Source organism: Cupressus sempervirens, chromosome 11, assembly GCF_028749045.1.
Source record: "Cupressus sempervirens isolate cs-2001-9-10 chromosome 11, ASM2874904v1, whole genome shotgun sequence".
Lineage (NCBI taxonomy): Eukaryota > Viridiplantae > Streptophyta > Pinopsida > Cupressales > Cupressaceae > Cupressus > Cupressus sempervirens.
In genome coordinates, this window is record NC_143128.1 from 69,226,530 (window position 1) to 69,298,618 (window position 72,089).

Sequence of the window (72,089 nt, forward strand, 5' to 3'; positions counted from 1 at the left end):
TTTTCTCATTACAACTTTGTATAAACTCAACATAGACCAAAATTATGACTCAAATAAATTTGGATCTCTCACATTAATATTATTAACCTCCATTTTTATTGTACTTTAGTTTCCTTTGCACCATGCTCCCAACCTTGAAAAGTTTCCAAGTTCCTTAGAAAGATGGAATCAATAACTTGTAAGAAAAAAGATTAGGCCAAAAATCCTTGTCTTTACCTTTTCCTTTTCATGCCTTTATCACCATCAGCTTTTCCTTTAAGGATACAACACTGTCCTCAAAATTATATTCTCAAATACTCCTATTAGTGGAGCATTAATGGCTGCAAATCCATAGTTCTTTTATTAGTCAGAGATCCACCTTTACCTTGCTACTTCAAAGTCACCATAAACAATTCTCCCATATGCCTCACCTAGGAGTCCCATCCTTCCTCTTTTCCCTAGTATTTTTGCATCCATTTGGACCTTTCCAAGGCCCTGGTAGAATTTCCATATTTGTTTACACAACAAAAACAAAAGTATTTTTGCAACAAGATGGATGAGAACCTACAACCAAAAAATCTATCAACAAATCAAAACCAAATCTTCAAGGTCCTGGTGTGGATTGCCTCCTTTGACACTCTACCCACACACACAAGATCTTCAAGCTTTCATACCAATTTGATGTAGAGCCCTCTATATTTACCTCCAAGGAACCTTAGTTCAACTCAATGGCTTCACAATAATCTGATACGCCCACAAGGAAACAAGGACATCTAAAAGATTTCAACTAAGAACCTAAAATTTTGGCAATTAACACAACATCTCCATTCACATAATATGATTTCTATAGCCATGTAAATTACTCATAACTTTTAGTCTTGAAATTTTACCTACAAACCATTTGGAAATGTTTTTCTAAATTATGAATAATAAAACATATCCAAAACTGAGGCACATATATTCAATAATTCATAAGTTATGATCCCCATACCAAGACCCATATTTTATGTCATAAATCAAGTAAAAAACCAGTAACCCTACCTAGGGAATTCCATATATTTCTCAATACATAGCCATATAATTCCAAAATAATTTAAGTTTAACTTATATGAGTCTAGTTTCATAATCTATAAGCCATTAATTTATCCAATGCATAAATCATTCTATAAGATCAAATATTTTCTTGTACCTTCAATGGAGGTCCTTAAAAACTAGTCTTAACTCAAATATCCATAACTTACACAAATGTGAATAAAAAAAATCAATATAATTGGGAATGAAATAAATTTCACATAGGGTTCCAATGAATATAATTATAGCTCCCTATTCATTCAAATGTGTCTGTAGAAAACATTTCAATCTAACTATAGTCGAGCATCCTCAAATCTGCAAGTAAACATTTTTACTAAAACTTCCATACCATATTCATTCCTTCATGAAATTAATCCAAACCAAAGAAAAAATAAATTTTATTCACTAATATGTCTATATATACAGATTTTACATGGTTTGTAGGCTATCCATGGTCATACAAGACCTAAAACCAACAGTAAAACTAAAAAACCAATCAAAATAACAACTTAGAATTTCACCAAATTTGTTTCAAATCTATCTCTTCCCTTCCATTATTTCTTCGGTTTGACCACACATCCATTTTTTATAATTTTTTTGGCTGGTTATAACTTCCAAACTACCTTTTAAACATCTTGTTACATTCTTTTAATTATTATGCAACTTTGACAACATTTATGCACTTTATGCATTTTCACATGACAACTTTTTTATAAACCCAACATAGACCAAAATTATGACTCAAAGAAATTTAGATATCTCACATTAATATTCTTAACCTCCATTTTTGTTGAAATTTTTGTGCCTCTACACCAGCAATGGCAAAATGACTAGTGCAAATCAAGGAAGAGTCATTCTTTCTACTTCACCCCAAAACTGGACAGTGACATACCAAAAAAAAATGAATTTGAAAACCCTATCTACAATAAAATTAAAGAACCCAATTCAATAGTAAACCATAAGAATCCAACTATATATCCAACCATTAAGAAAACTTAGAAAAATCAATCAATTCTCATTGGATTCAATGGCCAAGTTAAATGATTGCAAGGAAAAATGCCAAAAACGTGTTCCTTCTCAACTTGAATTCATATAATAAGCACACCAAGCCTTCTTTTGGGTGTGTGTGGATGTTAAATAACCATATTTCACATTTTTTTCCCTTCTATGTGGACTCAATATTAGAAAATTATTAGCTTTATAGTTTTAGACAAAGTTGGAAAGTGGCCAAAATGTAAAGTTGCTCAAGAAACTTTTGTAACTTTGTGTTTTAGGTAAAATAGGAGGTCAAAGTTTTCAGGATCTTCCATAAAATTTCATCTTCATCCTTCTTCCCATCACAATCCTTAATGGTTGCAACAATATATGATATTCTACAAAAATAATTTCTTACTGATTCATCTTCCATCATTTTAGCTTTTGGAAATAAACATATCCAATTCTCGAATCTAACCTTCTTAGCATGCTTTTCACCTTCATAAAATTATTCCAAATATTTTCTATTTTTTTGTGCCAAATTAAAAGATTTTACTTAACTATACTCATTTTTAGGAAGGGTTGATAAAAGTGCTTCTCTAGCAAGCATATTTCACATAAATAATTCTCTTTAACATTTTCTACACTCTTCAAGATTTTTTTCTTCAATCACTTGTTTCTTTGTCTTAGTGATCAAACAATATCCTAGACCCATGTATAAAAAGTGTTTCTTTATATTCCATCAAAATTTAAACTTTCTATTCTAAAATAACTTGCCATAGATCTCCTTAAGTTGTTAAGATTTTCTTTCAAGGACTTGATGCTTTGATACCAATTGTTAGAAAGTCAAGTCCACCAAGATAACTGAGGATGGGGGGGGGGGGGGGGTGAATCATTTATCCAGTTAAAAAAACTCTCATTAACCTTATTAAATCTAAAACATATAATTAGCATATGCAACAACCACAAGAAGATAACCATACATAATAACACTAGATTTTTTAACTAGGGAAACCCTTGATCATAGGGAAAACCTCACTAGGGATAGCACCCAAAAAATTATGTAGTGATATGTAAGTTCATCATAAGAGGGTGGACCTTGTTAGGAGTCAATGAAATAAATTTAGTATATATCACTCCTTGTTAGGGGACTTTGAATCCCTATGAGGAGATTCCAACCCTATTAGAAGTTGTGGAAGGAAAAAGGACCCACTGCCTAAACTAATTTAGGGACAAGACCACCAAAATATTATCCAATTGATCTTAGTACCATCCTTTTAAGAATAATACAAGTAAAGAACTTTCCAAAAAACCTCATTTCCAAATATAGTCTCTATGTCAGCTTGTCATTCCTTAATTGCACCAAACACCTCTATGATCTCAAGATACTCAATATTAGATTCACTATCATCCAAGTTCACTCACTCACGTTATATATATTTCAATCACAACCACAATCATAATCACTTTCCATAATTACACTTAACCACAAGGAAAAAAACTTTACTTTATAACAATTCCTCAAACTAATTATTGAGTGGTGCTTGAGGCTTTCTTAATTTACAATTACAACAAGACCTCATTAAGATGTTACAATACATCTTTTCATAATTTCATATTATTATCGACTCATAGTCTTCATAATACTTCACATGTGTAACATCAAAATTTGTGTGATCAACCACACTGTGGTCATCATACCTTCTTCCTCTATCCAACTACACTTATCCATATGATCTATCTATTAGGAGATATAATCCAATTACAAAGAACTACTTCTTCGAAACTCTTCCAGAACCTTATCTTCAATAAATCTTGAATTACGATTAATTTTATTCATATTTCCTCAAGTTCTCTTAGCCACATCATCATGAAACTTAGTATAACATGTCCTCAAGTACACTTTTCCTCATATTCAATCCTCAAACCTTATGATCTTAATCTCTATATGTTTCTCTAACAGTCTTCATCGAATCATTAGTATGTTGATATCAATGACAAGCATAGTCATGAATGCAACACACATTCATGCTGATAGTCTCCCCAATGCTCCAAAAATGCTAAGATATTCCCCCATAGTAATATCATCAACATTCATGTTAATAAAAACTACATTCTCATCTAATTTAACTTAGTTAAAGGAATGTCCCTAACCTACCCTTTAGACACTCAAAAATATCCTTAGGAAATAATTTAGTTAATATATATGTTTCCTATTCCTTAGTTAGAACATACTCCAACCTTAATTTGTTTTCTTTAATATGTTTTACAAGAAAATGATACTTGATGTCTATGTGCTTGGTCTTAGAGTGCATCACAAGGTTCATTGACATGTTAATTTCACTTGTATTGTCATAGTAGATAACCACTAGTTTAGTTATCTTTTCCTAATTCTCTTCTAGATTCTACTTGATCCATATAAAGTATGTGAAATTCATTTTATCAAACACATATCTTTATTTTTTGATTGCGATATACATATTTTCTTTTTTCTTATCCATGACACAATCCTATCACCTAGAAAGAATTCTTCTCCACATGTTCTTTTATGATCATCTATACTACATTTCCAATTAGCATCACTAAATGCAATTAATGGGAAATCTAATTTGTGTCCATATAATAGACCATAATCTTCAATCCCCTTGAGATATCCAAAGATTCTCTTTACTAAAATTAAATGGGATTTTTTGGGATTAGAGAAAAATCCTAACTCAAACTGAACTATCTATTCTATATTTGGTCTATTGTACACCACATATTATATCTTATCAATCATATATATGTATAGTATCTCTCATCCACTACTTCAAAATAATATTCCTTGGATAGTTTATGACCATTTACTATTGGAGTAGCAAAAGGTTTGGAGTCTTCTAACTGAGATGTCCTGAATATTTCTTTTACATACTTGGTCTAACTTATGAAGATTCAATATTTGAGTTGATATATTTGTAAACATATGAAGAATTTAATCTTGTTGATCATAGATGTTTAAAAATATTTGTTCATTTCATATGAAAATGCAACTCTCATCCATCATTTTCTCTAAAAATAATATAATCTACAAATATTTCTACAATTGGCAACTAGTCATCATTGTTTCCCTTTAGATACACATTTATATTATCACTTGTTCTTGTGAACCCAATCTTGATGAAGTATGAATGCAACCTTTCATACCATTCTCTTCATTTTTACTTCAGTTTATACAATGCTTTATGTAGTTTGCACACCATGTTCTTTTCTTTTGGATTAGAAAAAACTTATGTTTCTTCTATGTATACTTCCTCAAAGATTCCATCTAGAAATGTTCATTAAAAATCTATTTGATGTCCCTTAAATATTTGATAAGTTAAAAATGCAAGAAATACTCTTACCCCTTCTAGGGTAGACACATGTGAAAATGTTTCTCCATATTCTAGGCCTACTTCTTGTGCATATACTTTGCAAGCTAGTCTTTCCTTGTTTGTAACTACCATACATATCTCATTCATCTTGTTTTTGAAAAACCTATTTGGTGCCAATCACATTCTTGTCCACTAGTCTAGGCACTAATGTCTATGTGTGATTTTTTCTCAATCTATTCTAATTATTCTCCTATAGCTTTTGCCAAATCTTTATCCTTAATGCATCCTATACTATCTTTGCTTCAAATATAGATAGAAAAAAAAAAAAAATCTCTTTTGTTTCGTCTTTTCAAAACACTATCATTTCTATCACCAATAGTTTGATCTAGAGAGTGGTCTAACTTGACATACCTTGGTAATATTGGTTCTACTCTAGGAGCTTCTTCATTTTCTTGGAATTGTTCTTGTGTATTCACTTATTCTATCATTATTTATCTTGTAACATTCTATTCTATTAGTTGTATGTAGAAAAAACCACAATAATCTATTGGTTCTCTTTTATTTTCATTAAGTTCTAAATATTCACTGGCCCTCACATTTTCACTTTTTGTGGTGTATGATTATTGAGACTTGAAGGGACATAAAAGGGGGTTACTTGTCAAACCTTGGTCATTTGATGATTAATAAGGCCTTTGGGATCATAGAAGGATATAATCATTATCAATAATATCATTTTAATGTATTTAAGTCAAATACATTCAAAGTTACCAAAGTTGAGCATTAAGGTCTAAGGGCCAATTTTAATTATTTATGTGATTAATTTATGAGTTACATTTGTAAGGTCCTTATAGGACCATTTTGAAATATACAATGGGTGCAATAGTTAAGTAATGGTGATGAATTTGTCAACTTAACAGCATGAAATTATATAATGGGTCATCTAACAAGTGTTGGTTATGATTGGTTCAGGAGTAGTTTTTGGAAGGTATTGGTTATGTTAGTTTATTTAGGTTTATTTATATATGAAAGGTCTAATCTGAAAAAGGCATTGAGCTTGATACAAGGGTAGTCAATGGGGGATGCATGAGAGAATCAATGAAGAGAATATTGATATTAATATAATAAAATGTCTACATTTTCATTGCATGTTTTGATAGTAAATTTGGTAGTTTAAACATTTCATCTATCATGTTTATGGAATTCCTTTGAAACTCCATATACTATATAATATAGCACAATGAATCAAGTCAAGTGTGGTATTCAAAGCATATAGTCTGGTTATGAAGTTGCAAAGTTTTTATGTTTTGTTTTGAACTACATAACTCTCAATTTAGATGGACATGGTAACTATCCAAAATGTAATTCTTCAATTTTTAACATTGGCTAAACCCCAATCTTAGAAGGACGAAGAAGAACATTGTAATCTCTATCTATGAAATTTTTTTAGGGAACCTTTGATAGGGAAGAACACATTTTGGATAGAGGAAGATAGTGATTTTTTAGAGGTGAGTGTGTAACTATTTGATGAAGGGTGCTCCCCTTAATACCAGAAACACATAACTTAAATACATAAACATAAAAAATTTGTGAGGATAAAATATGGGATTCTTTTTAAATCCTCAAATGAAGAATTATAGAATTTGGAAATATAATATGCAAACCCACATGGACATCTTTCTTGCAATAATTTGCAAGAAAAATCTACCACCTATCACCCTCAAATTTTGCTAGACAACCTACAAGCCTTCCCTAACAAGGAAATGCTCTATTATCTTAGAAGGTTCTATACATTCAATACTAACCCTTAAGGCTAGACAACCCTAAAATTACATATATAGTAATCTCAAAATAATTATAATTTTTATTTTGGGATTTTTGGGTATCCCAAGTTTAGAAGACCATAATCTCATTGTGGAATCCTTAGCTTATGTTCTAGAATACCTAACTTTCTTACGCTCTAATTGGCCAAGTTTTGAAGGCCACCCATAGCTTCTAAGGCCTTCAAAACTAAGACTATTTTTTTTTGGTACCAAAAGTTTACACCAAAAACACTTGATAAATTTATAAATACTCTTGATATGATAGTGAACCTCAACTAAACCTCAATCAATAGGTTGATATATCCAAGATAAACCTTTACCCCTAAAATTAGAGCATTTCAAGCTTGTATGACTAGCTTACTAAGTAGCTAGCTTCTATAAGTAGAAACTCTACACTGAGATAACCCTTATTGAAAAGACAAAATTTAGATATGTTTGGGTGATGCAAGATTTCTCTTACACCCAAGATCCTCTTGCATCAAATACTTGAGATAATTTGAGAAGTGACCATGTTACGTCTCAGGTGTTACAAGGAAAACAAAGATAGTTAACCTCCTCCCTTCTCAACCATGATGAGTCTTCTATTAGGATCCCTTGTCTTTTTACTAGATATTCTTCATAGGTTATGTTCCTTGTACTTATGTGAATATGGCTATCTAATATCTCCTCAATCTCCTTTGGAGTTGAACTAGTTGTTTTAATAATCCACTTTTCTTTTGTGACTTCATCACCATCACCTCCTTCCTAATATTTTTAGATCTGAAATGTTAAATATTGGTGAAATATTTAGTCCAACAGGAAACTCTACTTTAAAGGAATTTTGTGAGCCATGTTTTTGTTGGAAATTTGTTCAATGCCCCCCTCAAGATTCATGTCAAGAGATTAATGCCTCACATGTACTATAAGTTGAATTGTACTATCTGGCATTGACAAATAAATATTTTGGTGCAATGAAAACCCCACTCTAACAAGTGGTATCAAAGCTTGGTCACATTTTTGAATCCTTAGACCCTTGAGTAATGCTCAGGGGGATATTGTTGGCAATTTATTCAGCACTCCCATTGAGATTTGTGACAAGGCCTTAACCACCTCCAATGTACTAAAAGTTGAGTTATTTTATCAAGCATTGATAGATTGGTCTTTTGGTGCAATGAAAACCCCACTCTAACATTTTTTTGAGTATCTTGCATGGTCCAAACTTATTCATTTTCAACTTGTTATATGTCTGTACTAGAAAATGATCCTTTCTCAAATGAACCAATACTTGATCCATAACTTGAAATTCCTTATACCACCTTTTCTCATTTTCCTTGACCTTGAACTATATCCATCCTCAAAATTTTCTTCCTCACCTCCTTATGGATGTTCTTCAAATATTCTACAAAATCCTCAATTTCAGCACTACTTACCTCTCCTTTATCCAAATTTCCTCAATTCAAAATTATTTCTTGGACTACTCCCATATATAATCTTGAATGGTTATTTTTCAGTACTCATGTTAAAAAAAATACTATATGCAAATTATTCTTGCAATAAAATCTTTGTACACTTTTAAAAACTTGATATACTTTCCTTCTATTGCCAACCTATCTATAAATTTATTCCATTTCATAAGGTGAATTGGCATTTTCCTTCATCTAGCATCTTGCAAAGACCCAAGGTTTTATTGATTATGTGGATTCCCTACTAACCCACCTAAACCTTCTCATTAAGGATTTTGATGACACTGAGGGTGTCATCTTCCATAATAAATTTCTTGTACCCCTCATGTGAACAATGATGACCCCATGAAAAAGAGATAATATTTTAGCCACATAATATATTTGGAAACCTAGGTTGGTAGTGTGTGATATAAGAATTTTTCCTCTCATATCTCTTATGAGGTCACTTCCTCCCACTCAACTAGGGTTTCCAATAGATGAAGAATGAAAATTTACCTTAACCCATCCTATGTACACTAGTAAATTTGGACCTATTTTTTGATGTACAGTAGTCAAAAGTTTGATAATTCAATGTCGAAAAACAATGTCACTAGAATTTTGTCAAATTTCTAATGCACTCCATGCCTATTGATTTATCAATGGACCACTCTTTCTAAAATCATCCCCACCTATGTAACACGGCAGTGTCAAACATCTAGTTTGAAACACCAAAATATCGACATCAATCTGAGATGATTCAACAAGCTTTTCATACCATCGATGGTAGACCACATCAAAATATTGACTCCTACTAGAGTAGATTTGTCAGTTTTTCATATCATCAATGTTTGGAAGCATTAATATATTGATTACATCTAGAGATGATTCAACGACCTTGTCACACCATCAATAGCAAGCCACATTACAATAACAATGACAGCTAGAGTTTTAAAAAAATAAAAATAAAATAGTTTCACTGCATATGTGGCTAATAACAAAATAATAATATCATTACTAGAAATTTATGATTTTGGAGTCTTTCTTTTGGTTATAATAACATCATTTTTTAAGGTCATATTGTGTTATACCTAGGTGAGAGGTGGACGATTATAGTTGAATATAGCATACTACTTAAATCTCAAATAAAAATATCAATCGCTAGAAATGAACATCCCAATAGCTTTATTGTTAAGGCCATTTGAAGTTGTTCACCTAGAATTAGGTTTCTTTTAGGCCTAAAGTGTAGATTTCAAATCTTGAAGGAAGAATAGGTTTGGGAACCTTGGTAGTTTGCATCCAAATGACTAATGAGAATAGGAGCTTGAGGGTCTACCCATGCCTAAAGTACTAAATTCTTGTTTTACCACTTAGTAGAGAGGAGTATACACTCAAGGTTTAAGGATCTTTGGATCTTGTTACAAAAATATTTAAGGGGTTGAACTTTGAGTCTTACAGTATGAAAGAGGGCTCTATAAAGTTGTTTTCATCTGAATTAGCTTTGAGAATAGTTGGGTTTTGAGTTACCATATCAAGGGGTGTTAACCTAGCTACCTATTTAACCATGTTTGAGGGCCCATTACTCAAGTGCACATAATCTAGTCTTATTATCTCCTCGTCACTACAAATAGGAGTACATCATTTTGAAATGAGTTAGATAAGAATATAAATAGGGTGAGGATAGGGTATGTTTAGGTAAGATGTGGCTATATAGCCTAAGATAGAGCTTCCCATTTGTAATGGATAAAAATTCTACCATGAATCAAGTATGAATTCGGCCATATCAATAAAATCACCAAATAGACATTTAGTGAGGTTTTTTATAGGACTATTGATAGATTCATTCAAAAGGAATCCATGGTCACAAATCTTTGGAACATAGTACATCAAATATTAGCATAGCATTACTAGATATAAATATTAAAAAATCTTGATGGGAAAATATATATAAAATTAAATTCCTATTGCTATGTAAGAAAAAAATGTTTTGTCATATACTTCATATGTCCAAATTTAAAGAAAAATCCATGTACTTAGGTTAGACCAACAATGAAGGGAAGAGAAGATAATTAACCTCTTCTGTGTCAATTATAATTTGATCCAAATGTCTAGCAACCTTAATGATGAGATCTCTCTAAAAATGAAACCTAGCTTCCCAATCTGACCATTTCCTACTGAACACCTTAAACCTTGCACTTGTTATCACATCATCATCCCAATTTAAAAAATAATGGTTGAATAGCCACATAAATATATTAGTGGATGTAGCTAAGAAAAATTCTAATGGACTTTATTATCTATATTTTGATATCAGGTCAACACTACAAACATAAGAACTTTAAAATAGAAACAAAACTATCATGTACAAATAATAAAAGTGATATTCAGTGGAAGGGTACATAAGAACAAAATTAATTGAATTGAAATTTTAAAAATAACTTGTATCTTAAACTTAGGACCTTTATCAGGACCAACAATAATTTTTCCATCAAGTTCTTTAATTATTTTATCAAGGCCCTATTACAAAATAGATGATACCAATTTAGTAGTGAACCAAAAAAATGCACCATTGACACTCAACAAAGATACCAAGCACAACAACCATTATAGAATGTGAAAAAATAAGTCAAAAGAATACATGATTAGACCTCAAATGTGTTCAAAAATGTTGTAATTTTATATCAATTAAACTATGGCATTGAAAAACAACAAAGAATTCTTATGACAAACTATTGTTGTGACATCTGATTTTATACTTATAGCATGTTTCAAGAGGTGAAAAAAGTCAACAGGAACATTACTCTTTCTAGATATAGCAACTCTTTCTAAGTCTAGCCACACACAAATATTGCAACAACCAAAATAAAGAAAAAACTACACCTACCCAAAAGGTTCAAACAACTTTCTTAAAAAGTCTTTATTAGCATTGTTTGGAAGATTGCTGACAAAAGCAATTTTAACCTACATTTCAAAAAAAACCATATCAAATCAGAAACACGTGATAGTTGATATAGAATTATTTTTCTCAATCATGCATGAAAAGCATATAACCTAATATGAGACCTTGAAACACATAATGCAAAGCAAAGAGCCTCTAGTTCACTTTTAGCCCAGTCCACTATAGGATGCCACTTGCCTCCAAGTTGAAAGTCTTGTTTGCTCCCAACTTGATAGATTTAGTTTGAGCTGCACTTGGTTTCAAGAATCCTTTCATATTCTCTACTTAACAAGGCAAACCATGTGAAGGTGGATGCTCATTTGGCTTGTATCACCCCCCTATAATCACTCTAAATTCCCTAATAACAACTAAGTAAATATTTCATTCATTCATTTTAGAAGTATATCATTGAATCATTATAATCACATAACATTCATTAACAAAGCATACAATTAATTAATAGGTATAAAAATTCATCAATAATGTGTGAACATATCAATCATTATATTCACATAACATTCATTAACATGACATATAATTCATTAATACCTATAAACATTCATTAATAATTCATGAACACATCATTCTTTATAATCACATAAAAATATTCAATAACATGACATATAATTCATTAATAAGAAACATTCATAAAAATTCATCAACACATTCATCATCGGATAGGGTTTTGAATATTCATTTCTTCTTTTGTTGAAGATAAAGGCTAATAGGCACATCATGAATATCTTTGGCATTCTCATGTGGCTCTTGTGATTCTGATCTTATGACATGAGGCTTCCTCTTCTTTTTTTGAGGACAAGGTTGATGTGCCCTTGCAATAAGAAATAAATGGGTTTAAATCTATTTTTTCTTTTTAATGTTATAACTACTTGATTCATCTAAAGAACATAACAAGGATTTTTCATTACTTGATAGTGCCACATCATCTACTCTCACATTTTGTTCAGCCCTAGCATCAACATGCTCAACACTAACATCATTCTCTGCATACTCAAAAATTATCACATAAATGTTACACCAATTGTAATTTAAGATGTTAAATTTTGTTAATATTTACATGATTAATTTTCAATAGAGATTGAATGTGTACCTATATCATTGTGATGCACATTAATAGCTTTGTCATGTGTAGGATCCATGCCTTCATCATCATGAGTAATATCTATGCTGTGAGTAGTAGGCTGCAATGAAATGTCATGTGTGCATTGTTATCATTGTTCAAAATTAACATCAAATAGATTATTTCTTATGAATTTCTTAGTTATTGTTATTATTCATTAGGCCTATTTACCTATTTGTGTGAACTAGTGCACCAGAATCTTCTACATTTGTTTGGATACTAGAATTTATGTGGTGGTGGGCTTTATAACCTTACTTGAAGCCAATTTCTTTGTCCTCTTCTGTGAGTGCTAGATTAAATTCAATGCCCTGCCTTTTTTGCATAATATTGTCAGTATCAAATGAATAGCTTATTTTTAATTTTATATTAAAAAAATTGATATGAAATTTCATTTACTACTACTTACAAGGTGTGATTGAATTATCATTTATCCACCAAAGCCAATATGATGTTGACTAACCTTCTCTTTCTTAGCTTGTGTTTCCTTTCATTTGTCCTACAACCTATATATGTAAACTTTGAAATATGTTAGAAATATGTTAAATTATATAAATCCACAATTACACTTCTAAAAATATCTTCCAAAATCCACAATCCAAATAAAAATGTCATTATTTTCATAATATTTTGATTTTATGGTGGTACAAATATGGTGAAAATTGCATGTTGTAGTTTGTGCTTAATGCTTCAAGCATGTTGTTAGTATCATAAGGATATTTGATGATTGATAGCATTATAGAACTTTCAAAGCAACTTGGTCAGTATTGTAACTTATGTAAATATTAGATAGTTTCTAATTTATGATTGTAGCTTTATAGAAACATCATCTTTGTAACTCCTATAGATGATCTCTTTTCTCATTTATTTAATTATTTTGATGTCTTATCATTAAAAAATTAAATCAATGTGTTGCAAATATGTTTTGATATTTTTTATTTTTTATATGCCTTAAGTTAGAATTTGTTTGAACCCACCAATTTCCTAACCATTGACTCTTCTAAAGGGGCAGGGAGGTTGTTTCATTACCACTCTTTGTCAAATAGTATGAATTATACATCAAATTTTTCATGACCTATTTATCTATATTCATGTCTTGAATTTATACTCAAGCCTAGCTTTCACATTCTTCACAAGCATAATGATTAGGAGTGCTTCAAACGATCAACAATCTTAAGTAATCACAGATGATTTATGATGACTCACATCCTATTGGCAATGCAAAACTCATACTATCTTTTTTCTCTTCAAACTAAACACACGGCTTTCATATTACAGGGTTACTCTATAATCAATTATCATAGGAAGCATTAATAACTTCAATCCACCATAATGTTGTTTGACTTCCAATCTCATCTGGTTCAAAAAATACCTACATTGTATCTTCTTTGCATTCTAATGATATAAGTTCTTTCTCTATGACATGCTCATAAAAATAAGGTGCTAAGGAAAAGACACTATTTTGCACATTTGAAAACCCATAATAGTCTAACACTACATAAAAATAATGAAAGCTAAAATCAAAGAAATTTTCCTTGTTGATTCAATCATATTCAAATGGATAATATTTTCAATTATAAAGAGGTGAATTTAAACAATGATCATATAGTTAAACAGTTACTAATTGACCCATAGTTGGATGGTTACTAACTAGCAAAAACAATATACAACACAACCATTAGAGAGGTTGATGATATAAAATATCATTGTTTTGTGAAATTGTAACATTTTTTTTAGTCAAACTTTGACCATGCCGTGTACAAATATGCTTAAAATGTGTTGCAAATGTGTATGTGTGTAATTGAAAACTAAATGTGCAGATCCATTTTCTCTTGGTAATTGATCGAATAATGATTTTATATTCGTTCATAGAATAGGATTGTTTTCCAATATTTATTTTTGTTATCCTCAAGTATCTATTGGAATGGCTAATTAATGAGTGGGTGTAATGGTGGCAGTTATACAAAGCTAATCATGGATGAATCAAGTTTCTTTATTAGAGATTCGTTAGGTTTTGCATCAAACATGCTTGACACTCTACCTCTACCAAGTCATACAATACTATTTGATTCTTTAGAGGTGTAATTGAGATATATTTTGGCTTTACATTGTTAGATAAAGGTGGTGTATAAAATGTCACTTTTAGATTTCAAGATTCTCATTTTCTTTATAAGAATTTCTTACAAGTAGATTCTAAACTCAAGGGTATGAATATAAATTAATTAATACATTTTCTTTCCACCATTGAAAAAATCAAATATTATACATTTTAAGATAACATAGAGTCATATACATGTTAGATATATAACTCTAATCTTTTTTAAAGATTAATATCTAACATAGAATATTATACATGTTAAAAATATGATTACAATTATTGTAATCAAGTCAAGAATTTTAATGAATAACTAGAGATCACTAATTTGTGCATAATTATATTAATACTACCACATAACTATTTTTGTCAAGTGGTGGGTTAATTCCTTTATCTCTTAGTCTCATCTCTTTTGCATCTTCAATGATTTCATTCCACTCCAATTGGGGCACCATAGAGGATGCTTGTACTTTGGATTGAGCTTTAGAGCCCTTATGTACTAGTATCTAATGTAGGAGCATCTTGGGTTTTCTTGCAATCTTGCATGTTTAGAGGGATTTTGGTTAAAGTGTTGTGGAGCTTGGTAGATACTAATGCTCGACATGGTCTAGGAACTCAGCATGGTCTATGGTAGCTCGGCATGGTTTGTGAACTCGACATGGTCTATGGTTGCTTGGCATGGTCTTGGAGATTGGCATGGTCTTGGTTGCTCGGCATGGTCTTTGGTTTCTAGGCATGGTCTAGGAACTCAGCATGGTATATGGTTTCTCAGCATTGTCTTGGAGCTTAGCATGGTCTTGGTTGATTAACATGGTCTTTGGTTTCTCAACATGGTCATTGTTGCTTGGCATGGTCTTTGGTTGCTCAGCATGGTCTGGGAGGAGCCCGACCTTGCTTAGGAATTTGGTACCTATTGCAGGCCATGTAACTAATTTTCTACAATGAGTTAGAGAAATAAAATTTTAGGGATTGAAGATAGCCTAGATTACTAATGATGGTTCAAAGTGAAAGTTCTAATTCATTTAGAGCTAGGAGATATCACAATTTTACTAAGACATCGATTTTGGGCATTTAATTGCTATTATTGGTCGACTTGTGGAATTTAATTTATGTATTTGTATTTAATTAATGTTATGGGCCAACTTGTAGCTTAGATTGGTATAATTATGAGTTGGATGGGTCATTATTGATCCTTCAAGGAGAAGAGGAGGAGCTTGGAGAGCAAATTTGGAGAAGAGCTAGTAGCTACAGCTTGGAAAACAAGGAGATTGCTTGTTGGGCTTGTGAGCACAAGTTGAGATCTTCTTGGGGGTTTCTACCAGAGTGTGGATCAAGACTAGCTAGGTTTTGGATTAGATCTTAAGAGATCTTGTACAACTATTATTTTAATTGCTATTGTATTTGACCATAACCAGGAAGGCCGTATTGCCTAGCACATTGCATGTAATAGTTATTTCAAAAATAAAGAGTTGTGATTTGGTATCAAATCTTGCATTATTGTTTCTTGGTGTTGTGTTTCCATTGTGTGGTTGTATTGTAGGGGGCTAGGACATCTCCTTTGGGGATTCTCCTACCTTGCACTACATTAGGTGGTATCAGAGCAAAGGTTATTCTTGAGTGTGTAGACAGATCGCTGAAGTTGAGGCAATTTGCACTAGGACTTGGGTTGATGAAGGTTGATCTTGCGGCTGATTGATCTTTTGGTTGGTGGATTTGTTGCTTAGGGTTTGCTAAAATTTTGTAAGATGCCTCCAAAAAGATTGGCCCCTATGGTAATTTCTGATCTTACTAATGTTGTAGAAGAAAAGATTTTAGAGAAGGTTAGAGCATATTTTGGATATGAGTTTGAGGATGTTAAAGCAATGTTTAGATCTTAGATAGCATCAATGAAGAGTGACATGATTGCTGAAATTGTCTGTGCTTTAGGTGGTGTACAAAGGCATGTGGGCACTGAAGGTAGTTATGAGGAAGCTATTGAAGACTTTGAAGTTGCTAGATCTAGTGGTGAGGACAGATCTGATCATGGGGAGAGACCTATTGGAATTAGGGCTGGTTAGTTTTCTCAACCTAGATCTCATTGAAGTTGAAGCATAAGATGGAGGTTTCTAATTTTTTAGGTACTTTGAGTCTTGAAAACCTGATTGATTGGATTGGTGAATTAGAAGACTACTTTGAGCTTGAGGATATTGAAGATCTACTTAGAGTAAGGTTGGCACAAACTAAGCTAAAGGGACATGCTACTCTTTGGTGGAAAGAACTAGAAAGAGATAGAGAAGAGGTAGGTGAAATGAAGATAACTAGATGGAGGTTGATGTGACTAAGTTGAAGGCTAAGTTCATTCTTGCTGATTATAAAATTGAGTTATTTAAGAAGTTGCAGAATCTAAAGTAGAAGGATATGACTGTGAAACATTATACAGAGGAATTCCATAAGTTGACTATTTGGTTTGGGCATTAAGAATTGTCAAAAGAGAAGGTAGCTAGGTATATTAATGGTTTGAGATTCAATATTCAAGATGAGGTTGGCATGCTAAATATTTCTTCAATTGAGGATGCTTATCAATATGCTTTGAGAGCAGAGGAGAAGCTAAAGAGGAAGAATCAAGGTAGTTCCCAAGAGAGGAGAAGTAGGATAGTTCAGCACAAGCTAAACCAAAAGAAGAAGGTGAACCAAAACCTATTGAATAGAGGAGGATAGGTGGAGGTGGGTTCAGAGGTAATTGTTACAAGTGTGGTCAAGAGGAGCATAGATCTTTTGAATGTCTAATTGATGGGACAATTGCTATTTTGAATGAGGTTGAAGTCTAGAATAGTCAACTTGAGCAAGGAGAAAGTTTTTTGGCTCAAAAAGTACAAATTGGTGAGAGGACATTAGATTCTTATCAGAGGACTAGTTTGTTCAAAACTTGTCATAAGTCTAGTGGTAAAGTCTATAAATTGATTTTGGATGGTGGTAGTACTGATAACCTTGTTGCTGAAGAGATGGTTTAGAAACTTGGTTTGAAGAGAATGAGGCATCCTTATCCTTAGAGGATTGGCTGGTTGCAAGGTGAGCATGGTTTAGAAGAGAGGGAGCAATGCCTTGTTGATTTTGAGATTGGGCAGTATAAGGATCAATTGTTGTGTGATATTGTGGATATGAATAGTTGTGATGTGTTTCTTAGTAGACCTTGGCAATATCATTGCATGGCTATGCATGATTATGTTAGGAATGTGTTTACTGTTGAGAAACGTGGTAGGAAGTTTTCCTTGATTTCCTTGCAGAATGAAGAGCTCAGTAGGAGGAACTTGAGTATTGGCAGCTAAGTTGAGTTGGTAGATTTTGAGAAGGATGGAGATTAGCATGGAAAGAAAACCTATGGAACACCTATGGTTGATGTGAAGAAGAAGAAAAATAGGGGAAAGCTGTACAAGTTGAAGACTCAGAGGATATGTATGTGAAGAACCAGTTTGGGATTTATGTACTAAATCTCAGAATATGTTATTCTAGTTAGTAGTACATCTTTTTGAACCTAGGGTATCTGATGTAGGAGCATCTTGTGTTTTCTTGAAATCCTACATGTTTGGAGGGATTTTGGTTAAAGTATTATTGATCTTGATAGATACTAGTGCTCAACATGGTCTGGGAACTTGGCATGGTCTATGGTAGCTCAGCATGCTCTGGGAACTTTGCATGGTCTATTGTTACTTGGCATGGTCTTGGAGCTCAGCATGGTCTTGGTTTCTTGGTATGGTCTTTGGTTACTCAGCATGGTCTAGAAACTTGGCAAGTTCTATGGTTGCTCATCATAGTCTTGGAGCTCAGCATGGTCTTGGTTTCTCGGCATGGTCTTTGGTTGCTCGGCATGGTCTTTGGTTACACAGCATGGTCTGGGAGGAGCTCAACCTTGCTTAGGAATTTGGTGCCTACTGCAAGCCATATAACTAATTTTCCACAATGAGTTAGAGGATGAAAATTTTAGGGATTTAAGAGAGCCTAGAGTACTAACTATGGTTTGAAGAATAAGTTTTAATTCATTCAGAGCTAGGAGATATTATGATTTTACTAAGAAATCAGTTTTGGGCATTTAATTATTGTTGTTGGCTGACTTGTGGCATTTAATTTGTTTTCTGGGCCAATTTGTGGCTTAGATTGGTATAAGTAGAGGTTGGGGGGAAGTATTTAGTCATTATTGATCCATCAAGGAGAAGAGGAGGAGCTTGGAGAGTGAATTTGGAGAAGAGCTAGTAGTTGCAACTTGGAAAACAAGGAGATTGCTTGGTGGGCTTGTGAGCACAAGTTGAGATCTTCTTGGGGGTTTCTACCAAAGTGTGGATCTAGAATAGCTAGGGTTTGGATTGGATCTTGAGGGATCTTGTAGAACTATTATTGTAATTGCTATTGTTTTTGGTTATAACTGGTAAGGCCTTACAACCCAGCACATTGCATGTAATAGTTATTTCATAAATAAAGAGTTGTGATTTGGTATCAAATCTTGCGTTATTTCTTTTTGGTGTTTTGTTTCTTCTATGTGTTTGTATTGTAGGGGGCTAGGACATCTCCTTTGGGGATTCTCTTGCCTTGCAATTCATTAGTCTCTCATAGTCTTTAGATGTTTGCAAGCTTTTTTCAGAATTTGGTCTTTGTTCAAAATATTTTGACCAAAGAACTCATCCATAGCTTTTATGAGTTGATATTTTAATTCAAGGCCTTGCTCATTCCACCTTTTAACCAAAACCAAAATTGTTAGATAAAAAAAATTAGTTCAAGCTATGTATGTTGAATGTATTACAACAAATGGGTGAATGGAAAAATGTATCAATTAATTTATCAATCTATGTACTTTTTATGTAATGTGGGCCCAAATATTTTCAATATTAAATCATAAAAGTTTCATAAAAAATATTGTTTCCTACAAAATTGCCATGAGATCATTAGTCAAAAATGAGTTATGAATAAGTAAACTATAATTACACTCTAAATAATTATAATTTTAAAGTACCTAAAGGCTTAAGAAATTTTAAGGGAATTATATATTTATCAGCCATCAACAATGATGCCTCTAATGATCTAGTACAATTAACATGGGGTTCTCCAAGAAAGGTTGGTAGATTATTACTAGTACCGATATTAGTTCTATCACCATGAGAAGGTGTACCTATGATGTGACAAGCAATCTCGCTCAAAAAACCTAATCTCTCTAGGGTCTTATTAGGTCTTCCACCTAATAAAATAGGTCTTCTTTCACACCCTATGCCTCTAAGGATTCTATCAAAGAGATCTCACTTCTTCAACGGGTGCACATCAACATATTAATACAAGATTTTTCAAACTTTCACAAACACACAAATAACCCCAATTCTTCTTATACCTTTCCATTTGGTCAAATGAATACCTATGAATTTCTTATGTTACTCATCAACATACTACACTAAAACAAGTGCGAAACCCTATTCCAATTGTAATCCATAGGTCAATTTGTACTCAATTGCTTGGAAAAATGCTACAAGAATTAACCCTCCAAATGCACAAAACTTGAGATATTTTTAAAAATCCCTCAAAAATGGAAAAAAAAAATTACCTTATTGGATACCCTTTTTAGAGTACTTGAATATTTTTTAACTCTTATGCCCCCAACTTGTCTACACAACCCAAGCACAATTTTAGGCTTAATTTGAGGGTTTCAAGGATTTTGGTGTTATTTGGGTTTTTAACCTCCTAAAAGTCCTTACCAAGACTCCTCCTATATATTGGAGCTATCCCTCACTATCTAATTACTCACCACATTATTAGATTGAAAAATTATACCTTTCAATCCACTCCAAATGCTCTTTTTCATATTTGTGATCCCTAACCAAACAAGGTTTGCTTGCCTAGGGAATCACACTAAAAATGCTTTCCATGATTCCCATGGGCTCTCATTTTTTTAAAATAATTTAAAAGGAGTTTAGTTCCAAATAAAAAGAGGCTGTATATTTCATATGCTAGGAAATGGCCCTCAGACTCCATTTTGTGCTAGCTACCCAGTTGAGAACAACAACCTACTAACTTACAAGATAATTTATTTGAACGAACAAAACTCTCTAAAATAACCCATAAATTAAAAAAAGAAATGAAGGAAAACCTATAATAAAACTTCCAACTTATAAAATCCTAAGTCTAATCCATACAAAGTATGAAAAAATACTCAAAACAAGAAGCTGTTGTAATAATGAAAAATGTTGATTACATTCTGTACAATATCATTTCTCCCTCTTCCAACCTCTTGAAAAGGTCAAGTTAAATCTTATATAGGATTTGAATGTAATATTCCAAATACTTTAATTGGTTGAAGGGATACCATGAAGAATATTCTCTTTTTGCATAAAAGTTGCAAAAGTTGTCAATGACAACTTTGCAAGAAATGAGCAATTTTTGCAATTTTGCAAATTTTCTACCCAAACTTGCTCTACATGTTAAAAAACTTTCCAAAATGATTAATATGGATGAAAAAAAACTAATAAGGACCCTAAAACACTTTATTACCATATTTGGCCGTCAAAACCCAAAAATGCTCTATGCAGCCAAATGAGCACTTTTTGAGCAATTAGCAGCAATATTGCATTATCGGACTCTTCAAATTTTTTTAAATTCACCTTATGAGAAATTTGACCCTATTATTACTCTAGTGATGTGGCTAGTAGAACTACATTCCAAAACCACCAAATAAGCCCTAGGTCTACACTTTAGCTTACCTAGGTGCTCCTACACCAAATACTCCCCCCATCAAAAAAACAAGTCGCACTTGATGGAAACATGTCTATAGGTATTCCAACCTTCTTTAACTTTATTTCAGCAACCCAAGTAGCCTCTAAAGTTGTCATTCCCTTTCATTGAATGAGATGTTCTATGTACTCTTTGTGCCTTGTAGACCTCTTCACCCTTGAGTGTAACACTTTCTCTACTTCCAACTTGCTGATATTAGGTGTTGCTATAGAATCAAGGTCAGCATGACCATCTAGACAAATTTGAGTTAAGGTACCTTTATAAGCCACCAAGTCTTGCACATTTAAAATAGGGGATATGCCTAAATCTAAAGGTAGGTCTACCTTATAGGAATTTTCTCCATACATTGCCAAGATTTTGTAAGGCCCTACCCTCTTCATCTGTAGCTTGGTAGGAACACCTTTTTGAAGTCTTTCTTTATTCAAATGGATCATTTCATAGTCACCAAGAGAAAACTAAATGTTTTTCCTCTTTTCATCCACTTTGGTCTTGAGTTTTTTAGTGTTATCTTGGATGGTCTTCTTGACTTGCTCTTGAATCTCCTTCATAGTTTGAACAAAGTCTTCAACTTGTTTACTTCTCTGATCCATATCACCAAGATATCTCAATTCATATACACCTCTTGGATGCATTCCATAAACTATCTCAAAAGGTCTCTTTCCAATGGTCCTATTCTTGCTATCATTATAGGAATACCCTACATGGGAAATGATAACATTCCATATTTGACCATATTCCTTAGTTAGACACCTTAGAAGGTTCCTAAGGTCCTATTAACTACTTCAATTTGACCATCAATTTGGGGGTGGTAAGCTGAACCAAATGACATGTTTGTGTTGGAAGATTGGTTGGAAGCATGAATTGTGATGATATTCCTATGGGGTAGTACTACTATGATGATATGTTACATTTATGACTAAGTTTTTAATTGATGTCAACATATCAAGTTTGATGTCAACATAACAAGTTTTCTGTGGTATTTGACAGAAGAACAACAGAAACATCAAGTTGGTATGGATGGCTAGTTGTGCATTATATTAACTTGAGGCTATAGGAGATATTTCTAAGCATCTAGTATATATTTTTAACATTGGAAGAAGAAATGACAAGCCTAGAAGAAGTTATGTAAGTTTTGGTGATGTTTTTTCTGAGATAGAGTTTATAGAGGCATGTTTAGGTAAACTTGTTATATCTCATAGCATAATTGATATTTTGAGGATTGAGGTTGAGGACATGAAGGAGAGATGTTGGTGATGATGTGGTTAAGATCACTCATCATAATATTATGTGTATAGAAAGTTAGTCAAGTTGCAATGTGGAAGATTAAGGTTATAACTAAGTGTAACATGTTCTTAATGTGGTCCTATAATAATTAATTGAGAATGACTAACACCTAACTCAGGGAATTTTTTTATGGATTTGGTATAAAGGAAGGATATTTTCCTTTATTATGATAACAATAATGAAGATAATTATATGACTTTATGATCGATGATAAGTAGCAGATACTGTGGAATGAAAATTTGAGCAAAGTAGTGCAAAAATGAAGGAAACTTCATTACCAAGGTTTTGTTGAGTGATCCAAGGTTTGGTATTTGGATCTGAGGTTCATGATCTAGTTTCTAAGGTCTAATAGTGATTGGTCTAATTGAAAAGATAGAGGAAAGAGTAGAGAAAAGAATACTTGATAACAATAAATTACTTGTTTGAATAGTGAGCTCTTCTTGTAGTTGAAATTGCATGTTTAGGCAGTGGGCTCTTCTTCCATAAATTATACCAGAACTCCTAATAGGGTTGGCACAACTCTTGATAGGGTTGGAATCTCTTAATAGGGATTCAAAGTCTCCTAATAGGGACTCATTGTACTAAATGTTGTAATAGACTCCTAACAAGGTCCATTCTCTAACAAGGAATATTTATAATAGTACATCATCTTGTGGCCATCATTCCTGCTGGGGTTTTCACTCTAATCAAGGGTTTCCCTAGTCAACATATCTGGTGTAATTTTCTATGTACATCTTATTATAGCTTTTTTTTACTTTGGTTGAATGGCTAAGTTTTTTTAAAGGAGATAAATGTTTTAATTTTTGGATAATTGATTCACCCACCCCCCCAATTATCTTGGTGGACTATTGTTTCTAACAATTGGTATTAAAGCATCAGGTCCTTAAAGAAAAAGTTTAATAGCTTTGGGAGATCCATGATGAACATATTCAAAGAACATAGTCCTACATTTGACAGAAGAAATTTTGGCACCCGAGCAATGGAAATTCTTGGTGAGTTATCAAATTTGTGTAAAGAGTAGAGTATTGAATTTATAGATCCAGAAACTTTCTATTGTATACAAGGAAATAGTAGCACAAGTGAAGATAGATCTAGAATAGAAGATGACATAAAGATAAAGGAGGGTATTGATCTATTTACAAGGAGAGAACCATAAGGTATGAAAAAAAAAATTGTTGGACATGCAAAGAGTTTGGTCATTTTTCAAGTAAATGTCCTAAGAGATTAAGAAAAGCTAGAAAGAGTCTACTTTCTGACAAAGTTAAAGAATTTAGAGAAAGTATGGAAAGATCATTAAAATACTATATTGATGAGTCTAGAGTGGTTAATGAAGAACAAGTAATAGAAGAGAATGTTATGGAAAAAGAAAATCTGAGAATTGATGAGAAATTAAAAATACAAGAGAGAATAGTTTATTAAAATTTAGATGATGATGTTGTTACTAAGCCAAGGAATGATGAAGTATTTCTTTAGACTAACAATGATTTGTAGAATGAAGGAGAGCCAAGGTAGGAATAATGCTCAGAACCTTTAGTAGAGCCAAGAGAATAGATAGCAACTCCTACTTCAAGAAAGAATGTGATAAAAAATCATCCATGTGAACAAATCATCAGAAGCGAGGACAAAGGTGTGATGACAAGAAGGAGAATAAATGAAGAACTATGCTTGATATCTTAAGTTGAGCCTAAGAATGTAGATGAAGCATGTAAAGGTGACTATTGGAAACTAGCTATGATAGAGGAATTAAATTGGATAGAAAATAATGAAACATGGGAATTGGTCCATAGGCTAGTAGACAAGAATGTGATAGGAAATAAATGGGTATTCAAGAACAAGATGAATGAGCAAGGAGAAGTTGCAAGAAATAAAGAAAGATTGGCATGTAAAGATTACTCACAAAAAGAAGGAATATATTATGAGGAGACTTATGCTCTAGTGGCTAGAATAGAAGCACTATGATTATTCTTAGCTTACGTAGCATAGAAGAAATTCAAAGTAGATTAGATGGATGTCAAGTTAGCATTTCTAAATGGAGAACCTGAAGAAGAAGTATACATTGAGTAGCCTGAAGGATGTCATTTAATAGTTGACAAGGACATAGTATGTAGATTAATGAAAGCATTGTATGGATTGAAGCAAGCACCTAGAACTTGGTATGTGAGGTTGGACAAGCATTTAACAAAGCTTGGATATAGAAAAGGTATGGTAGATAGTAATCTATATTGGAAGAAACCGATGATGGTTTGATGATTTTGGTAATATTTGTTGATGATATTATATTTGGAGAAAATAATGAAGAAAGTGAGAATTTTGCAAAAGAGATGAAGAAAGAATTTGAAATAAGTATGATAGGACAGATGAAATATTTCCTAGGATTCCAAATTGTATAGAATAAAGAAGGAATCTTTATTTCTTAGAGTAAGTACTTGAAGGATTTATTGAAAAGGTTCGGTTTGGAAACATGTAAACCCATTGGAACACCTATAGTAACTAGACACAAGTTATCTACAAAGGATGAAATACCTACTATTGCGTAGAAGAAGTACAAAACTATGATCAGAGGTTTGCAATATATAACTCATACAAGGTCAGATATAGAAAATGTAGTTGGAATTTCTACAAGATTCTAGGTTGATCCTAGAGAAGCATATTATGTAGTAGTGAAAAGGGTATTTATATATCTGAAGGGAACATTTTTTGAGTTTGGATTATGGTATGAAAGATCTAATGATTTTACTTTGAGTGCTTATAGTGATGTAGATTGGGCAGGAAGTATGGATGACAGAAAGAGCACTAGTGGAGGAGCTTTCTTTCTTGGAGGAAGATTGGTTCCTTGGTTAAGTAAGAAGAAATATTGTACATCTCAAAGTACAATAGAAGTAGAGTATGCTACACTAGAAAACAATTGTAGTCAAGTCATTTGGATGAAGCAATTGCTGAAGGATATAAGAATAGAAATCAGTGAACCTATTGTTATACATTGTGACAACATAAGCATGGTAAACATGTCTATGAATCTAGTGTTTCATTCAAGGACTAAGAATATTTCTATTAAGTATCATATGTTGAGAGAAAAAGTTGCAAAAAAGAAAATTAGATTGGAGTATGTGAGCACTAAAGAGTAGATTATAGATATATTCCCTAAGGCCCTTCCCAAAGAGACTTTTGAGTATTTGCAAGGTATGCTTGGGGTTATGCCTCTTCCTACATTAGAGTAGAAGATGCAAGAGTGCATTAGTCTAGGTTAACAGAGCATCATTATTTTCTAGACTAAATGTTGATACTTCCTAAATGGGGGAGTATATGTAATGGACAGAGTCATCTAGGACTCTTATTGATATTGCTTTGAACAATGTCTTCTAACACTTGATCTAGTAAGTTGCTATAGAGTTTGATGTAGAATAGTTGGTTACCTTTGACATTGATGTAAATGGGGGAGAAGTTTGGCATGAAAAACATTATGCTAAAAGGGAGAATTTTGGCATGAATTGGTACTAGTAGTTAGGTATAGAGCACATTTAGGTATATCAATGGGGGAGTATGATTTATGAAGAGAATTTGAAGATGAATAGTCTAATCTTGGTATTCTTGGAACTAGATGCTTTTCATCTATGTTGCCATCAATGCCAAAGGGAAGATTGTTGGAAGATTGGTTGGAAGCATGAATGCTAATGATATTCCTATGGGGGAGTACTACTATGATGATATGTTAAATTCATGATTGATTTTTTCATTGATGTCAACATAGCAAGTTTTTTGGGCTATCTAACAGAAGAATAGCGAAAAGATCAAGTTCATATAGATAGCTAGTTTTGCATTATATCCACTTGAGGTTATGGGAGATACTTATGAGTATTTGGTATATGTAGTTAATGTCAGAAGAAGAAAGAACAAGCCTAGAAGTTATGTAAGTTTTGGTGATGTCTATTCTAAAATAGAGTTTACAGAGGCATGTTCTGTTAAACTTGTTATATCTCTTAGCAGAGTTGATATCTTGATGATTAAGGTTGAGGACATGGAGAAGACATGTTGGTGATGATGTGGCTAAGCTCACTCATCATAATATTTCATTTACAAAAAGTTATTCAAGTTGCAAGGTAGAAGATTAAGGTTATCGCTAAGTGTAACGTGTTCTTAATGTGGTCCTATAATAATTAATTGAGAAGGACTAACAACTATCTTAGGGAATTTTTTTATGGACTTAGTATAAAGGAATGTCATTTTCCTTTATTATGATAACAAGAATGAAGATGATGATATGCCTTTATGATCGATGATAAGTAGTAGAGATTGTGGAATGTGAAGTCGAGAAAAGTAGTGCAAAATTGAAGGAAACTTCATTACCAAGGTTTTTTTGAGTGATCCAAGGTTTGGTGTTTGGATTTGAGGTTTGTGACCTAGTCTACAAGGTCTAACAATGATTGGTCCTATTGACAAGATAGAAGAAAGAGCAAAGGAAAGAAGAAGATAACAGTAAATTACTTGTTTAAGCAGTGAGCTCTTCTTGTAGTTGAAATTGCACGTTTAGGTAGTGGGCTCTTCTTGCATACATTATACCACAACTCCTAACAGGGTTGGCACAACTCCTAATAGGGTCAGAATATCCTAATAGGGATTCAAAGTCTCCTAACAGGGACTCATTCTACTAAATGTTGTAATAGACTCCTAACAGGGTCTATCCTCTAACAAATAATATTTATATTAGTGCATCATCTTGTGGACATCATTCCCACCAGGGTTTTCCTCTAATCAAGGGTTTCCCTAGTCAATGTGTATCTTATTATGATTTTTATTTACTTTGATTGAATGGTTAAGTTTTTTTAAAGGAGATAAATGTTTTAATTTTTGGATAATTGATTCACTGCCCCCTGCCTGCCTATCTTGGTGGACTATTGTTTCTAACAATTTGTACCAAGCTTTTTCCACAAAATTTTCTAGAAATGGCTCATAAATTTAACATCCCTATCTAATATAATACTTAATGGGAGTGCATAAATCCATAAAACCTCCTTCAAAAATAAGTGGCCAATGTAACTAGCATCATTAGTTGTCCTACATTAAATGAAATGTCCCATTTTTCTAAATCTATGAACAACAACATAAATGCTATCATACGCTTGCTTGGTTTTTGGTAGACATACAACAAAGTCCATACTTACATAGTCCCATGGCCTATTTGGAATTTTTAAAGGCTGATATAAACCTACATTGCTGATTCCTCCTTTTCCTTTCATGCACACCATCTACTACTCCACATACTTGGTTACATCCCTTGCTAGTTTCGGCCAATAGTAGAACCTTTACACTAGTTTAAATGGTTTTTTTATACCAAAATGACCACTTAGGCTACCATTCCACTTCTCCTTTATTATGTTCACTCTCATGGAACCCCTTGGTAAACATAACTGATTACCTTTGAATAACAAGCCATTTTGCAAGGTATATTTTGAAAATTTGCTATGAAAATGATTCTCAAAATCCATGCATATCTTTTAGGCTTCATCAAAGTCCTCGTCTTCTTTGTAGAGATTCTAAAAACTCTCTACTCCAATGATTTGGAGTTGAATCTCTTGGACTATCATAATCCTCCTACTTAGTGCATCTACCACTTTGTTCATCTATCCCTTCTTATGCTTGATTGTGAAGGTAAAGGCTTGAAAATACTCCATCCACTTCAAGTGTCTATTTCTTAGCTTCTCTTGAGTGTTGATGTAGCTAAGAGCTTGCAAAAAAAATTCCTTGGGATACAAATAATGTCTCCACTTCCTAAGACCCTAAGCTAAGGCATAGAGCTCTAGGTCATATGGTGAATACTTCTTCTTGGCCCCATTAACCTTCTCACTATATAAAATTTTTGGTCTACCTTCTTGACTCAAAGAACCACTTACTACTAAGCCACTTGCATCACATTCTAAGGTACACAATTTCTCAAAACTAGGCAATTGTAGGATAGGTTGAGTAGCCACTTATTTCTTCAACACTCCAAATGACTTTTCAGATTCTAAAGTCCACTTAAACTTAGACTTGAATCCACCCTTTATGGTATCCAACAAAGGTGCACAAATACCACTAAAATTCCTAATGAATGTCCTATAGAATTGAGACAAACCATGGAAACTTCTTAACTTAGTAGATGTGGTAGGTGTTGGCCAATCTAGTATAGCAAAAACCTTCTCCATGTCCATCTTTAATGTTCCTTGAGACACAAAAAAGCCTAGGTACACAAGTTCCTCCTTCAAGAAGTCACACTTCTCAAGATTTATGGCTAGCTTCTCCCCATGAAGCCTCTTCAAAACTACCTCAATATTCTTGATATGCTCTTCTCTAGTCTTGTTGAATATAGGTATATTATCTAGGTACACCACTACAAATCTTCCTATGAAATCCTTGAGCACTTCATTCATGAGGCTCATAATGTGCTATGAGCATCGAAAAGACCAAGTGGAATTACAAGCCATTCATAAAGACCATTAGTAGTCTTAAATGGTATTTTCCATTCATCTACCTCCTTTATCCTTATTTGGTGATAACCACTCTTCAAATCTATGTTAGTGAAGTATTTAGCACCTCCAAGAGAATCCATAAGGTCTTCAATCCTAGGTATAGGAAACCTACACCTGACTATAATCATATTGATGGCTCTCGAATCTATACATAATCTCCATTTCCTTCCTATTTTAGATGCCAACACAACAGGAACTACACATTAGCTTATGCTCTTTTGTATCAATTCTTGATCAATCAATTCTTGTACTTGCCTTTCCACTTCTAAGTTTTCATCTGGAGTCAACTTGAATGCTTCTTTATTAGGTAGGGAAGCACTTGGAAAAAAGTCAATTTAATGAGTAATAACTCTCCTAAGAGGTACAGTAGCTGGAGTACCATCACTCACTATGTCCTTGTACTTTTCAAGGAAAGTTTGGAGTTCAATTCGTAAGGGTTCCTTGGCTACATTCTTGTTTTCTTCAAAATTTAGTACTACTACAAAGCTTTGACATTCCTCATCCTTGAGGTCTTTAACAAACTCTTTCCCACTACAAAATAGCACACTAGGCACTTTTTCTTGTTTTTCCTCCCCTTCCAATAAGGACTAAATTTTTAAGGTCTTTCATCCTTTCTTAAAAGTTATGGCATTTTCCCTACCATCATACACAAGTTCCCTATAAAATTTCCAAGGCCTACCTAGAAAAAGATGACAAGAATCCATAGGCAAAACATCACACAATAGTTTGTCCTTGTCTCCTACTATGGAGAATTCCACCCAATCTTGCTCATTCACCAAGATGCTTTGTCCCTTGTTGAGACAAGTAACCTTGTAAGGTTTTTCATGAAGTATCTTGTCCAATTTCAACTCAGTAATGGCCTCCTCTAATATTACATTATTAGTAGAACTGGAATCAACCACTACTTTGCATACTTTTCCTAGGATTTTGCATTTTATCCTAAACAATGCCCTCCTATGTTTAGGTTCATCAGGAGCTGGTTTTTTTATCAACACTCTCCTAAACATGAGGTTCTCACCTTTTTTAGAATCAATGTGATCTACAACAAATTCTTTGATGTAATCCTCTTGCATATATGCCATTCTTTTGTTCTAATTTGAGGAAGAAGGCTTCTCTGTGCATCTCTAGGATAGATGACCCAAGCGACCACAATTGTAACATTTCATACTTGAAAAGTATGAATTGGATCTACCTTATCCTCTCCCTCTGCTTGATCCTCCTTGGTTGCTTCTCCCTCTATTGTAACCACCTCTTGAGGAGTTATCACTAGCTTGCTCTGTGGACTTTCTTTCACCTTGATTCTTTTGGTCACTACATCTACCTTGGTAGCCTCCTCTTTGCCCTTTTCAATTTCTGCCCTTTCCTCTATCCTTGAAATTAGAATCTCCTTTCCTTTTGTTCTTTTCTGCTACCTTTAGAGCTAGTTGATGACATCTTTGAACTATCGTAGGTGCCTACAAATTGAGCTCCTCTTGGAAATTTCAATTCAAGCCACCTAGGTATCTTGCCATTTTGATTGGCTCATCTTCTTGCTTATTGGATCCCAAACATAACCTATACAATTATTCAGTATAAGAGGTCACATCTCAATCTTTTTTCTTTGATCCTTGCCTTCTCTTATGGAGTTGAATTTAAAATTCTTTAGGCAAGAAGTTCTCCTTCACTTCAGTGACCATATCCTTCCAATTAGCTATAGGAGTCTTACCATGATGATTCCTTCATCTTGTACATATTTCCACCATGTTAGAGTTGATACTCTAAGCCTTAACTTAGAAACTTTAACCTTTTGTGCCTCTAATACCCTCTCACTCTCAAAATGGTTCTCCATGCCATCCATCTAGTCCATGACTACATCTATGTCCATCTTTCCACTAAAATGTGGTACACCTTCCAAAGATTTTCCTCCTAGGGCTTTGATAGCCTTCAAGAAGAGCTCTTCATTCAAGATAGGATCAAGTTTAGGGACTACATCCTTCTTTGCTACCTTCTTACCCTTCTCAAATTCTTATTCTTCCTTTGACTTGGCTACTTCAGAAAATGCATCCAGTTTCACCTTCACCTCTGCTAGGGATTCTTCAAGCATTCTATTCTTCTCCCTTTTTTCATCAAATTCCTTGGCTAGTTCTTCATTTTTCACCATCTTGGCTTCACCTATGAACTCTCCAATAGTTGTAGATATCCACCAATTGTTCCCAAATCTTTAACTTCTTCTGATACCACTCTAATGTGACAACCAATCTTGCTCACAAACCCTAAGCTCTCTAGTTTCTTCTTAATTCTTCCAACTAATCAAATAGGGATTCTTTCTCACCCTATACCTCTAAGGATTCTATCAAAGAGATCCCACTTCTTCAACTGGTGCTCATCAAAAGGTTAGTACAAGATCGCTCAAACTTCCACAAACATACAAATAACCTCAATTCTCCTTAGACCTTTCCATTTTGTCAAATGAATACATAGGCATGTCTTAGGTCACTCAGCAACTTACTACACTCGCAAAAAGTGCCAAACCCTATTCAAATTGCAATCCACAAGTCAATTTGTACTCAATTGCTTGAATTCAAGCTATAAGAATTAGCCCTCCAAACAAACTAAAACTAAGATATTTTGAAAAATCCCTTAAAAACCACCTAAAAAAGTCACCTTTCTAGATACCTCTTTTAGATTAATTGAACATTTTTTAACTCTTAAGCACCCAACTTGTTCATATAACCCAAGCACAATTTTAGGTTTAATTTGAGGGTTTCAAGGATTTTGGTGTTGTTTGGGTTTTAAACATCCTAAAAGTCCTTACTAAGGCTTATCCTATATATTAGAGTTATCCCTCACCATCTACTTACTCACTACATTCTTGTATTGAAGAATTAGACATTTCAATCCACTCCAAATGCTCTTTCTTTAGATTTGTGATCCCTAACCAAACATGGTTTTCTTGCTTAAGGAATCACACTAAAAATGCTTGTCATGCTTCCCATGGGCTCTCCTTTTATGTATATAATGTACAAGGATTCTAGTTCCAAATCCCAAGAGTCCATATATTTCATACAGTAAGAAATGGCCCTAAGACTCCATTTTTTGTTGGTTACCGAATTCAAAACAGCAACTCGCTAACTTAAAAGATAATTTATTTGAAAACACAAAACTCTCTGAATGACCCACAACTAAAAAAATAAATAAATTAAAACCTCCACTAACACTTACAACTTAGAAAACCCTAAGTGTGATCCATACAAAGCATGAAAAACCACTCAAAACAAGAAACTGTTGTAATAATGAAAAATGTTGATTACATTACGTATAATGTCATTTTCCCTCCTTCCAACCTCTTCAAAAGGTTGAGTCTGACCTTTTATAGGCTTGTAATGTAAAATTCCAACTACTTTAAGTGAAGGGCTCCCATGAAGAAGTTTCTCTTTTTGAAAAAAAGTTGCAAAAGTTGTCAATGACAACTTTGCAAGAAATGAGCAATTTTTGTAATTTTGCAAGTTTTCTACCCAAACTTGCTCTACTTGTTACCAAAATTTCCAAAAAGCCTATGATGGATCCAAAACCTATAATAAGGAACCTAAAACACTTTATTACCCTATTTTTCCCTCAAAACCCAAAAATTCTCTATGCAGCCAGATGAGCACTTTCTGAGCAATTAAGAGCAATATTGCATTATGAGATGCTTCAAACCTATTTAACTTCACCTTATGACCAATTTGACCCTATTATTACTATAGTGATGTTTTTAGAATCACTACAATCCAAAAACACCAAAGAATCCCTAGGTCTACCATTTAGTCTACCTAGGTGCTCCTGCACCAACCTAACCCTACACAAAGTTAATCAATGGCATACTATACTTAAATGAACAAGAAAGAACAAATCAAATCATATTAACACATAATAAAATGTATCAAAACAAGGATTTTCCAACTGTAGTTGTAGATTTTTGGATGTTTGCAACTCCTTGTTGTTGAACATGTAGTTGACAATCTCAAAGTGCTAGTCGACCTCATGGAAGTATGTGTATGGAGATCATCAACACCTAAAAAAAATCATACACACACACACATAATGTATTGAATTTTTAAATATAGATTGCAAAAAGATGACAACAATAATATAAAACTATCAATAAGAATCATGAAGAAAATAATGTCCCTTCTAATGATTTAGAATTGAAATCACATACCTATAGGACCTACACTAGTACCCTCATCAAGTGGAACAACTCAGTGTGGTCTCAAAAGATCCTATAACAAAACATACATATTGTAGTTCATGATCCATAAATTAGTATAAAACATAAAGCTTTATTGAACTATTGTCCTAGAAAAAGACTCATTGTTGCTTACTTCCAAATAGCATGCTCTACGACACAATTCATTTCTTGTGGCTTGTTTCTTTTCTATGGGATTTGGATCCATCACAAGTCTAAGAATTTGTAGATTGATTTTCTTGAGGGTCATTTTATATAGGGTTATAGGGTCACTTCTATATGTGATGTCATCATCACATAATATTGTGGCTTCCATATCAATAAGTAATTTCTCTTATGTAAGATGTACTTTTCCCTTTCCCTAAGAATCAAATTGTGACAAAAGCATCAGTATAACAATCAAAACAATTCTAAAACTTTAATGAATGTAACATAATAATATGACATTTTGTAAAATTAAAATTGCATAACTTTTTATACAGAAGATTTACCTACATTGGAGAAGGGGTGGGAGCAACATCCCTACCTCAGTCATCCAATGGATTGTCCATGTCACCCTATGACAAAGAATATATCTAAAAACTTCTGCATAATGAAAGGAATAGTTGATTTAGCAAAAAAACATATTATTAAAATGGTATAATGTATATTAGAGTTCTAATTGGAAGCATTTATTTTAAATATTACATATATAGTACTTACAAGTCCCATGATATTAACTTTCTTTTTATCTATACAATTCAAATTGTAATCTATTTAGCAACTCTTCCCCTGAACTTATTAATTTTATCACACATACAAAAACATGATTTCCCTCACACACCTTAAAAATGAAATTGGGTTGATTATTAATTGACCTAGGATGTGTAGTGTGTATAAAACCTATAATGTTCCCTATTACTTTTGGCCTTTAATCAATGTACACAACAAGTATTTTACTTTGATCATTTTCTTTCCATTGTAGATAATTTTTTGATAGTGCATACCTATGCATATATTTTTATATTGAACTATCTACATCCAGTTATTGTAATTCTAACAAGATCCTACATAATCCATCAATTCAATAACTTTTTTATAACTAACATTTATGCCATCCATGGAAAGTAGGCTCGAACCATGTAATGATGATGGACCTATGTAATATATTCTCTCACTAACACAAAAATAGTGTTGATTGGAGGTAATTCCTTGGGTACTTATTCTTTCTCAAGGTGTGTGTACCTAACGGGAACCTTGATGTTTCCCTTTGTCTCATTATCATAAGAACATGACCCCCCTTAAGACAGGAAGAACTGCATGATATTATTAAATTTTCTTCTAACCTTTTTCCCTCTATTCTACCTCTCTTTCATAGACCTACTACATGTCTCATTATCCTCTTCTATTCCCACATTTCCCTCACTCAAGGAGGACAAATCTAATCGATACCTATTTGGTGGTACATGTAGCCCATCAAATGAGAGATACGGTTGAAGGAGAAAAATATTTTTGTATAAAATGAGGCTAATATTGATGAATTTTTCCTAAGGTTAATTTTGAAGGTAAAGAGAAAGAGAGCATGTAATAAACCTATACCTCTCGATCCATGTCACTTTGTATGATCCTAATTAAAGGGGTATAGTTTCCTACATATGTAAATTATTTTTTTAAGTTAGTTGTAATTACATGATACTTATGCTACAAATTACATAGAATATAACATGAACAATATGCATACATCAAAAAAAACATAATATTGTATATTTTTTAATTATCTACCTCTACAAAAAAAAATATTATAAGTAATCAACACCAAGAATTGAGCATCATAACAAATATGTCTACTTAATTAGCACCTAATACATTTCTATTGATCATGTCATTGGTCATCTTCTTCATCCATCTTATCATCGTGAAAATCATCATTATCGCCATCATCATCCAAATCATTAGAATGGTCATCGCCAACATCATGATTTTCACAATGATCATCATCATTGTCATCATCATCATTATCACTATCACCAGCATCATCATCTTCACCACCACCACCACCACCATCATCATCAATTCCATCACCATCATCATGAAAATCTTCACCATCATTATCATCTCCTTCTTCATCTTCACCACATCAATATCATCATCTCCTTCATCATATTTGCCATCATCATTATCTACTTTGTATTCCACTTCTTTGGCATCTTCTTATGCAATCTCATTATCCTTTATCAGTCTTCCTCTTGGATCATGTTTAATAACAAATGTCCAACCTAGTTTATGTGGAATGCCAAAGTAAAACACTTGCTCACATTGGCTTGGAAGAATATAAGGTTCATTTTCAACCAGCTCAAATGACCTTATATTAATTATTTTAAATCCATTATCATGTTCAATAATAGTTCTATCAAGATTATTTGATTCAGTTGTAGCTTGTACCATTTGACATCAAATAGAACTTGTTTGAAAGAATTAAAGTCACACTCAATTATATTGTCCAAAATGCCATAGTATCTATTTTCATATTGTTGAGGATGCATGTCATTTCTAGATAAAATATTAGTGACCTCAAAGACTGTAGTTTCACCATAATCACAAGTTCTCTTAGTCTAGTCCACCTTTTTAATGCAAAATTTATGGCCATTGTAGTACATACCTCTATGGTGTTTGACCTATTATTTTTGAAACATGTCAAAATTATGCATCCCTCCATGAGTTGATATTAAGCAAATGGGTCACAATAGATTAAATTATATGTACCTTTCCACCGCTTAAACCATTTGCTAAATCAATTACCATTGGCATAACATTGGGATCTCCATTATAATGAGCTTCTTTAACTAATGAAGCAACACTTTCCATGTTAATGAGTGACCATTTTGTTGAGATTTTTTAATCCATACCATCATCCGGTCAAGATTTTTTTCAGTATGAAAATGAAGTGCATCCCACTCATGAGCAACTGCATAAAATAAATAGACCAATTAGAAATAACTTATATTAATGATAGATAAGAATTAATTAACTACAATAACATCTTATAATTACCTCTCACTTTCCTCAATCTACCTTTCCCCATCAAGTACTTCCCTTTGAATCCATTAATGGATTTGAGATCCCAAATGTGATCTACATGGATCTTTCATGAAAACTTGAGAAGATATTCACTAATGTACACCATGTTCTGGTAGACTATATATCCCTTGACCATGGAACCTTAGGATGTGCCCTTTGTCGAACAAAGCCCTTCAAAAAATTTAATTGTCTCTCAACCATCCTCATTGATCTAGTTGGTACAGGTCCACATAATTTGATCTCCTTAACTAGACGTATGAGGTAGTGTTCTTGTGCATTAAAAAAATTGAAGGTAGACACTTTTGCATCTCACACAAAAGTTGAGGGATATTTTTCTTCCATTTCTTTATGTCTTTTTTTATCAATTTCTTTAGATGACAACCACCTAGAAGATATTCATCATGCAAAAATATATTAATGAGACTAATAACACTTCTATACAACAAATCTAACAAATAACACTTCTAACCTCATATATTTCCCTATGTCATATATAATGTGTTTGACACTCATGTTGTCAAAGTTATGTAGGAGAGATAGAGGTACAACATTCTATAGTAATAATAAAATGATCTTTTCAATATATTATAAAATTAAACAATCAAAACTACATGATATTTTACAAATTTATTTTAAATAGAGAAGAAAATGACTTACCTTGACAAAGGTATGCCAATCATGCATTTTCAACCCTAACCCAAAATCACCTTTCTTTGATATGAGACTACTTATGTTTGTAGCAACTCCTATGGGAAATTTAGTTTTTTCTATGGATTCATATATGGCATTAATTTGATACTGCATTAATAACCAAGGAATGATTCTCATATCAATCCTATCTCCATTGTTATTTGATTCAAGAAAAAACTTCAATACATGATTGGATTCAACAATGTCATTGAAAATTTTGACCAATATTTCTTTTTCATGCCTTCCATCCAATATTTTCCATATTATCTCTATTACATTCTTTCCAATATGCATATCATCAAACAAATGCACAATTGGGAGGTTCTCATAGTACGACAACCTACTAAATTATCTAGGATAGCTTTTAGGTCCTTTTGGGATTTTCTTATCAATGCCTTGACAACCTTCACAAGAATCAATTATATCATTAGTAAACAAAAGATAGTATCCAAATTTAAATTTCATATGAAAACCTACATCAGATAGAATGACATTACCTTGACAATTCATTCCATTGTATTCCAACTTACACATGCAAGGTGTCATTCTTCATCACTTTGATGTTGTCTCTTCTTTCCCATTGAAAAGATGTTTTTTGGCAATTCAATACTTATGATTCTTTTTGAGAAAGTGTCTATGCTCATCAAACACCTTCTTTCATGAACTTTTTGAATGATGAGATTTCATCTTTGGACCACAAATTGGACATGCAATTTTTCCCTTTGTCTGCAGACCTACAAGATTATGTATAATTTGATGGCATGTGTACTATAAGATTCATATTTACAATTATCACACTCAACTTAATCATACAAAAAAAATACATTAGCACTATTACATACCAAAAATATGTGCTCATAGCTTTGCATACCACAAAAATGTGTTAGTCCAGAGGCATCATGTATTGTCCATACAAGCACTACACAAAACTGAAATTGGCTTTCACTAATTGGTCTAGAGATGTCGTACATAGTGACCCCATTCTATAACTCCAACTACTCATCAATCAAGTGCTCAATATATACATCCATATATTTCACTTGGTACTTACATAGTTGAATGAACATAAACAAAACATAAGTATTACAACCATTTTGATACTATGCTTATAAATTAATTTAGATGACTATTAAATGGAAAAATACCTAGTACAATCATTTCCAACATTATGAGCTCCCTCTTTATGGACATCCAAGGAGGAATATTATTGTTAATAACAAAAATAGGCTAGACTGAGTAAACAAATATCATCTCTCCAAATGGATTGACACCATTTGTTGCCAATGAAAGCTTCAGATTACAAGGTTCTTCTTTAAATACTGGCCACCTATCTTCTATGTCCTTAAATGCAAAACCATCCATAATAATTTGTATAATATCATCTTAACATCTATTGTGTGCATGGTAATTCATAAATTGTGTCAAGCTAGTATGCCTAAATAATCATTTCAAGCGTGGAATAATGGGAATGTATCGAAGAACCTTGCGAGGCACCTTTTTTGTTATTTGATCTAAACAATATCTGCTAATGTGACAATTAGGTCATTCTATTGCAAACTCATGTTGTTTATGATATATAATATGATCATTGGGATATGCATGTATTGTTTGATACTCAATTCCAATATCTTTCATAATGGTCGATGATTCTCAGTAAGAGTGAGGTAGAATATTTGATAGTGGCAACAAACACTCAACTATCAAATTATAGAAAAAACATTATTAATATAAAGAACATTAATGGTACACTAACATAGAAGATGACAAAAATGACTCAATACCTTAGCATACATGTGATTGCTACATTAGATATACCATTCATAACCTTGAAGTTTACTAGCAAAAATATATCTGAGAGAGGTTTTATTTGGTAGCCTTGGTACACAGGCTCATATGCCTTTTCAATTATAGGTATATCAAGGTTCTCTTCATCATCATCATTAGATGCATGAATATCATCATCTTCATTAGTTGTGCTAGTAACATGTTCTTCAATCTTGTTCTCTGGCACATTATTAGTTGCACCAATACCAATATCTTCAATTATGTTCTCTACCTCAAGATCATCTTCTTCCATGGGAGCATTACCTTTTGTTTCGATATTCACACCTTCATATTCTACCAGTTCAAAATCCACATTCACCAAAGGACAAAAATCCTTTCCCCCTTCAATGTGATCATGTTTCCTTCAATGTCTCTGAGCTATTGTGATTAGAATTCCTTGATTCTTTAATTTCTTTCATTTTGTGCAAGGAAAATAACTTTTTCCATCATCATTTCTTTTGCGCTGAGACCACAATCTAGAAATTGTCACCTTATTTTGTTTTGGGTTCATATTGTTAGGCATAGAATTTCTTCACAAGAAAATATTTGGGCTCCAAAATTATATCAAGTATAAACATACAAGAATTAGTAGTATCTTGTATATAATCAATAATAATTAAATACTACCATCTCTTTAGTAAAGATGACATCTAAAAAAATCAAATGAATTATACAATATGAATATTGGCATTGATTTTGGACAAAAATTATTCATTTATGTATGTTTCCACTCAAAATATTTTTCTACAAAAAATGCGAGTAAGGCACGAATGATTTTGGCAAGATCAAGTTAGGATCAAGAAACAATGGGGGGTGGGGTGAGGAGGCATCAATAAGTTTTGTAGCACTTTCAAACCAATCAAGAATTTTTAACCTAACCATAAATTATGCTACCCAAGGGATAACATATACTATATCATCCCTACTATGCCAAGAAATTGAATTGATTAAACAATCTATAATCAAATAAATCATTGTTGGATGTTCAACAAACAATGAGGAAAATCAAGAATGTTAAATAGTGTCCCTCTTGTTGGGAATAAGAAAAATTGAATATGTATGCAAGGTTTCTTTGCATGCCAAAGAGTACAATATGAGAAAAAAATCATAATTTATAATGTCTCTAAACTCTTCTCAAATATTACAGAAAAGAATTCCACAATCAAATCATGTATAAGCCTATTTAATGAAGATGGTGACATGATAAGGCCAAGTGGAAGCTAATGAAAACCAAGGTTAGAAATGGGGTAGTGCCTATGATAGAGTTGTCATCAAAGAGATGAAGAATTTCCTCAAGTGTATTGGTCAAACCTAGAAGTTAAGATAGCAAAAAAAACATACATTATCTATCAAGAATTCATCCTACCAAATCAAGTCTAAAATATTGATTAGTACTACATGCAAAGAATGACTAGAATAAATAATTGTTGGAGAAGTGATCTCAATGTATGTCATGATACTAAACTACCTATCCCATGATTATGTCTCTAGACAACATATCTAAATACAAATACCTCAAATTGAATTTTTCAATGTTTGAATGCAAGAGTTTTAGACCTTATAGTAATAACTCAAAAACAAAGAATGTGAACCTTTAAATCTAGATCAAGATTGATTAAAGTCAAATAATTATCAAGACATATCTCAATGTCATCAAAAATATTAAAATCCACCAATTCTTTAGTTACATTTGTGTAGTTTCAAAGGGTAGGTTATCACAATCATCCATAAAAGGGTCATCACAATTTTCTATCTTGCTTTAGTTTTTTAAATTTAGATTAGAACTAATTAAAGTCAAAGAACTATCAAGACATGTCTCAATTTCATCACATTAAAGCATGGATAAAGTATGCACATATACATAAAAGAACCTTAAAATATAAGAATATGCACAAAGCTTATGCTAAATCTATATAACTCAAAGAGAATTTTGTCAATATGCAAAATTTCTAGGGATGTCCCCTAGGTGTCCCCTGTCCCTAGGATAGGAATTCGTAAAAAAATAATAGGAGATGCATCCCTAGATAATCTAGCTCATTGTATAATAAAACCCTCAAAAGTATCATATCAAATTCATCTATATTCCTTTAACTAGATGTTATTTCAGATAAAGTCAATAACTTAATTGTAGGGGCAAAAAAGACAAACTCATAATATAGATACTAATCCAACAAAAAAAAAATTAGAAAGAATAAGTTAAAGAAAGAAATTCATGTAAAGAAACATTTAGACTTACATTTTTGGGTCCAATATTGAGTCCTCACGGGAATTTATCCTTTTGTCTGCCTTCCCTAGTAAGAAAATTGTAAAATTTAGTAAATAAGAAACAATACATTGATAAGCTTTGAAACTAATCCATAGCATATACTTTCCACCATATACAATAGTCAAAGTATAATGTGAAACACTTAAAGGTAGGAGCCATAGTATGAAGGATAAAAAAAATATAGACACTATTATTTCTAGACATTTTCTAAGTATTTTTAAAAGATTGTATCAAAACCTTAATGGGATTTTGCAATACCATTTAGAGGTATCAATTTACTTACAGATTCAAACCAATAGTTTTGAGTTGATTGGTTATTTTCAAAATAAGGATTCAAACTTTAGTTTTCTTGCTTAAATTCCAAATTGTAATTAACTGGCTCATTTATCACCAGTTACTAATTAGAAATAGCCTTGATATTGTAGCAAGATCCTAGAAAATTCATCACTAGATTCAATTATAATTTATAATTGTAAAAATATGCCAGACAATTCACTACTATCTCCCATTGTATTTTTGTATCATTATCTACCAATTGGGTGTTCATCAAATGACAGTCTATCATTTTGACATTGACAAAATTTCACTTATTATCTATTAATTTGGCACTGATCAGAATTTGTACAGCATTATATATCATTTTTCTATTGATCAATTTCACTACCTTCTACTAGTTTTTAATTATTTTGAATCTAGATAGCTTGCCACCAATTAGTATATGATTACTTATTCTATCATAGCTTGATTTCTATATGCTTTTTGCTTGAGCACTTTTGGATCTTGTAGGGTAGAATTAATGGAGATATGAAGAGACTTTGAAAACTATCATATTGTCTTGTTCTCACCTTACAACCTTCATCTATTGATCATACTATATTCCATTACATAGAGCATTCAACACCCAGAGAATTCTTTTCTTGCTTGCTAGAGCATTCACTTAGGTTGTGCACCAATGCCCTTGAATTAGCAACCCCATAATGGTCCCTGTTTATCACCCTAATTTGATTCTTGAATCTCAAATCTTATCTATGAAGTGTTAGTCTCAAAATGTTTTTGACATTTGAGTGCCATCACACTTAACCATTTTCTACATTGGAGCCGAGCACACTATGTATGTCGAGCCACAATATGTGCTAAGTCAAGAAATCCAATAAGTGTCGAGTGATCTTTAGGTGCCGAGTAGCCTTCAGGTGCTGAGTGAGGATTAGGTGTCAAGTTAGAATAAAGTGCCAAATGACTTTAGGTGCCAAGCATGATACAAGTACCAAGTGATATTTGAGTGCCGAATCACAAACAATGTCAAGCAATACAGAAATGCAATAGGTGCTGAGTAAGCTAGTTTGTTATAAGTGCTGAGCATTAGGAATCAGTAAGTGCCGAGCAACACAGAATGCACATATGAGTTTGTAACTTTACAAATTCAAATGTAAACTATTTTCATGGCCAACATATGATGAATCTCGAAGGATTAAATGATAAGATCAAATATTTTATATTTCCTATGCAATCTACATGCAGCCAATTAGAAAAATGGAGAAGGCATGCAACCAATAATACAAGTGCAAAGAATGAATGGGAAATAGAGATTCAATATGGACCGTAGATCTACATCTAACCCTAAGTCTTTGAATGTCTTTATAAGGAAGACTAAGTCTCATTGTATGTGAATGGATGAAGGTGTGGAAGGTAAACTATTTTCAAAGTGAAGAATATCATATCTCAGAGGGTCAAGATCAGAGAAAGTAGATCAAGTTCCTATATTCAGCAATCACAAGATTGTAAACTATCAAGTTTATTATACCTAATACTCTCTAGCAACTGTATTAGAAAGGAAACCCTATGGTGATAGGTTAGCTTAATAGTTATTTTGTAGATCCTTTAAATAGGTGATTAAATCCTTTAACAGGATAACACTTCATGTAAAGTGTTTGTAAATCCTCTAACAAGGTCACATTTAAAAATGTGTTGTAGCCTTTAACAAGGTAGGCCTTTAATAGGGCAGATCATCAGAAGTGGTCAAATATTATTGCTGTAATAATTTTTGTGGGTATCATCCCCACCCCAGTTTTACCTTCTTATTCTTGGGGGTTTCTAGGTTACCAAAATATCTAGTGTTATGTGGTGATGCACATGTGTTTTTCATAATTACTTAATGTTGATATGCATGCATGTACATTACAATATTATGTTATTAAGGATTTGAGAAAAATAGGTTAAAAGCTAGTACTTCTGATTCACCCCCCCTTTCAGAAGCATTCTTTCCATTAAGATATTTCAACAATTGGTATAAGAGCAGCAAGGTTCTCACAAGGAGAAGTCTAACAGCTTGGAGAAAAAGGTCTAAATATGGAAGTCTTCAAACTTGGAAAGATTATTGACAATCAAGTGATTGATGTGCAACTGGCTCCACACAAAGTAGAGGAAGCAAGGGAGGAACTGAGAAAATCCTTGAAAAGAAGGAAGGATATAGACTTAGCTGAAAATGATACAAACTACAAGGAGATTGACACCACACAACTATTTTCCAATGGAGACACTAAAGAGTTTGATGCAACAATATCAAAACTGATGGAGAAAAACAAAGTTCAAGAAGATGAGATAAGATCTCTCAAGATGGAACATGAATCACAGGCCATAATGTTATGTGAAATCACTGAACAAAAGAAAAGAGCAGTTGAGGATAGAGTCATGATGGAAGATGACAAAAGAAATCTTACAAATAGACTTGAAGAAAAATGTACTAAATTAACAAGGATTTCAAACATGCAGATGGATACACTTGCCCAAATGATGAACCTTCATCATGAACTCAATATGAAAGATATTGAGATCTCTACTTTGAAGATTCATAATGAACAACTGCAGAATGAATTGAACAGAGAAAAAGAGGTAGCATAGAATCTCAACAAGTCAAGTGAAGCCATCAAGTACTTTGAACAGTTGATAAATTTGACATAGAGAATTTGAATGCAGATCAAAGCCTATGTGGGCATCAAATCAACCAGCAAAAACAAAAGGAAATGAAAGTTAGTACCATTGGGATTACAACACCAAGTATAGTTGTCATTATTGTCAAGAATATGGACATATACCCCAAACTGCATAAGAACACATTTCAAAGGGAACTATAAAACATGGTTAAACCAAACCACATGTTTCAGTTGCTTGAAAATTGGTCATATCAGCAGAAACTGTCCTACAAGGTCAAAGGTGCCAAAGATTTAAGTAAACAAGGGCAAAGAAAAGATTGATGAGGAACACATAAGAACAGACATGAAAAAAAAATGGCAGAAAAAGGATGAATCAAGTTCATCCAATGAAAGGGTCACTTCACCCACAAGGTCAAGTGATCCTTTCTCATTCAATTAAACACAAGAAAGATCCTACAGGGCTGATACATATAAGGAAGTATCATAAATCAGCCCTAAACCATGAAGAAGCAATGCAAAGTATAAATCTACATGAAACAAGATGCCAAGACAAAATTTCAAATGTTGATGTCGAGTTGTCTTTGGATGCCGAGTAAAACTCCAATACATGTCGAGTTCCTAATAGCGACTGAGTTGATAGCTAATGCTGAGTTGAGTAACTCCTATGGAAGCTGAGTGAAGTGGAAATGTAGTGCAAGCTGAGTAATGTCAAAAATCCTTCAGAAGTCAAGTTTGCAATTGAGCATTTAATGCTATGAAAATAAGGTATATTATCATGATTTCAATCATTTTTCTTCATCACGATCAAGAAGCAAAGAAGATAAAAAGAGCAGAGCGACTTTATACTAGTGAATCTAGAATTCTAAGAAGATTGCAACCTTTTAAAACTCATTTTCATCGATCTTGAGGTATTTTCATTTGTGCCGAGCTACGCAGTTTCATATTTCTGTGAAAAGGAAACCCTATTTTGCATAAATGGCTTCGAGTTCTAAGACAACCTAGGACAAAGAGTCGTTTGAAGTCCAATTAGTATCTAATGAGGTTAGGTAGCCTGATTTTCACCCTATCCCTAAAGTTTCATACAAGAATGATATCGACAAAGCCCTTTCTTGCATACCCCCAAATGTTGTTATGGTTTAGGATGTAAGGAGATGTTATAATTGCAAGATAGGAGCCATAGGAGACATGGAAATAAGAGAAGCCTTTGCAAATTTGTGTGTTGATGGAGTCTTGAAAGATGAATACAAAATTGTTGAAAAGAAGGGTTTAACACGAGTTTTGAGTTTTCCTACCGTATTTAAAATAGAATGGATTAGATTTGTGTTGAGCAAGATTCATGATGGTAGTCTGTGGTTAGAAGATGTCCCTATCAAAATCACAAAAAGAATCATTCATAGGGTAACTGGATATCCTACCCTAGATTGACACAAGACCTTGAGAAGTGAATCCAAGGAGGTTATTGAAAAGAACACTAGTACTCAGTGGAACAAAAGAGGAATGACAATTCACACCATTCAGGATCCTCTAGTTGAGTTTGCTGCTAGAGTTATTGTGCAAAAATTCTATCAATCTTGTAGACTCAACAGTGTGCCATGTATTGCAATATATGTAGGCTACAAACTAGTGAAAAAGGATCATACTTATGATCTTGCAGAACTACAACTACAATAAATTAATGGAAACCTAGCTTCTATAAGAAGGACAAAAGGTGCACAATGCAAATTTGGAGCAATTATGGTTTGTGTATTCTTTTATGTTTAGAATGAATTTCCCTCTTTTGGCAAAGTTACATGGAGAAATGATAGAACTATCATATCTCAAATTAATGAATATATAGAACAAATGGGAGACAATTTTGATACCCTGATGACAAGCTATTTTGAGGATTTCAAGAAATCCATGAAGCAAAGGGTGAGAATACCGGTTTCCTTAGTGGAAAAACATATTAATGATATATGCTTCTTAGTTGATATTGACTTCACCTATATCCAAGCAGCAACTCCAAGGGTAAGATGGCTAAGGCCATTTGGTTATGAGATTAACATAGATGAAGCATCTATAGCTCTAACTGCATTATTGGCAGAAGAGATAGATAAAAGTGTCCCACACTTTGGCACTTATGATGTGGTAAGGTCAAAGATAAATATGGAATTAAAGACTGTCTCCACATTGAAGAAGAAAGAAAAATTGATGAAGAAAATTAAGAAGAAATTTGGTGAAGGAATAGAGGCTGAAGCAAAAGAAGAAGATGACAATGATGATGATGATGATGAACAGGAGCAAGGTCAAATGGAATTAACTCAAGGCCTAGGTGAAGACAAGGAGGAAGGTGCTGAGAAAAAAGAAGCCAAGGATGCACCAACCATAGCCAAGCCAAAGAAGAGAAAGGCAACAGAACAGCCTCCAGCTCAATCCAAACCAAAGAAAATTGCCATGCCATCACCACAAAAGCCAACAACCAGGGCTATAATGAGGGCCTCCACACAAAAAGCTAAAGAAGATGCTACAAAGAAGAAAATATGTGGCTCAATCTAATACTGATGAAGAAGATCAATCTGAAAAGGTAAGCCATTTTTTAGTTGATACATTATGTAAAAAGATTGTAAATGAAGACTTAAGAAACATAAATAAAGTTGATTTCAATAAGTTCACTAAAGATGAACAAAATAGAATAGAAGAATTAGTGTATGGAATGATGGCATAGTTCAAGTATACTCCTCTTGAACTAGATGGACAATTGCCAAATGAACTGTCTAAAATTGTAGAAGACAGATGGCATTTTTGTTTGAAAATGGAGAAGGATATGAGAGAATCAACCCTAGCAAGCATACTGCCTAATTTGACTAAGGAGAAAATAGAGAAAGTAGTCAAAAGGCATAATACTAGGTTTACACCTAAGTACAGGGCATTCTTCATTCTCCAAAACAAAATAGACGAAATTGTACAAAGAACAACAAAATCATGGAAGAACTTGTACAAAAAGATTGAAGATTTTCTTGAAGAAGAATACAAGGAAGAAGCTACTACCCCACCAGAAGAAAGAAGAAAAAGGAGAGAAGAGAAGACAGGAGTAGAGCAAGAAAAAGAAGAAAAGAAGGAAGAAGAAGAGAAAGAAATAGAGAAGGAGGAGACACAAAAGCAAGATGAAATGGCAACAACTAAGCAAGAGCAACAACAAGATTAGAGTGTGCAAGACACACGATTGCCACCTACTAGCCCTCCTCATGTACCCATCACACCTGTAGAAACTGTAACAGTACAAGATGTTCCTGACACATGCTCAGAACATCAATCCATTAACTGCAGAGGATCTCAAAAGAATCCTTGACCAATCCACACAACAAGCAAGATTATGTGCAGATCTAGTATTGGTTAGTATGGATGAATTACAAAAACTAGTAGAAAAAACAATTAGAGATAAGGTGAATCCACAAGGACCACCTTCCTTCATCTCTACATCTACTAGTGGTCAACTTAAAATGCCAATAGTTGTTTCATTAGGCATAGTTGACACAACAATACAAAAGCTAAGTGCAGTAGCAAACAAAAAAATAGAACAAATAGGACATACTATTACATTTGATCCTACAGCACAAACACAAGGTGCACTTTCTAAAAATACTATAATTGATCAAGGTAGACAGTAGGAGGAGAAAATAGAGGAAACCCCTAAAGAGCAGGAGGCAATACAAACATTGATAAATTTGCCTACCTTGGGGACTCCTTGACAAAAGCCACTACAAATATCTACACCAAGATCAAGTTCTACAAGAGTTGCAAGGGTACTTCGCTATGGAGACCCTAAATTAGATGAAGAGATAGTCATACCAAGTTATGACTCAAAAACAATAAACATTGATCAAATCAATGAGGTGCAGGAAGCATTAAACAGAAGAAAGAGGCAAGAGATACTAGGAAGGAGTATCAACAAAAACAAACTTTACATGAAATTAAAGACATCTTTATGGATGCCTTCAGTATTCAGTCACCAAATCAATCCAAGCATATAATGGAACAATTGACAGATATTGTTGACCAAGTGACAAATCCAGACCAAGAGACAAATGAAAAACTTATGGAATGGTCTGAAAGAAAATTTCAAGGGAAAGTTAATGAGGAAATATATAGTGAAATAGCACTTTCATAGATTGAATTGGCAAAGGTCATAGACAAAGTGAAAAAGGTACTTGAGAATATACTCTCATTGTACACAAAGTTGTGTGACTTTTCATACTTCACATAGGAAACTAGCCAAAAGATAGTGAGCCTGGAGAGGAATTTGAATATTTCAAGCATGCAACTACCCAAAGATCCAACTCAAAGTGAGAAGCATTTTGCTCAAACACTTCACACTCAAAAATAAATAGCTATATTAACAGTAGAAGAGGCCACCATCAAGGCAAAACTAATACAACTCCAATCCTCCATTACCTCACATTTAGAAGTACTCCATAAAGAACAGGTCTATGCTGAAGCTGTTCTCAAGAAAGATCCTAATCTTTCTACTTCAGAAGGACTTATTCACCTTGTTGCAGAGACTGCCATCTAGCACAAGTCATTGGAAATTTCTTTACATAGTTGGGATATAGCTCTCAGGATGATTATGGAGGTAAACAACACATTTTTGGCGAAATGTGGTCTTAACCCATAAAATCCTTTGACATAAGTGTCAAAAAGGGGGAGACAAGATGAATGGGGAAGACAAGATGAATGAGGGAGTTACACAAGTTAAACAAGGGGAGACAAGATAAAAGGGGAGCATGATATACAACATCAATTTTGGTTATCAAAATGGCACAATCAACTCAGGGGGAGTTACTGAGTAGATTAGTGAATGTACTCATAAGGTCAGTTAAGTGTTTTTGTCACTCATGTCAAAGGGGGAGATTGTTAGTCTTAAAATGGTTTTGACATTTGAGTGCCATCACACTTAACCATTTTCTACATTGGAGCCAAGCACACTATGTATGTCGAGCCACAATATGTGCCAAGTTAAGAAATCCAACAGGTGCCAAGTGATCTTCAGGTGTCAAGTAGCCTTCAGGTGTCGAGTGAGGATCAGGTGTCGAGTGAGAATCAAGTGCCGAATGACTTTAGGTGTTGAGTATGATACAAGTACCGAGTGATATTTGAGTGCTGAGTCACAAATGATATCGAGCAATATAGAAATGCAACAAGAGCCAAGTAAGCTAGTTTGTTATAAGTGTTGAGCATTAGGAATCAATAAGTGCCAAGCAACACAGACTGCACATATGAGTTTGAACTTTAAAAATTTAGATGTAAACCATTTTTATGGCCTACATATGATGAATCTTGAAGGATTAAATGATAAGATCAAATCTTTTATATTTCCTATGCAATCTACATGCAACCAATAAGAAAATTGGAGAAGGCATGCAACCAATAATACAAGTGCAAGGAATGAGTGGGAAACAGAGATTCAATATGGATCGTAGATCCACATCTAACCTTAAGTCTTTGAATGTCTTTATAAGGAAGACTAAGTCTCATTATATGTGAATGGACGAAGGTGTGGAAGGTAAACTATTTTCAGAGTGAAGAATATCAGATCTCAGAGGATCAAGATCAGAGAAAGAAAATCAAGTGCCTATATTCAGCAATCAAAGGATTGTAAACTATCAGGTTTATTATACCTAATACTCTCTAGCAACTGTATTAGAAAGGAAACCCTATGGTGATAGGTTAGCTTAACAGCTATTTTGTAGATCCTTTAAATAGGTAATTAAATCATTTAACAGGGTAACACTTTATGTAAAGTGTTTGTAAATCCTCTAACAAGGTCACATTTAAAAATGTGTTGTAGCCTTTAACAGGGCAGATCATCAGAAGTGGTCAAACATTATTGCTACAGTAATTTTTGTGGGTATCATCCTCACTCCGGTTTTACCTTCTTATTCCTAGACGGTTTCTGGGTTACCAAAATCTCTAGTGTTATGTGGTGATGCACATGTGTTTTTCATAATTACTTAACATTGATATGAATGCATGTACATTACAATATTATGTTATTAAGGATTTGAGAAAAATAGGTTAAAAGCTAGTACTTCTGATTCACCCCCCCTCTCAGAAGTATTCTTTCCATTAAGATATTTCAACATGAAGTTCTACACATTCATACAGAGGGCTCCATAGAAATCATTAAATACCAATGGTCTATGAGAGAAATTTAATTAGTGGTCAATCCAAAGCATTATGAGAAAGTTATTGTTTTGATTCATGCTCAAAGATATCTGAAAAATTAAATTTTGTTAAATATTGTAGGGCATGGGAGACATTCTTGATTGTGTTGGTTATTTATTGAGCATGGATTTCACCATTTGAATTTTCTTTTATTGATGTGCCAAGTTGATCCCTACAATGTCGTATATGCAAGAAATGGCTCCAACAAAAAAAAAAGTTTCATTATGCAAGATCAAAGCCAAGAAAACTCTTACCTTGAATAGCTCTTTGTCATGCCTCTAAAGCCTCTCGCCCAAATTTTTTTGCATGAATAAATGAAGTTTCACTTTTCTTTTTTTGTTTATATTCCTGAAAAAGTCAAAATTTCAATGATAAACTTAACTTTCATCAAAATTTTGACATTGTTGGGATCCTTTTTTCTTTTTTTTAATGAATCTGACAAGCCAAATTGGCTTGTTGTCAAAATTTTAGGTGACAAATGCAACCCAAATGTACTAGTGGTAGTAGGGGGAATTTAATTGGTTTTCTCATTTCTTCCATAGGAAATTTATTATTTTTTAAAAAATTCACAAGGTTCTAGCTTCGGGTGATTTCCAAAATTAATCCTAGAGGATACTTGTGAGAGGGAGGGTGTATAATCTACATATTCTCATTGATATTATTCATCAAGGAATGAAACACCATATTAAAATCCTTTCTTTTGCCTTCAAGATGTGGTTGTTTCTCTCACTCAATTAAAAACCAACTTCCATACAATAGAGCTTGCCACCAAAGTTCTTTAGTAAAGGGATAATTTGATAGAGGAGTCCATGAATCTACCACTAACTTAGGGGTGCCAAACCAATGCTATTGAATATTGGGAGGAGATATAATCCACTATCTAAGGTCCCAAGAAAAAGGATGTAAGAAAAGAATGTAAAAAATAGATTCTTCATCATGTTCACATAGGGAACATCTGTTAACTAACCAAAACCCTCTTTTTTGTATATTATCCAGTGTGATAAATTTTCCTTGGAAAATAGGCCACCAAAAACTGACTTTTGGGAGGACTTTGAGAGTCCATATCCTAGTCCAATTGAAATCTTGAGTCCATTTAGGGGTCAATAACTTGAATCCTAAATTAACCAAGTATGCACCTTAGGAATTAATATTCAAGACCAAACAATGTGGTGGATTATTTCTGTAGAACCTAAGAGAGGAGAGGGGTTGAATCAATTACAACAAAATCCCTTTTATGTAATTCTCACCTTAGAGAGAAAGGAAATGTTAAAGTGGTGAGTACCCCTTATATTGACCCCCCCCCCCCCCCCCCTCCCCCCCCCCCCCCCGCCTTATCCTTCGGAGAGAACACAATATTTTAATTAACTAGAGAAAGATAACTTCTCTCCTCAAATCTAGCCCATAAGAACCCCCTTTTGATAATGTATCCATATTCTTGGTCCAGCCAATAGACATGTGAAATAAAGTCATAATATATTTTGAAGTACTTTGCATAATATTAATGAGAATTCAAAGTTTTCCAACATTACTTAAAACAAAGATAATTTCCAAGACACCAAATTTAATTGGATTCTCTCTAGTAAGTTAGACCAAATAGTATTATAAATTTTACCAATAGATAAAGGCATGCCTAGATATATCAAAGGAATAACAACAATTTGACAACCTGGTAAACTAGTTATTATAGTTTGAAGACTCCTTAGGGTATTGAAGAAAAATAGATAACTTTCTTGGAGATCAATTGTCTTGCTAGACACCAAAGAAAAATCTCTAAGGGATTTCCAACTTTTGGCTTCATTAATAGTAGCTTACTTGGAAAATAGAGTATCATAGAAAAACTACTAGTGTGAGAATAAGTAGGAGTCATTGAGGGTTGAAACCCCATAATTAAACCCACTTTTTTCCTCAAAGAAACCTTTCAAGGAGTCGTTGATAATTACTAAGAATGTACTATTTCTAAAATAGACTTCCATTCATTTCAAAATCCTCCCCTTAAATCCCACTTTCTTCATAACACCTGTGAGGAAATTCTAAGAGACCATATCATAAGATTAAGAATTATACTTCCCTTTTTTATTTTATCCATAGTTTGTATAACTTCATGCACCATGAGAATAACATTAATAATTTATCTTTTAAGGACAAAACCTTTATGGTGTGGGTGAATAAGATAGCCTAGGAAAGGTTTTAGTCTAGCATCAATAGTTTTGAGAATATTTTGTACACCATATTTCACAAATTGATAGGTCAAAAGATTGTCCTTCTATTAGTATCAACCAATTTTAGGATCAAAATAAGGAAAGCATTATTCAACTCCTTTAGAATCACTCCAAAGAGAAAATCTCTTTAGTCACCTAAAAAATATCCTTGCCAACAACATCCCACTACTTTTCAAAGAAAATAGGGGGAAACTAATGTGCCCAAGGGATCTCAAATGAATGAGAGCAAAGACAACAGACTTTACGTCATCCAAAGTTATGGGTCTTTCCATATTAATGTTCTCCTCTAGAGATATGTATGTAGGAACATAGTCTAAGAGGGAGTTATGGAAGCCCTATAGATTAGGGTCGAGGGGAGGAGGTTGGTTTAATAGACAAGTAACCCACAACCTCATTTTCAATCTCAATCAAGGAGAACAAGATTCTCATAGTGGACACCAGCTTCCTTATTTGGTCTAGTTTCTCATGCTTCAAGGAAGATTGGTGAAAGAACTTAGTATTCCAGTTAATCTGATTAATCCATTGGAATCTGGATCACTATTTTCAAAAAGACTTCTCTTTATTTTAGGATAAACTTTAAGCAACAAACATCTAGTAAAAGATATAAAAAATATTGGTGAATCTTACATTATTTGAAAAAAAAAAATCTATTATTTAATTGGCGAATCTTAGATTATTTAAATATTTTTAGAACTAAGTTTTATAAAGACGTGGTGATTTAAAATATTTCTAAGAAATAAATGATTATCCAAAATTTTCTAAAATTAGCCAATTGACAAATATTAGCTACTAAAAAATATCTTGCTTTATTGATAATATTATGAAGCTTATCTAAAAGAACCTTCTCCTCTTTATCTCTATTTTCCTCTGAGCATATCACTATAGATAGTTTGAAGTTCAATTTTCACTTTAGATTTCTCATCAAAGTTATTTTGAAAACTATACTTCTTCCAATATCTAAGGTTAATCTTCACATTTTAAGTTTGTTGACCGGCTTGAACATATAAGAACCCTTGATTTCAGTCATGGATCTCACCCTAATCTCCCTTCTACATAAATTCTTTTGGCTCTTCCAAAGGAAATGTCATTTTAATGTGAGAGAGGAATAGATGAAGACAACCTCGGAAATATGTTTCAATATTTTCCAAGTGAGGATTAATGAAAATGAGTAGAAGTGACCAGCATATTTGATTGCTTGGACACATACCAAAGAATAATTTAATGGAATTTTCTTACTCAAATCTCATAATTTATCAAGACATTAGGGCATGATATAGATGTCTATGTGCTATGATCTTGTCTAATTGATTTCTCTTAAAAGAAAATAACACATGTATATAGTACTTCATCACTATCACCTATGAAATCAAAATCATGAGACTTGAGTCATAGTCTTTTAGCTAGTGTGATGATAAGGATAAGCACTTAAACAATAAAGAAAAAATTGAAGAAATTGTAGAATTAGAAGGATAATAATTAGCTTTAACTATTACATCTTCTCTATTATAATTTTAAATGTACATCATAGTTGTCCATCACATAATATTTTATAATAAATTACCACTTCAAAATTTTCATACATTTATCATCTTGTAAATAAATCTCATTAATATACGATGCCAATTGATTTATTAAAAATAAATATTAAAAAATTATATAAAATTTATATTAATAAAATTTTAAAAGTTAATTTTCAAAGAACAACATCAATTGAAAACGTACATGTAATTTGTGCATTTAAAATATTCAAAAGGTCCAATCTTTGAATTGTCCAAAAACTCTATGAACCTTAAAATATTTATTTAAACATTTAAAACTTAGAAATGGAACCCGTCAAAGCTTCTTTAGACTCCTTTTTCTTCACTTTAGTATTCGGCCTTCTCACTCCATCATTGTCTACTATAACTGAAGCCCATTCTATTGACCTACATTAGCTTTTGTGGACTTCAACAACATTCTATTTCTTTCATCTTCTAGCTGCCCAAAAAGAGAGGAATAATTATCATGATGAGGATATGCACTTCAACAATAAAGAAAACATTGAAGAAATTAACGCAGTGATGGAATAATGGCCACATTAGTTTATACAAAACAGCTTTTATCAATACAGTTCTACAATTAAAATAGAGTAGTTAATGTTGGGATGTGATATTTCTGATACTGATTGCCATTCTTTTCTTCATATTAACTGTTGGAAAACTCTCAATGGAATCCTCCTCTGCTTCCCAACTGCCAAAAGAAAAAATATTCTGTTTCATGCTTTAAAAATATATTTTGTATAGTGTTCAAAATATATGATGGTGGGATTAGTTTACAGAGAAAACGACAATGCAGAACTGCTTTACAAAGAAAACAAATCATTATAAATAACTACTTTCTTTCAATATAGATTGCTATTTTTATATGAATACTAAATTTTTCAAAAAATGATATTTCATGTATCTGCTACATCAATTTTATTTATAAGATATAAGATATCTGTAGTATGAGGGCGGTGCCATTAATGGGTTGATGCGAGGGTGGAGATCAAATCACTCAACCAAAAATCTTACCTGAAGCTCTATTGATTCTTGGTTTGCCCCCTGACCTCTCTATATAATGGGACTCTTTTTTGAAAAAGTTGAAGAGGCCCAAAACTCAAGGCTACGTAAGAGGTCAAATAAAGTTTGGAAATAATTACCAATATAATTACGTAGAACAGTTTGGAATTGGGTGCATGGAAAGGCAAATATTGCATGGTCAAAGCCAACATTCAATACACTGTACAACACAGAAAAATCTGAATCTTTGCTAAAAGCTTTAAGTTCAATATAGAAACTCAAAGAGATAACAAGCACCCAAAGAAAAGAAGTAGTTGATCATACAACTTCGCTTACTCTTTAGCAATAGTGCAATTGATACCGTATTTTAGTCATATTTAAAAGTGGTAAATTCATCATTTTACCCTGTCAGCAAAAAAAATTTGGACATACCCAAATGAAGAAACCAAATAGAAACAGTCACAGACATTATCAAGATCTTTATGAATCAACTTCCAGCTCAATCTTCTCTAGTTGAGTTCTAATACATGAGCCACCATCATAATAGCATCATAATAGAAAACTAAAGAATCTGATTCTCCCCTTGTAAGAACTACAAATTGATTTCTGTAATAATTGCTCCTACAAAACAAATGTCACATTAGCCATTTCCATAATATACGGATAAATCAACGAGGGTCAAAATCTTTTGAATATTGACCAGTCAACATTAGTTGATTAACTATCATTAACTTTAACAAAATGATACATATACATTTATGCTCAAATTTAAAAGAAACCATAATTTTGTTACCAGATTATCAATACCAAATACCAAATACCAGATGGTCTAACCATGATGACCAAGTTGAAATGAGCTCCAGAACCTATCTAAGAACACAAAGGCGAGAATATTGTAAGAGTGCTTTACCACCCTACCATGAAGTTGTTAAGCTTTCCTAGAATCTTTCATGACATGAAAGATACCTAGCCTAGCATTGAGGGAGACTAAACAGGTAAAACCAAGAAAGTAATGGAACTGTGCAACACATTGTCTACAAGTCAACTAGACAAGTAACACATCTTTGCAAGAAAAGAAACACAATTTTTGAAGCCAAATGCAAGATGATATTTCAATCAATTTCATAGGAAAATTAATTAAGCTCAATAAGTTTCTTCTCATATATCCTTCAAGAAACCATATCACATGTTAAGGAAAACCCTTTCCAAAAAAAAAAGGACCTCACCTTGTAATAGTAAGGTAGTCCAATCATTCTCTTAATTACTCGTTGTTCATTTCAATTAAATCATGTCATGATAAATCTAAATATTGACCACTATAAATACTTAGTTATCTCTAGATATTTGATCCAAGGTAGGCAATCCTCTTAATCCACATGAAATAAGTCACTTACCCAATCTAATGATGCATCCCTAATGCTAAAAGATGCATAAAATATTTTCAATCACATAAGATCACATTTGTCCTACATGTTTTCTGTTGGATACAATTGTTCAATTGTGTGTTGTTTTTGATGTTACACAAATGTCATATCAATTATTAGTCAGTGTCTACCAAGCTGAGTTGGTTAGGAAAGCAAATTTCAGTGTCTACTAAGCATTCTTAGAAATTACTCTAAGAAAATAGTGTCTGCCAAGCTAACTCGAGTGTCAAAGGATTTTGTGGCAAATATCAGTGTTAATTGAGCTCACATGGTTAACAAAAGAAAGTCATTGTTTACCAAGTTCACTTGGTCTCCAAAGGATTTTGCAAAATTTGCAATGTTATCTGGGCTTCAGTTGGTTAACACAGGAAATCAGTTCAGGAATACTGTTTACCAAGTAGGGTTAGCCAATGAAGGATTTCATTTTTTTGGTAAATAAAGTTTAATTGTTTCATGTAATGATTGTAGCTGACTAATGTAATGATTATTGATAATTGTAACTTGTAAATGAGCTGACTTGACAATTTGTAAGGTATAAATAAAAGGTCAAGTTGTGAAATCAAATGTATGAATGAGCGAGCATGCAAGTGTATTGATTGAAGAGGCAAGTGTGAGTAAACTTTGAAGGATGGTCATATATCCTTGAGGAGCAACAAAGATATATTCGATCAAAGAGGATCTACTAAAGCAGAATAGAGATATGTACCAACAATTCAGTTGCATCTCATTTAGGTCTATTTATTGTTATTTTCTCACCATTGTAGCAGTGATTCCTAAATCTCTTAACAGAGTTGATTTAACAACCATTTGTAAATCCTCTAACAAGGTGATAGTTCCATTGAATTGTTCTAAAGACCTTTTGCAAGGCCACTTCTAACAGGGTGATTAAATCCTTTAACAAGGTCACACCTAACAGTGTGTTTTGTAAACTTTTAACTAGGTTGGCTCCTAACAGGGCTCACTTCAAAAGAGTGAAAATCAGTAGTTAGTCACTTGGTGGTTTTTCCTATATTGGGTTTTCACATTAAATCTGATGTCTTATGTGTTCATGTTATTTCTTTTATAGTTGTGTTTTAATCACTGTGAATGCTTAAAGATTAGTTTTAAGTTAACATACACTGTATCTACTGAGTTACAACATTTTTTTATATGTTTACTGAGTGACAGTAGTAATTCACCCCCTCTCTCAGTTACTCCATCTATATTTCCAACAATTGGTATTACAGCTTTTGGTTCTTGTAGGAAGGGTTATAAGGACCTAAGTTAAAGATCAAGATGTCTTACAAGAGAGAAATTCTAAGGCTTAACAAGAATAACTTTTCAGCATGGCAAGGACTGATGAGACTTCATCTAACTTCCATTGGAGACACGGGATTGAAATACCTTGATGAAGAATACACAACTCCTTTTGGTACATTATTTGTTAATGGCATTGTTGAGAAGAAGACTCACAACACCATGATCATAGACATTGCATCAGCTCTAAGCTATGAAGAATTTGATGATATCAAAGACTGCAAAACTAGCTTTGAAATGTGGAACAAGTTGATAGATATCTATGGAGGTGATGACAATGTGAGGAGAGCCAAAGCAGAAAGTCTAAGAGGACAATTTGATCAGATGAGAATGAGAGAGAATGAAAACACTGCCAAATATGTTGAGAGAGTCAAAGCAAGTGCCAATGCAATCAAAGCTTCTGGAGGAGACATCAAAGAAGAAACAGTTGTAAGTAAAGTTCTTAGAACATTTCTTCCCATTTATGCAATTAGAGTATCTACAATTCAAGAAAGAAGATGTGAAAAAAATCATAAGATAAATTTGGAGGCCATAGTAGGAAGATTGACTGCATTTGAGCTAGATAACTATGACAATTATGTTCCAGCTTCCAAAAACATTGAATCTAAATTTGAAGCCAAGCTTTCACTCAAGGAAAAAGGGAAGAAAATAAAAGAATCTCAGTCAAAAAGTGAAGAAGAATCAGAGGAAAGTTTTGACAGTGATCTTGAAGTAGTTTAAGCTCTACTTGCAAGAAAATATTCTAGAGGCAAAGGAAAATGCAAAGGTAAGGTTCCCCTAATCTGTTTTTCATGTAAGGAAATTGGTCGTATTGATGCTAGGTGCCCAAACAAGACAAAAAAGGATGAGAAGAAAGGTCACAAGTGCAATGGCAAGAAAGATTTCAAATCATTCAAGGACAAAGTTAAGAAAACATATTTTATTGCTAAAGATTCTGATAATAGTGAGGATGAAATTATTTCTATTGCTTTGAAAGATGAATCTGATGACGATGAGGAAGATAAGATGGCACTTATCTCTCATGTGAGAAAAAATGATACATGGATCACAGATAGTGGTTGTTCTCATCATATGACTAGTGATAAAACTAAGTTTGAACATTTTGAAGACTATAATGGTGGTAGTGTTAGGTTTGGAAATAATGAACCTTGTTGCATAAAAGGAAGAGGCTGAATCTCATTAACCAAATAATTTGTATGTGATAATGCCTATTGGTTTGAAGGACTAAAACATAATCTATTGAGTGTGGTATAGCTAATCAATATTGGATTCAAGGTGGAATTCATGCATGGAAAGGCAAGACTGCTAGATGACAAAGGAAAGCTAATTAGATCAGGCATACAAACAAAAGTTATCTTATTTTATCTTAAACTTGGTGAGTGCTCATGTTTTATTGCTCAAGTTGAAGAAAGGTGATTATGGCATAGAAGGTTATGTCATGTGAATTTTGATAACATGGTAAATATAAGAAAATCCAGGAAAGTAAGAGGTATTCCTAGTATAAAGAAACTTGATGTTCATCTATGCAAGAATTGTCAGATTGGTAAGATGGGAAAGACTAGTTTTAAAAGTAAAAACTATCAATCTGAAGATATTTTGAAAATTGTACATACTAATTTGTGTGGACCTATTGGAATTGAGAGCTATACTGGAGAAAAAATCTTCATTCTTTTTGTTGATGACTACTCTAAAATGATGATTGTTATGTATATGAGAGAGAAGTCAAAAGTATCTAAAAAATTTAAATGGTATTTGGCCAAAGTAGAAAAGGAAATAGGAAAAAGATTGAAATTTTTGAGATCAGGGGGAGGTGGTGAATTCATCTCCCATGAATTCAATAACATTTGTATTGAAAGAGGAATCAAAAGATAGATATTAGTTCCTAGAACTCCCGAGCATAATGGAATAGCTAAAAGGAGGAACAGCTCTATCATGGGTTGTGTAAGGACTCTAATGATTGAAAAGAATATTGCTATCAAATACTGGAAGGAAGCTATCAGCATTTCAGTTCATAGCTTGAACTGAGTACAGTTGAAGAAGGACTCATTCAAAACCCCCTATGAGTTATGGTATGGCTATAAACCCAATGTAAGTTACCTAAAAGTATTTGGAAGTAAATTTTACATCTTGAAAGAATCTAAAAAAAGAAAATTTGATGTGAAGGGTGATGAAGGTATATTTTTGGGATATTCTTGCAAGAGTAAGGCATATAAATGTTTGAATTTGTCTACTCACAAAATCATAGAAAGTGCACATGTGAAAGTTGATGAGTTTGTAGAAAGGACTAAAGAAGAAAGAAAAAAGCAACTAGAAGATTATAGGAGATTTGTTTTCATTGAACCTGATACATTACTAGATACATATGTCAATCAAGTGACTTCTACTCCTGAGTCTTTCTTAGTTACCAAGTTACAAGAAGTTCCAACCAAGTCACTAGAACTCAAGTCACATTCTGAAGCTACCAAGCCAATGCCTACCAAGTCAGAGCAGCCAGAACTTGAAGTTGAAGTGCAAGAGGATGACAATGCAATTCATTTAAGAGGCAAGGAACCTATATTCGCCAAGTATGTCAGGAGACATCATGCACCAAATTAGATTATTGGAGACAAATTAGAAGGTACTATGACAAGAAGTAAGCTAAAATGTACTTGTTTACTTGTTGATTTCGAACTTAGAAATATCAAAGATGTACATTGTAAAATGAAAGTTGGATTGAGGCTATGAATGAAAAGATAGAGCAAATTGAAAAGAAAAAAACATTGACTCTTGTACCTAGGCCTAAAGATAAAAATGTGATTGGAACAAAGTGGGTATTCAGGAATAAGTTGAATGAAGATGGTAAGGTATCAAGAAAAAAGCTAGATTGGTATTTAAAGGCTACTCTCAAGAATAAAGAATTGGTTATGGTGAGACTTTTGCTCCCGCTGCAAGATTGGAAGGTGTTAGGACTTTACTTGCATATGTTGCATACAAAGGATTTAAGGTATATCAGATGGATGTTAAATCAACATTTCTCAATGGTATTCTTTATGAAGAAGTCTATATTGAGCAACCTGAAGGTTTTGTTGATCCAGACAAAAAAGACATGGCCTACAAATTACACAGCATTGTATGGTCTGAAACAAGCTTCTAGATCATGGTATGAAAGATTGCATAACTATCTTATTCAGATTGGTTTTTAGAGAACTAATGATGATAGTAGCTTGTACATTAATGAAGGACCAGATAACAAAAAAAAATTGGGAGAAATATTTGGGAATGATACTTTATTTATAAGGAATGATGTTCTATGTAAAGAGTTTTTAGAGAAAATGAACAAGGAATTTGAAATGTCTACATTTGGAGAGATTAAATTCTTTGTTGGTCTTCAAATTTAGTAGAGCAAGAATGGTATCTACATCACTCAATCTAAATACATCAAGGAGATACTCAAAAAATTTGGTATTGATGGGGACACAACCCAAGCACAGAATGGACACAATAGGAAAGGAAAAATTTTATTAACTGTAAAAATGTGCTAGTACACTTAGTGTAGAGAAACAGACTCCAAAACATGCCCTATGGGCTTACAATAGCATAAATCTAGAGATAAATTCTTCTCCCAGTACCTTCTCTCAAACTCCACTCCGAACTACCTTTTACAATGCCAGAAATGTTCTTAAATAGGCCCCGAAGGGTTAAGGATTAGGAATACATTCTAGAAAGTACTAGTTGGAATCCACCAAACAAATAGAAGGCTCCAAAAGTCACATTAGAAATCGGCACAAAATTAGAAGAATCCAGAAATGGTAATCGAACTTCTAGGAGACATAACTTTTGAATCGTACCTCCGATTAACGAACTGCTTACATTTCTAAAAAGCTCTTGAAGTGCTTTATAGCCCTATGGAGGATCTTTGCTCATCCTCCATTTTTTGGCCCTGTTTGAGGTCATTTAATACCCCTAACTTAACTTTGAAGCATTCTTAAGATGTCTCCAAAAACTAAAAAACTGCAATAACTTTCAAACCATGGGGCCTTTTGACCTGATTCTTTTTCTAGAATGCTCTAAATTACAATGACAATTATTCGACCAATTTAAACCTTCTAGTTCACCAAAATGATGGCTCAATTACATACTCCTATTTTTTTTACATTTACACGTATCCCAAGGTGATTAAAAACTCCAACCCAAAACACTAATAGTGGAACTATGAGAGTTGGAACCTTTATTTGACCCAAATGGGTATCCAAAAATGAAAACACATGAAACAAAAACTAAGTCTAGGTAGATTTTTTTTTTTTGGGTGACACAAGATTGCCCTTATACCTCCGGATGCTCCTGCATCAAGTATGGAAGATTGTAAACTAGTTGGAACACCCATGTGTACTAGATTAAAACTTACCAAAGATGATGAATCAAAAGAGGTAGATTAGACCTTGTATAGATCAATGATTGAAAAGTTACAGTATGTGGTTCATACAAGACCTGATATAGCTCTTGTAGTTGGTATAGTAGAAAGATTTTCAGCAAAACCAAGAGAAAATCATATGATGTCAATCAAAAAGGTCTTGAGATACTTGAAAGGAATTAAAGATTATGGTCTGTGATATAAACTTGGAGGAAATCTAGACCTGAGAGTGTTCACTAATACTGATTGGGTTGGTAATCTAGATGATAGAAAGAGTACAAGTTGAGGAGCATTCTTTCTTGGCAAAATATTGGTATCTTGGACAAGTAAAAAGCAAAATTGCACATCCCAATTTATAGCAAAGGTAGAGTATGTTGTAGTAACAGTGAACTATTCTTACATTATTTGGTTTAAGCGGGTTTTGGAAGGCATGAAGGTTGAGATCAAGGAACCAGTTGTCATGTTTTGTGATAATACAAGTGCAATTAACATATCCAAGAATCTAGTGATGCATTCCAAAATCAAGCACATTGTAATAAAGTATCACTTTGTCAAAGAATTGGTGCTGGATAAAGAAATCAAACTTGAATATGTCCATACAAAAGAACAGATTGCTGACATATTCACCAAATCATTACTTAAGAATGCATTCTTGTATCTAAGATGTAAGTTAGAGGTCATTCTCCTATCTAAAGCTCACTAAAATAAAGTTTTAGTGATGCATTAATAGGAACCAAGTTGAAGATCTATTAGTTGATGCAACATAGTCATGGGAATATAGTATATGAATTAGTACTTAAGGTACATTGTTACTCATTTGGTATGTGTTTTCTTTGGCATGTGTTGTCAAAGAGGGAGAGTTTACTATCATATCTTTCTAAAATTTGAAATTTTTTAAGGAAGAGTTTACTGTTTGGAAAAGAATTTAAAAAAGAGAAAAATTTCTATCAGAGAAAAGACTTGATTGCAAATTTCATTCTACTATGTCATGTTATGTTGCCATCAATGCCAAAGAAGGAGATTTTTGGATACAATTGTTCAATTGTGTGTTATATTTGATGTTACACAAATGTCATATCAATTATTAGTTAGTGTCTACTAAGCTCAGTTGGTTAGCAAAGAAAATTTTAGTGTCTACCAAGCATTCATGAAAATTACTCTAAGAAAAGAGTGTCTACCAAGCTCACTCGAGCGTCAAAGGATTTTGTGACAGATATCAGTATTAACTAAGCTTACATGGTTAATGAAAGAAAGTTAGTGTTTACCGAGTTCACTTGGCCTCCAAAGGATTTTGTAGAATTTGTAGTGTTAACCAAGCTTTAGTTGGTTAACACAGGAAATCAGTTCAGGAACAATGTTTACTGAGCAGGGTTAGCCAATGAAGGATTTCATTGTTTTGGGAAATAAAATTTAATTATTTCATGTAATGATTATAGCTGATTGATGTAATTATTATTAATAATTGTAAGTTATAAATGAGTTGATAAGACAATTTGTAAGGTATAAATAAAAGGTCAAGTTGTGAATTCAAATGTATGAATGAGCAAGCATGTAAGTGTATTGATTGAAGATGAAACTATGAGTAAACTTTGAAGGATGGTCAGATATCCTTGAGGAGTAGCAAAGATATATTCGATTAGAGAGGATCTATTCAAGCAAAATAGAGATTTATATCAGTAATTCAGCTGCATCTCATTCAGGTCTATTCATTGTTACTTTCTCACCATTGTAGCAATGATTCCTAAATCTCTTAACAGAGTTGGTTTAATAGCCATTTGTAAATCCTCTAACAAGGTGACAGTTCCATTGAATTTTTTTAAAGACCTTTTGCAAGGCCACTCCTAATAGGGTGATTAAATCTTTTAACAAGGTCACACCTAATAGTGCATTTTGTAACCTTTAACCAGGTTAGCTCCTAATAGGGCTCACTTCAGAAGAGTAAAAATTAGTTGCTAGTTACTTGGTGGTTTTTTCCATATTGGGTTTCCACATTAAATCTGGTGTCTCATGTATTCATGTTATTTCTTTTATGGTTGCATGTTAATCACTATGAATGCTTAAATATTAGTAACAAGTTAACGTACATTGCATCTACAGAGTTCAACATTTTTTATGTATGCTTAACAAGCGATAGCAGTAACTAGTTTATCAGAAATCTAAGGGATATGTGGATTTGTTTTTGTGGTAACTGATTCACCCCCCCTCTCAGTTACTCCATCTATATTTCCAATAGTTTTCCCCTAGATAAAAGGTCTACTCTTTAGCCAAAAGCATTTTATAAGAAAAGGAATTATTGATGAATGGTCATTATGATGATTTTAACATAATAATAATAACATCAAAGAACTTCTTCCATAGTAATGAAACAATCAAGAATTTAGGTCAACTCATGTATTGTACTTTCCATCTAAGTGGACTTTTGACCATGCATAGAAAATAGATATGCAATAAAAACCTAACCCAAAGCAGCTTAATGACCACATTACTAAATACATCAACCAACATGTTATTCCATCCTAACTTCTCCTACAATAACATCATAGATGATCACACATCATCAAGGATAACTATTGCAAGATAAAATTAAACTTCCACATCACATTGTCATGGAAAGCATATCATAACACAATTACATTGTAATAATTAGTTAGTAGAAAGACGTTCCTCTTACACATACTAAATGATTTTAATATTCTTTAAAGTTTAGCAACACCATCTCACTATTGTAAGGAAATACTCAAGTTTCTAATTGAAATGTGTCTAATTTAACAAAATTTCCTTTTGACCCCTAGGAAGACAAAAGACCACACTTTTCAAAGTCACAATCAACCACTTCAAAAAATAGATTATATCTATAGCCCTCATAGCTCTTTGCTAACTCATTGTAGTTCAATGATGTTTCAATTTAGTGTCTAACATCATTAAAAGTTTACACTCAAGACACTAACTATGAACATTTCCATCTCTGCTCCAATTATAACATATCATACTTTCAAAATGCTAAGAGCAACTTTCTTCCTTAGATATGAATCTCAACAAATATAGAGCTAAATAAAAATAACTATTGACTATCAAGTTCATTACTATTCCACATCTTTTAAATACAACTATTATAATTTGGCTTAGCTTAATACACTTTAAAGATATCCATAAAACTATGCACAAAATAGACCAAAAGGCACACAATCCTCAAGTCATAGTTAAGTCCTAAGTGAAGGGAAGGAATTAACTGCTCTTAGACCCAAATGCTCATCATGAATCTCATCTATCCATCAACTTCAAGGGTTTGATAGGCTAATCCTGTGCTGGTCTTGGATAGTGTTAACAGCTCATATTTTTCAAGCAAGAAGTTAAAGGAATCCCACAAAATTTGGTATCAAAACCCTTAAACAAAAACAAAGCAACATTCCTAACTGGTCTAATATAGATTTAAAGCTATCACATGCAATAATAGATTATTTCCAAAACCACAACTCATTTTCCCATTAAGAATTTGGTTAGAACCTTATGAAGCATTTCACACACAAGGCTATGGAAGCATTTAATATATAGAAAAATTAATAAAACCACAAGTAATCACATTTCTTGCATTTCACCCTTCTAAATTGAAAGATAAAACAAGTTTCAATGAATTTCTAATGATGAAGATAAGAACCTAGGATTTGATGCTCATTAATTCCATATGGGTTGAACTTCTGAAACCTCACCACTCCATTCATCATTGTCATCTCTATCTTCTTCTTCTTTTTCAAGTGGTAACTCTCATTCACCTCGTCTGATAGATGGATTATTTTCTTTGTCAGGCAGTGTGTTACATATGATCTCGTTGATACATTTCTTAAGTTCGATAGCATCGAAAGGCATGTTGAGCTTTCATGTGAAGCACTTAAAAATTATGAAGAAAAAAAACACTAGGCTGAAAGAACAGAATATCCTTGTTATTGTTGATAAAATCATTTATACGATTTACTACTGGATCTTCTTCAAATCTCCTAAGAAAAGGCCTCTCATGTTGCTGCAAAAAATATTGAATCCCCATTGTATGACACTCGAGCCCCTGTCACTAATCCCCAATCACTGTGTTCTTTTCTTTTTACAAGAATATCATAGTGTAACTAACCCAACTAATTTTTCCCTATCTAAAATAATGATTCAAGTTATATCTAACTAATTATGCTATCAAGAATTTTTTAAATCTACATGGCAAGAAAATGATTAAAAAATTTGGTGAAACAAAATATGGGTTGTGACATCCTTCCCCACTTCGAGAATACATCGTCCCAATGCAGATATATATAAGATTTCAAAATCATACCCAAATACACACACACACACACACACACACACACACACACACAAGGAAATGAATCTACACGATCAAGATCTAACTTTCATTTGCACAATAACATGTGCATTTGCATTCGGTTCTATAGAAAAGTATTAATTTTCAGCTATTGTAATAAAGTCAACTTTTCTTTTCCTTATATGAAATCTACATTTCATTTGAATTCATTTTGATAAAATCTATGTACAATCTCATGGAAATAATCTTTTAAATAAAATATAAGTGCATATTTGCAATAAATTGAGAGAAAATAACACACATTATATAGAAGCATATGTATAAGTAATCATTTCAAGAGTATTATTGACATGAGTGTGTGTGAATTCCATTATGTCTCTATAGTTTTACAAGGTTAGACTACCCCTCTTCAACAATATTACCCCTTTCTTATGATGTGTCATTCCCTCTGTTGCATTACAAGAACACACAAAAGTATTAGTCCATCATATATGATAAACCAAATCAAATATCAAATGAAATGTCTAATCAAATATTTCCTTATCTCAAGAGTAACATATTACCTTAAAATCACATAATATCACACACATACCTGTGCTTACTTACTATACCTTGGCATCAACTGGAAATTGACCCCGCCATTAGGTACTTCATAGCCACTTCTTGCCATACTTATCCATGTACACTTACAATACCCTTAGCTCATTCCTGATTTCAATACCTCAAAAAAAATGTAAATATTCAATATAAATATCAAGAGTCAATATTTTCCTTTAAACCCATTTTTTATTACACCTTGATCATGAGTGACAAAATTTATCAACCATACATACCATATGTACCATCTACATGTGGTGCTCACTAAGTGAGTACTCATCCACATCAATAGGTTAGTGTCCATGAAATATAATCAAGTGATGCAATTCTATTACATCTAATTCATCATCATTTGATTCATCATGACTTATAACAGCATGCACATATAACATCATCAATGTAATAATTAAAATTTAAATATCATTATGCATCTAAATGCTTACTAAAGTTGACATACCACATAATTTCATCATATAGCTCAATACATTTAACCAATATAATAGAAGATTAATGATAGAAAGTCACACAATCAAATGTTTCAAGTAATATTGACCCATGTTCTACATCAATAGATAATTTTACCAAATTTGAAATGCACATGTCAACCGAAGGGTTTAAGTTGGGTGCATAATAGCTAAGTCTATGTCGAACACCATATTGACTAGGAGTCAAGAAGATAACTCAAGATGACCAAATCGTTGATCATCATTCATTGACCAAGTTGACTAAATAAAATGAGTCATAAAATTTCTATAAGTAGAAGCCACGTGCATGGTGGATCATCACATATACATAACACCAATGCAAAATATTATCAAAAATAGATAAAAGAGGGATCCATACATACCCTTTTGCATTCTTATAGGGAAACAACATATCCATATACTTGCCACATAGACTAAAATGTCAAGTTAGTTAGTCAAAAATTGACTACACATAGTTAAATCAACAAGTAGAAGCAATATCTTCCAATTAATTATGCAATTTCATTCTAATTTCCAACTTACACATTGAAATGATAGGTCTAATAATAATTTACATTTCATAAACCATCAACCAAATTGTCTAGTACAACATATCATCACATGAATATTCCATACATGAATATACTGAATAAGTTGACCTACATGTCAAACTATATTCTATCATATGTAAAAACCATGTCCTACTAAGCAATTGACATATCATCAATTGCAAAAACACATAAATGAGCAAGTAAAACCCTAGTTGTATAGTCAACAATTATTTTACTCACCATAATCAAAGGTTAGAAAATAATTCTCCATTTGAGAATGTAACACATGACATTATCCAAGGAATCCATCCATTAAAATGCATGATTTAATAAATATACGAAGTATAATTTAAAGCATCATACCTCAATGGGAATCATAGAAAATATCAACCTACATGTCAGACATGGAACAATAAGCACATCATACAAGTGCAATATCATCTACCATATGATTAGCACCATTAAGTACATCATCTAGGTCTGCTCACCAATCACCTACAAGGATCATTAAATCCATTTTTTATCAATTTAGTGACCTTAGGCCCTCAAGCCCATCTTTTCACCATAGTGTGCTTAACCAAGATATAAGCACATGTTGTGATGTATGACCTTCACACCATTAAATCATCATATAAAATATGGTTTGAGGCACTTTCTTGCCCAACCATGAAGCCTTACACTTCCATGAGATTCTACCTAACACATAGAATGCCTAACCCTACGATGCCCAATAATAATACAAAATGCACTTCTTTGGGATCCTAGCTAACATGTAGAATTCCCAATCTAGCAATGCCTTCACAATACCACGGGTACTTTCTATGGAATCCATGACAATGCCCTAACAATGCAAAAAAAGTAGGAGGTATCTGGTGTAGCCATGAAACATACTACTTCCCACATATGTCCAAGTAGCCATAATCATGGATGTGGTAGAGAGATGAAACATGGGCAAGCATATCGAATAAATATATGCACATAGCTTTGGCTAAAGCATTTTTGTAGTGTCAATAGTGTCAATATTACACTGGCAAGTAGAGTGGAAAATGAAAGCAGCACTTCTACCCTTCCCTTTTTTTCCACATTTGGCACCCACACCAAAAGTGTAAGTTTTCCAAAATAATAAAAATAACATAAAATAAATGCAAAAAAGAAGAATGTCATGTTCTTTACAATCTACTCCCTTATACATCCTATCAATGCTCCACAATGAACATCGTAGATGACATCACTTTCAAACCACATGACTAGCATCATCAAAAATATGCACACACGCCCTAGCCACATCAAGATCAAAGAAATCTTGAAAACAAGATTCATAATTCTCAAGTCAAAGTCCAAAAAGGAGATACAAAACCAAAATAAAAGTGAACAAGAGTCATAGTAAATAGGTCACATGAGAAATTGGTGGCACGGTGGTCACAAAGAACATAAATTTTCAAGCTAGTCCTTCATCACATCCAAGTTCATTAAACTGAAAATAATAAAATGAAAACCCAATTCACTTAAAGCACAATGACTCTCACTAGTCACCAAGAGGGAGTAGATGTTTAACGACACCTTGCATCCAAGGGTCGCTAAGAACATAACCAAACTTCTCATGCATCTCATGCAATTTATCTTAATAATCACACATTTCTAAATGAATAATGGAACATGCAATACTTTTGCAAATGAAATCCATGTTCTTCCTACTTATTATATTAGATTAATCACTGAACCTCAGGAATTTGGCATTTACATCACATGTCATTTACATCACATGTGCATCACATGTCATTTACATAATAAAAAGACATTTTTCATTTCTATCACAAGCCACATCTTCATTTGGTAAGCTTTCATAGCCTAGTGCAAAAGTCAACCATCCTTTGATTGTCTCAATAGTTCAAATTTTATACTACAATATGCATATTATACCATCACATAATTTAAATCAAAACATATTCATAACCATATGAGATAAGATAATTACCAATCATTCCATCAACTTTCCATTTTTGGAAATTTTTAAAGGAATGCAATTTTAACTCAAGATCATGACATGCATAAGGAATATCATATCCTTCTATATCAAAAGTAATCATAGCTAAGAGACATAATATGGAACCCATGGCATCAACTCATACGACATAAAGTGAACTAGTTGACTTATAGTTGTGTGTCTAGCATAGTGAACTCAAGGCCCAAGTGTGGAACCAAGAGCTATGATACCATATGTAATGACCGCCCCTGCAAAACAAATGCCACATCAGCCATCTTTGTAATATGCAAAAAACTCAACGAGGGTCAAAGTCTTTTGAATAGTCTTTTGAATATTGACCAATCAACATTAGTTGATTAACTATCATTAACTTCAACAAAATGATACATATACATATATGTTCAAATTTAAAAGAAACCATAATTTTGTTGCCAGATTACTAATACTAGATACTAGATGGTCTAACCATGAAGACCAAGTTGAAATGAGCTCTAGAACCTATCTAAAGAACACAATGGTGAGAATATTAGAGGATTACTTTATCACCCTACCACAAAGTTGTTAAGCTTCCTCAAAATCTTTCCTGACATGAAAGATACCTAGCCCAGAATCGAGGGAGACTAAATAGGTAAAACAAAGAAACTAATGGAACTGTGCAACACGTCTACAATTCAACCAAACAAGTAACACATCTTTGCAAGACAAGAAACACAATTTTTGAAGCCAAATGCAACATGATATATTTCAATCAATTTCATAGGAAAAGTAATTAATCTCAATAAGTTTCTTCTAATATATCCGTCAGGAAACCATATCATATGTTAAGGAAAACTCTTTCCAAAAAAATAGGACCTCACCTTGTAATAGTAAGGTAGTCCAGTCATTCTCTTAATGACTCATAGTTCATTTAAATTAAATCATGTAACAATAAATCTAAATATTGACCACTATAAATACTTAGTTATCTCTAGATATCTGATCCAAGGTAGGCAACCCTCTTAATCCAAATATTTAATCCACATGAAGCAAGTCAACTACCCAGTGTAATAGTGCATCCCTAATGCTAAAGATGCATAAAATATTTCCAATCACATAAGATCACATTTGTCCTACATGTTTTCCCATAGATAAAATGTCTACTCTTTAGCGAAAAGCATGTTATAAGAAAAGGAATTATTGATAAATAGTCATTATGATGATTTTAACATAATAATAATAACATCAAAGCACTTCTTCCATAGTCATGAAATAAACAAGAATTTAGGTCAACTCGTGTACTATACTTTCCATCTAGGTGGACATTTGAACATGCATAGAAAATAGATATGCAATAACAACCCAACCCAAAGTAGTTTAATGACCACATTACTAAATACATCAACCAACATGTTATTCAATCCTAACTTCTCCTACAATAGCATCAGAGATGATCACACATCATCAAGGATAACTATTACGAGATAAAATTAAACTTCCACATAGTACATTGTCATGGAAAGCATATCATGACACAATCACATTGTAATAAGTAGTTAGTACAAATACATTCCTCTTACAAATACTAAATAATTTTAATATTCTTTAAAGTTTACTAACACCATCTCACTACTCGAAGGAAATACTCAAGTTTCTCACTAAAATGTGTCTAATTTAACAAAATTTCCTTTTGACCCCTAGGAAGACAAAAGACCACACTTTTCAAAGTTACAATCAATCACTTCAAAAATTGGATTATATCTACAACCCTCATAGCTCTTTTCTGACTAATTGTAGTTCAATGTTGTTTCAATTTAGCATCTAACGTCACTAAAATTTTACACTCAAGACACTAACT